The sequence below is a fragment of the Rhinoderma darwinii genome, unplaced genomic scaffold (genome assembly GCF_050947455.1).
Source record: "Rhinoderma darwinii isolate aRhiDar2 unplaced genomic scaffold, aRhiDar2.hap1 Scaffold_92, whole genome shotgun sequence".
Classification (NCBI taxonomy): Eukaryota; Metazoa; Chordata; class Amphibia; order Anura; family Rhinodermatidae; genus Rhinoderma; species Rhinoderma darwinii.
In genome coordinates, this window is record NW_027464492.1 from 190,251 (window position 1) to 262,339 (window position 72,089).

Below are 72,089 nucleotides of genomic sequence, written 5' to 3' on the forward strand. Positions count from 1 at the left end.
ACCAGTAAAACTCCAAACAAAACTACTACCAAGCAAAATCCACAGTCCAAAAGCCGAATGTTGCTCCCTACAGCGTGCCCAAACAGCAGTTTACTTCCACATATATGGCATCGCCAAACCAGGTAGAACCCTTTTAACAATTTTTGGGGTGTGTGTCTCCAGTGGCACAGGTTGGGCACAACATATTTGCCACTGAAATGTCATATCTGGGGAAAAACTGAAATTTTTACATTGCACCATCCGCAGCACAATCATTTATGGAAAAGACCTGTCTAAATAAAAAATGCCTTGAGGGGTGTAGTTTCCAAAATGACATCACTTCTCAGGAGTTTATTTTATTATTTTACATCAGAGCCTCTGCAATTGTGAACCAATACTTTGTAAGTCGCAAAATTAGGCCTCAATTTCGTATGGTACTCTTTTACTCCTGTCGATCTTCCAGGCAAAAGATTAGGGCCACATGTAGGGTGTTTCTAAAACCGGGAAACACAGCATAATAATTAGAGAGCTATCTTTTCATGGTGGCACAAGCTGGGCGCCACATATTGGCATATCTATGGAAAAATTGCCATTTTGACTCACTCACTACACCCCTAGGTGAATACCTTGAGGGGTGTCGTTTCCAAAATGGGGTCACTTCTGGGGGGGTTTCTACTGTTTTGGTCCCACAGGGGCTTTTCAAAGGTGACATAGCGCCCAGAAACCAAACCAGCAAAATATGCACTACAATAGCCAAACGGCGCTCCTTCCCTTCTGAACCCTACTTTGTGCCCAAACAGAAGTTTATGATCACATATAGGGTATTGCCGTACCATAGAAATTGCTTCACAAATGTTTGCGTGCTTTTCTCCTTTTATTTGTTGAGAAAGTGAAACATTTTGAGCTAAAGCCATGTCATATTGGAAAAAATATATATTTTTATTTTCACTGCCGAATTTTAATAAAATCTATGAAACACCTGTGTGGTCAAAATGATCACTACACCCCTAGATAAATTCGTTGTGGGGTGGAGTTTCCAAAATAGGGTCTTTTTTGGGGTGTTTCCTTTGTTTAGGTATCACAATACCTCTTCAAAGGTCCTCCTAGGCTTCCTGTCAGTGTGACTGTCACGTGACAATGACAGTTAGAATACATTACACTACATAGGTAGTGTAATTTACTCTAGCAGCTGTCAAAGCTGCAAGTCTAAATGTCCCCTAGTGGAACAAAAAGGGGGCGTGGCTTTGACATGGCGGTGTGAGGACGCATTTTCTTGAAGCTCCGGACTTGACACACAGAAAATCGCCCAAAAGGGCTCATTTACCCGGTGCTTGTGAACGATGATGAAGGGGAGGCATCGCAAGAGCCTCTCGGTCACTCCTGGCACCTCGTCCATCTGCAGGTTCCTTCACTCCAGGCAGGACGGATCATCTCCGCGGTTCTCCTCCATTCCACCCTCAGACTGCAGTCGGACCCTGCCAGCACGTGGGCACTCGCCGACTTCCTGCTCCTCCGGGCCGGCGAGTGTCGACTGCCGTTTCCAGGTCCACACCCCCATCATGGCGACTCCGGAGGTAGGTCAGGGCTCAGATGCCATGCCTGGGTCGGCTCCTCCAGCTCTGGTTGATTACTTTCCCCCCCTCCAGCCCCAGTCAGTGCCAAGACAGGACGCTGACCGCATGGCCTTCCAAGGCAGGGCGGTTCCGGCGCTATTTTCTTTTGCCACCCCGTGGCAATCTCCCTCAGTGGACTGGATGCTGCTCAGTCAGGGGACGCCAGCCATTTTCAGGGGGCCGCTCACTCCATCAGCGGTTTCTTCTCCGGGTCCTTCCCCCACTATGGAATGGACCCCGGCGGAATTGTGTGAAATGGTGCGGGTGTTGCCCACCAAATCTTATCTGGATTTACACCTTTCTCCCGGCTGGAAGGGAAGCATGATAAGGCCATTGGTGCTGTCTCACAGGAGGTACGTTCATTGGCCGCACGCGTGGAGACATTGGAGCGCCATAACTCTGTTTACTCCATGCACATCTCGGTACTTTCTCAGACCTTGGACACTCAATCTACCCAAATGCGAGACTTTTCCTTACACTTGGATGGTGTAGAAAACAGGGGGAGACAGAACAATTTGAAACTGAGAGGCATATCGGAATCATTGCCTCTGGAAGGCCTATATGATGCGGTGACACATATCTTTAACAAGCTCCTGGATAGACCACGTGATATGGCCATTGAGATGGACAGGGTGCATAGACTGGCGGGCCCCCGGGCCAGAGATGTTGCACGGAGAGCCTGGGAGAAGGGGGCCAATCTAATAATAGTCTAATAATACCGGCCCGCGGCCGCCCTGTACCCGACCATCACTTCAGATGGTCAGGTACTGAATCGTACTCATCATTTCCCGATACACCTGGTGGCGGTGGGTACAGGGACGCTGTCAATCATAGTCAACTACCCTATTGATTTTCCGATCCAAAAAAGCAACAGGAATCTGCATAACCAGAATATAGAGCAGATCACACATGAAGTATATGTGTAGCTCTATAGGTTGATTCCAGGGTGTTAGACCCAAACAGCATCATAATTCAATATGAGACCAAAAGAGAAAATAGATGCTGAGAGACAAGGAAGTAATGAAAATACAAAAATACTTTATTGACATATAATAACACATATAAAAAGAATCCATAAACCCACAGTAAAAACACGGATCCTTGACTGAAGCATTAACCAAACCATATATCTGTATATGAACGGTGAATGAGATACATGTACGTCCCTTGATAAATATGACAAATGTGTGTGAACATCTATGAAAGTAAAGTCTATTTAAGTAAATAGATCAACTATATGCATATGTGAATGCAAAGTACTGCAGACTAGATAGAATCACATCCAATAGTCAACAAGATAATTTTAACAATGCTAAAGTTTGTAGTCATGATACAATGATCGTAACAACACACAAGGCGTTATGAATACAATGGGATCAAACATGCAAGAAAATCCAGTAATAAGGTAAGTGAAATTGCACAAAATAGATAAAGTCTCACATACCCATGGTAAATAAGCAGAGTGAATGCAGCCAAGGTCCACCCCAACGCGCGTTTCGGCGCTAATGCCTTCGTCTGGGGGTGGTGACCACTTTACTTTACTTTACTTTAGTGAATTGCTATTTGTAAACTTGACTATAACGGATTCACATGCGGTAGGTTTTGTTGCAGAAGTTTAGTGTGAATCCACGGTAAAGATTGGCTTCACGATCAAGGTTTGCAAGGTGAAATGTTAATTTAAGTAAATTCCATAGCAAATTGTGTACAGCCAAATCTGGGCATTGAAGTGAAAGTGCTACTGTCTTTTTTTGAGCCAGCAGCATTCAGATTTGAGAAGTGTAGATTTTTTTTTTTTATTTGATAAATATTCAGTTTAAATAGTTTCGAATTTTTTCATATATTTGAGATTACATCAACTGTATAAGGTGCTTCAAGTACCTTTTTGCTGTTGCGTATAAGAAAGCCCTTCTCTCATTGTATAGATCCATCAGGTGAATGTAACCCTGATCTCCGGCTTCGTGGTCACCAAAAGGAAGGATATGGATTGTCCTGGAATCCTAATCTTAGTGGAAACCTACTTAGTGCATCTGATGACCATGTAAGTCATTTTCGTTTGTTTTGTTTTCCTTGTTTTAAAATCGTAATGCTTTATACTGAGCCCCCACTAAAATATTGTAAGGTGTTCACAAGCAGGGCAGTCTAGCTTTACTTTATTATAGCAGATTTTTTTTCTAGAATTGCTTTTAGATTCTTTTGTTTTATAGGTACATTTATGTCACTGCAGAATTAATTGACCTGATTAATACATGTTTTTTTTAACCTTGCAGACAATTTGCTTGTGGGATATCAGTGCAGTGCCCAAAGAGGGCAAGGTGGTTGATGCCAAGACCATTTTTACAGGACATACTGCCGTGGTGGAAGATGTTTCCTGGCACTTACTACATGAATCCCTATTTGGATCTGTAGCCGATGACCAGAAACTCATGATGTACGTGTTGTACTCGTCTGGTAAAATGTGTGACTTGAATGAGTGTATAAATGTCATTAAGAAAAAAAATCCATATTCTCTCCATCTTGCTCCTTCCTGTGTTCTGTATTTTATTTGGATATTTATTTTTTTGGAGACGGTGTGCAGAGGAGATTTAAACCTTTAAAAAGTCTACATTGTGCTGTTCAGTGGGGAATTTGCTATTTTTCCCTAACATGTTACAAAGTTTTCTATACACTCCTCAACGTTGAAATTGCAACACCAAGAAGGGCAAGCTATAAGGTTGTGCAAATCAAGGAAGCAGCAGGTGTCGCTAAGATCTGCAAGTGATCACATTTTCAAGCACCGAGCTCCAATCTGTGGCATGTGGGATGAGCATAAAAGCCAGACTGAAAGCAAAGTTTTTTTTAACCACATGATACCTCAAAAATCAGATCAAGTGGTGTGGGATGATTGTGCGATGCCTCCTCTTCGTCGTTGTAAGAGTTATCGTCACTTGTCGCAAACTGACAGGGACAGAATCTTTGAACTGAGAGGCCTTGGTTTATTACTATCGCTACGAGCCTAGGCAGAGATGTCAGCACTGCTCAACATTGTGTGTCCCGTAGGCTGGGGGAACAACGAACTGGAATGACAGCAAGACTTGCGTGGAGACAAACCCCTGCACGGATGGATAGTCCGATTGGAAGAATGGCGCGTAGTGATCCATTCTGTACTGCAAGTGTTATTGAACGTCACATCCGAAGCCTAGGGCGGCAACCAGTGTCGACACAAATATCAGAAGGCGTTTGCATGACATTGGGCTACGAGCCAGACGTCCAGCTACAGGTGTTCCATTGACCACACGCAAACACTCTCAAAGGCTATCAAGACCAGTTAATGTACCCAAAAATTATGTAATTAAAAACTATTTTGTCATGCAAACAAGCCCTCACACAGTTATGTTGACTGTAAAACACAAGCAGCTTTTTGCCATCCAAGTGCATGGGACTGAGCTGCAGTACCAGCCACAGCCACTATCTGTGCCTGGTGAGCAATGAAGAGGACGAAGCACCACGGCCACTTCAGTCAGCTGATCGTGGGGGATTTTAATCCGCCCCTTACCGATCTGATTACCTATCCTAAGGATAAGTCATCAAAATCCTAGGAAAACCCCCTTTTAAGCAAATTTCTGCCCCGTTTTACATGTGAGTCTAGCCACTGATGTGGATTTCAGGCTAATGCATTTGCTTTTAGTCACAAGATCAGTAGCGATCACTGGTTTATGAGGCTTTGTTTATAATGAGTCAGGAATGAAGTGGCGGTAATTGTCAAACAGTGGAGAATGGTTTGGTGAACAAGGTAAGGTAAAATGTGGCCGCAGGGCTGCCCCGACCGATGTTCTAATGACCCAAAGTAACTGCGTCATAGGGATCTAAGGCTGGTTTCAGACTACTATAATGTAGTTGTATGTTAACATTTGTATTCCGACCTAGAGATGGAGAAGCTAGATATCTGTTTTATGGTTACCGACCAGGTCCCAAGGTTTATGGAATTTGAAATCTTCATTGTGTTTATCCTTTTGCCTCACTGTTCCTGTTCTCTCTGTTGTAGATGGGACACTCGATCAAACAACACATCAAAACCAAGTCATTCTGTGGACGCTCACACAGCTGAGGTCAACTGCTTGTCATTTAACCCCTATAGTGAGTTCATCTTAGCTACTGGGTCTGCAGACAAGGTAATACAATCATTCTCTTAGGCCTTTCTCAAACATTTACATTTTGGTGCAGTTTTTGCTGGAGTGGATGCTAAACAGAAGAAACGTATAAAGGAAAAACTTTCCATTTTTTTTTAGTCAAGTTTTGTTTTTAGCTGAATATAAAGCCCATAAAGACTACAATGTGAGCACCACTTTAGGGCTTGTCCACACGTAACGGAATTGCTACGTATTTTCCATCTGGAAATGCGGGTGGAAAATACGCAGCAAAGTGGTTGTGAATGCTCAAATGTCATCCACACGCTGCATAAAATTTCAGTCTTGAAATTCACCTGCGCTGCATATTCTTCTTTCCGCAGCATGTCCATTGCTGCTGTGGAAAGTGGACTGAATTGCTGCGTTTTTCAGAGGAGATATCAACATTACACAGGCTTGAAAAAAAAAACGTAGCAATATAAATGCATGAAAGGGTGTGGTTTTTCCGCAGCAGGTTGTCTGCTGGTTTTCACGGAGATGCTTCAGAACTTTTCTGAAGCAATTTCGTTACGTGTACAAGCCCTTAGGCTCCATTCACACAAGCATATCCGATTGGCATGCATTATTCACGCACTCGCAAATTGAATTGATGTGCAAATCACGCATTGCACACGGATGTGCATGCGTAACGCACCAATATAGGACATGCAGTGAGTTTCACTCAACGGACTCTCGCTGCATGAAAACCCCTGCATGTGTGAACGGCCCCATTGAAACCAATGGATCCGTGTGCTGCACGTGATTTCCATGCGCAGCACACGGACGTTATTCACGTTCGTCTGAATGAGCCCTTAGGCTTTATTCAGACGAATTGGAAATACGTGCGTGCAACGCGCATGATTTGCACGCGCGTTGCACGGACCTATATGTGTCTATGGGGCCGTGCAGACATGTCCGTGATTTTTGCTCAGCGTGAGTCCGCTGAAAAAAAGTCACGACATGTCCGTTCTTTGGGCGTTTTGCACGCATCACGCACCCATTGAAGTCAACGGGTGCGTGAAAACCACGCATGCCGCACGGAAGCACTTCCGTGCGAACTGCGTGATTCGCGCAAGAGCTGTCAAAAGGATGAATGTAAACAGAAAAGCACGTGGTGCTTTTCTGTTTACAAACATCCAAACGGAGTGTCTTTTAGATGAGCGAACCCGGACAACCGAACCAAACTTCACCGGGTTCGGCCGAACTCGTTTTGGCCGAACCCGGCAAAAAAATTTCCGGTACGCGACGTCAGGAGATAGTCACTGTTCAGGGTGCTGAAAGAGTTCAACTGTTTCAGCACCCTGGACAGTGACTTCCGATCCCAATATACATGAACGTGTAAAAAAAAAAGAAGTTCCTACTTACCGAGAACTCCCGGCTTCTTCCTCCAGTCTGACCTCCCGGGATGACAATTCAGTCCAAGTGACAGCTGCAGCCAATGACAGGCCAAGCACAGGCTGCAGCGGTCACATGGACTGCGGCGTCATCCAGGGAGGTGGGGCCAGATGTCAAGAGAGGCGCGTCACCAAGGACGCGTCACCAAGGCAACGGCCGGGAAGTTCTCAGTAAGTACGAACCTCTTTTTTTTTTTAACAGGTTTCTCGATATTGTGATCGGAATTCACTGTCGAGGGTGCTGAAAGAGTTACTGCCGATCAGTTAACTCTTTCAGCACCCTGGACAGTGACTGACGTCGCCTAGAATCATCTCTATGATGGCGGCTGCGCGAAAATCACGCAGCCGCGCATCATACACGGATGATACACGGAGCTGGCAAGTGATTTTTGCGCGTGCAAAAACGCCACGTTCGTGTGAATCCAGCCTTAGAGGGAGTTTTAATCACTGAATTTGCAGTGCTCCATAGATTATGCTTTTCTAGAACAGAGTTAACAGAAAACAATGTATTTGAACAATGTTTCTGGTTAAGCATGTATAGATATTTACATACAAATGGCGCAGGAAATTGCACACCGCATAGTTTTTGTCAATCTAAAATGTATGTAATGCGTTAATCTGCAATATTTCAGTTGACTAATTTTTATAGTTTTGGTATTGCTTAGTGTGTTTTTTTGTAACAACTTTTGGAGTGAATTGATTTGCTACCTATTAACACATTTTTTCTCTATCAATAGACTGTTGCATTGTGGGATTTGCGTAATCTGAAACTGAAGTTACATTCTTTTGAGTCCCATAAAGATTAAATTTTCCAGGTATAGATCAGTAATTCTTAGTGAATTCTGTTTAAACTGGCATCAGCAAGATGTGATGGATGCCAAATTCTAGTATATACGGGATAACTTTATTGCATCGTCTTAATTTACCTGCAGGTACAGTGGTCCCCACACAATGAAACTATATTGGCATCTAGTGGTACTGATCGGAGGTTGAATGTCTGGGATTTAAGGTACGACGCAGTGCTTCAACACCTGTTTACTGACCGTCATTAGTTTAGAATGTTTTCATGCGACTTGTATACAGGGAATATTGAATTGTAGGTTTTGTAATGAATTTAAACTAATAGATTAGGGATTTGCACAATTGATGTCTATTTTACATGCTGATGCGTTTCGATAGGAGTGTGGATGTGTGGAATTAAAATTTTGCATTGTTGCCCTGCATGTGTCAAGACTTTCTAGATATCTGTAGCCTGTGACTAGGTCGACAACATACACACTGTTGTACTGATATGGAAGGGGATTTTAATTCTTCATGCTTCACTATAGGCGGTATTGCCAACCTTTTCTTTAAAGGGATCAATTTGATTGATAGGTCTCTTTCAAGGTTACTGTATACTGCCAAAGAAGAGTTCTATGTACATATAATAGTGTAGGGTTTTGTTTTTTTGTGTAGTGCCAGAATTTGATCAGTGACATTTGCAGACTGATTTTTGCTCAGAACACCGTTCTCTTAAATGACCGCCGGTTCAAGGTTAAATAGCTCTGAAAACTTTGGTGCCGCAGCCAATTTTATTATTTTCTTGCCTTCTCCAAGCCCCCCCGCCTCGCTTTCCAAAGTCCATACGTTTTTCTATAGATGTCGCTATGAGGACTTTTTATTTATTTTTTTTCTCTTCTGTTTGCATGAGTAGTTGTCGTTTTTGATGTCACTATTTAATGTACTACGGGGGAAAAAAAGTACTTTGGGTTGAAATGGGGGGAAAAAAACCTCCCACCAGTTTTCTGGGTTTAGTTTTTACAACATTCAATGTGCTGTAAAAAATACATTTCTATTTTTTTGTATATTAAAAACCACTTGAATTTTGTGTCACTAGGGGATTTGAACAAACGATTCTTTGGTCGCTGGTATATTACACTCCAGTACTTGTATATTGCAGTGTATTTTACGGTTACCCGGCCCTCCTTTTAAGCTCCGGCAGGGCTTAATAGGAACAGACAGCACATCTGGGGGCCTTTATTAGGCCCCCAGGCTGCCATGACAACCATCGGAACCCCACATCACAGCCAATAGGCTATCAGAGGGGTCTGTTCCACTCTTTCTAACGGCACAGACGCTGCGATCACTTGACTGTTGCGGTTGGGTGTTGGCTGCTACATACAGTTCACACAGAGTATGGAGTGGGCTTTGCCATTGAGCCTCCTCAATACTACCCCAAACACACCCCCTATCACATGTCGTCAAGGGGTTAATATTTTTTTTTATTTTCTAGTAAAATTGGAGAAGAACAGTCTCCAGAGGATGCTGAAGACGGCCCCCCTGAGTTGCTGGTAAGTAGCTATGTCGATATTTGATATCCGTAAGCCTGATATGTGTTAAAGGGGTTTTCCCACGAGAGGCATATCCTGTGGATGTGTCATAAATGTCAGATGCGGGTCCCACCTATCTCCAGAACGGGGCCTCCTAAACCCCGTTCAGCCGCTGTGTTTTGCGGCTGGATGATGTGTTTTCCGACCATGAAAAAGTTATATGGTCGTGAGTTACGCCGTTTACGTAACTCGCTGAGCTACGCTGTTTCCGTAACTCCAATAGTAGTGAATGGCAGTTACAGAAGTAGCATGCAAGCTACGTTGTTTCCGTAACTACCATTAAGCTCTATGAGGCTTGCGTAAACAGCGTAGCTCCGAGTTATGCTGTTTACGTAACTCATGACCATATAACTTTTTTTCATGGTCGGAAAGCACCTCAATCAGCCGCAACACACAGCGGCTGAATGGGGTTTAGGGGGCCCTGTTCTGGAAATAGGTGCGGGTCCCAAAGCTGGGGACCTGCATCTATCTGACATTTATGACATCCTGCGGATGTGTCATAAATGTCTCTCGTGGGAAATCTCCTTTTAAGTCTTTTTTTTATTTTATTTTTTCCATTCATTCATTTTCTTTGTTTTCCTCAGTTTATTCATGGAGGTCACACTGCAAAGATTTCAGACTTTTCATGGAATCCTAATGAGCCTTGGGTTATATGTTCAGTATCTGAAGACAATATTATGCAAGTTTGGCAAATGGTGAGTTTTGATAAAGTAGCAAATTGTTTTTAATATTATACACCACTAAATTTGCATGTAGTAAAGTAGTTTTTCTGTTTGTTCTTTTTAATTTTTATACTTTAGATATTTGCATGTGTTTAGCTTCCGTAAGCCTCAGCATTTAGCTAGGGTCCTTGGGGATGTCACAGCAGGCCATACACTTCCCCCTGCAGCAGGCTCTGCAGTTTAAACGTATCATTTAGATGCTGGTCATACGCTCTGGCTCATAGAGGGTGGCAAGCGGGGGACATGCTGGCGTCATATGCCCTAATAAGGCATGTTAAGAGGGGTTCCCCTTGAGGGAATAAAATAATGGTATTGAGGCATTCTCCTAATCCTTAGATTATATTGTAAAATTGTCGGATGATAGTGGTCACTCCTAATTCCTCTATTACCCTGAAAATTTAGCTTGGTCAAATGTGAATGTTTATGAAATTGGGAAAGGCATACGTTTCTAGCAGACTGCTGGATCTGATCGTGTTTTAACCTGCCCAAATCTTTTGTTAACCGTGACTGCAGATTTTTTGACAGACATTAGATTGTTGGCGGATCAACTCAAAATTGGTGCCATCCACTGGCAAAAATCAAATGTCTTTGACATCTGACATTCGCTTTAGAACCAAAGATTGAGTTGGAAACCCATCTAGCTACGGAGAACAAAAACTTGAAATTGTTGTATTATTCCTCTGTTATTCCTCGTACAAATGTATGAAAAAAAATTGACAACTGGGTGTAAACTATGTAGGGACACCCCTTTGACAAGGGGACTGATAATCCCAGTTGTCAATTTATTCATACATTTCTAGGAGGAATAACAGAAGAAAGGTACAACCCAGAGTTTTAAGAAAAAGATGCTCCAGAATTATAGGGAATACAAGTGATTATGGATGTCACGATACCAGAATTTGGACTTCGATACCGATACTTTGTGTAGTATTGCGATTTCTATAGCAAAACGATACTTTGCCACCAGTAATAAAAAAAATTAAAAAAAAGTTCTTTCATTTTCTGATGTGAGGCACGAGGTGTGATGATGAATTTAACCTCCATGTGCCTTACGTTAATAGTAATTAACCCCATCATGTTTCTCCGTCATAATGGGTTAATGTGTAAGTTACATGATGGGGTTAATTACTATTAATGTGAGGCACATGGAGGTTAAATTCATTATCCCACCACGCGCCTCACAATAAGTAAAAAAAAAAGTTTTTATTTTATTTACGGCTTACACATCCTAAAAGACGCAAAAAAATAGTTGTGCAGGTTATTACGGCCGCGCCAATTCCGAATGTATATTTTATGTATTGGGACTTATTTTAATGTTTATTTAAAAAAAAAAAAAGTGTATTTTTATTTTATTTAATATTACTTAGTTTTTACTTTAATTTTTAAACTAATGTACTGGCATATATCTATATTACAGTACATTAGCCTGTGTACGGATAGTACACAGGCAGTTGTTAGGATATACCTAAGTATGCCCTAACAGGAAATATGGTAACACAGCCCTGGGGTTCTTTATTGGACCCTTGGCTGTCTGCCCATATATGGTATGTCCCTCGATCGCGTCACAGGAATTACCTGTGATGCGATCCAAAGGGGCATCCCCCTTTCTCATTTACCTCTCAATGCTGCAGTCAGCTATGATCGCAGCATTCAGGAGAATAGCGGCAGAGATGAGGTTTCCCTGATCTCCGCCGTTATAGAGCAGGGCTGCGGTTGTGTGATACAGTCATTGCCCCGCTCCTGACTGTGCGCGGTCTGTCAGCATGAGGTGATGCGGCCGGCGCTGCACCAATGAGCGGCGACGCAGGCATTGAGGACAGAACATGGGGGTGTTTTGCAGCGCGCCTGCCATGTTCTGTCGTCGTCCGTGCCGCCGCTCATTAGTGCATCGCATGATCTTGACTGTGCGCACTTGTCATTACTCGGGAGCGGGGCAATGGCTGTATTACACAGCCGCAGCCCCGCTCTCATACATTCATGTATTACTATACTAAGCTGTGCGCCCGCACAGCTAAGTATCGACATACATGAAATAATGGTATCGGACCGTTTGGGGATGCACCGTATCGAAACCGTACCGAAGTTTCGATGCATCGTGCATCCCTACAAGTGATTACTAAAACAGACATGTCAGGAGAGGTAACGTGCGTGCGTGCGTGTGTGTATGTGTAAAATATCTGCAATAAAACGGAATTACCTTAAACAGTTGGTAAGCGCTTTGGTTTGTTTCCACAGGCAGAGAATATCTACAATGATGAAGACACAGAGGGTGGTGTAGATCCAGAGGGACAGGGCTCCTAGTTGTAATTCTAATATATATATACTTTGGTTTTTTTATTTCCCTGCTGCGATCTAGTGGCATCTCACTCCCAGATGTCTCTTTATCCAGCACTTGGATATTGACCTTCCTGTTCTGCAAGCAATCGCTCCTCTCATTCATTCCAACTTGCTTTTATTCATCTTAGTCAGAAAAATCCTTTCAGTTTTATATATAAATATTTTATACAAAAATGCCATATTTAACTGGTCAGTGCAAAGACGGTTTTGTTTATTTTTGTTTTTAACATAGCAAGGAGAGGAGTAAGACTTGTCAGATACTGTGCCTTCAGGTGCCTCTCCTATGACTGGACAGACAAGACAGGCAAACATTGCTCATATTTTTCCACTGGAAAAGTGAACTTCTCTCCTGTTACTATCTAGGACCAGCTCCTTAAGTCATCCCCCTGTATATGAATTTTTTGATTGAAGTATATATTGTACTTTAGACTTGTCATCCACTATTTAGTTGTGTTTAATTTTATGGGGGCACAATAATATCCTTTATATTTGTGTGGATTTTCCTGTCTGTACCGTATGTCTCCTTTGTACAAGCAGCTCATGTGAAATAGATTTAAATTGTTTTTCTACACGATTTTCTTTTGTGTAGGTGTGTGAATGGGTGTCACGGACACTGGGTTTGTGGACCCACTAGGCCGCTCCGCCGTAGCGGGGAGGCAGCTGACCAGGCCACAGTCTATGTGAAAGTAAGATGGCAGACAGTAATGCTTAGGTGAAAAGTGAAAAAATGTTTTACCAAAAGTTTTGCTCACCTCATAACCAACATGCTTGATTGCGTTTTTCCAATGCGTTTTTATGAAGCTTGATTGATACCAATGTATGAATGAAAAATCCAAAAGCTGTAGGTGCTCGTAGATCCTCCTGAGCTTGATCCTGTGTCGACTGCAGGCTAATTAAACAAAAATGGTGTGTAGAAAAGGGAGATCCAGCACTCCAATGTATAAAATTTCCAATTTATTTTTTCTTTTTTTTTTAGGTCATTTTAAAAACAAGGATAAAACAAAAATCCCGGGACCACGCTTACGCGTTTCAGACCACTGGGGTCCTTAATCATAGCTTAAGCTATGTTTTTAAAATGACCTAATAAAAATTGGAAATTTTATACATTGGAGTGCTGGATCTGCCTTTTCTACACACCATTTTTGTTTCATTAGCCAGTAATGCTTAGGTACCTGAAATAGTCCGGGCGGTGGCTGTGGCTTCAGCACGGATGGAGGCAGGTACGGAAAGTGGCGCCAGACGTGGCGGGCAGTATCCGATGAGCAGATGGCACTTGACGTGGCAGAAGACACTTGACGTGGCAGTTGGCACTTGACGTGGCAGATAGCACTTTGCGTGGCAGATGGCACTTGGCGTGGCAGATAACACTTGACGTGGCAGATGGCACTTGACGTGGCAGATGGCACTTGGCGTGGCAGATGACACTTGACGTGGCAGACGACACTTGAACACGGGTAGGCACGGAAACAATGCAGAATACAGGAAGGGTAACAGGGCACGGGTAACAGCTGGAACGGGAGACACTAAGGGACCATTTGCGAGACAGACTGGGAAAGACTAACAACGCTCAGGCAAGGATCAGAAGGGCTGGGGCATTCTTATAGGGCAGGAAATCATCTGGGTTAATGAACATTGTTTTCATGTGCGCGCGCTGGCCCTTTAAGAGCGGGCGCGAGCGTGCGCGCGCACCCTACGGGACCCGGCCGGACGGAGCGGAAGTGAGCGCTGGCATCTCCTAGGAGGGAGACGGAGGCCAGCGCTCACAGATCCATGGCTGCGGGCGTCAGGAGGTGAGTGAACCCGACGGCCCGCGGCCATGGGCGCTACAATGGGTAATGAGTGTCATTTCACCCAAATGTTCACTTGAAGCCATTACAATAAATAGCATTTGTTTTGTAAAAATCACTATTTCACTCAAAAAGAACTGTGATATTGAATTTTTCTTGCCTTCATTTCTTGTCTGAAATTGCAGCTGCAAAGTCAATTTACTAAAACTCTTGAGCGAGACCACACTCTACAAGCGCTGTATAGAAGTGGAAATCTTGGACTTCTGGCACAGCTGCTGCTTCACTCCACATCAAGTTCCATTATATTACAGATTTGGACTGGTCATAGTCTTCAAGTGGTCATTTTTTTGTAACAGGCTTGAAAAGCTTTCCATATAGTTCAAGGCATCCTCTGTAAAAGAAACATTGATTACTAAATCAATTCCAAATGTATACATGAAGCTATATAGTAATCAAAATGCAGTGTAATTTGTTAGGCTGTTGTCCATTGGCCACTAGATGTCACTGCAACGCACCTTCACATTAACAAGAGCATATATTTCTATAGCTATATACACACTATATGGGCAAAAGCATGTGGACATTTGCCCGTCACATCTATGAGCTTTTTGGTCATCCCAATGGAAAACCACACTCTTCTGGGAAGGCTTTCCTCAAGTTTTTGGAGAGTTTGGGAATAGATGCACAATTAGCCAAAAGAGCATTTGTGAGGTCAGACACTAATGTTGGGTGAGGTCTGACTCGCAATCTGCATTCTAGTTTATCCCTGTGTTGTTGGATGGGGCTGACTTCAGGGCTCTGCAGGCCAGTCAACTTCTTCCACACCAAATTTGTCATCCCAATGTCTTTTATGGACCTTGCTTTGTGCACGGGCACAGCCATGCTGGAACAGGAACTGGCCTTCCACAAACTGTTGCCTCAAAGTTAGACGCATAAATGTCCTTGTGTGCTTTAGCATCAATGTTTCCCTTTACTGGTGCCCAGCTCTAGCCCTAAAAAAAAACATGGCACTTTGCGTTCTGGTAGGTAGCAATATGGCACCCGCCAAACAGAATTGGCCATTTAGACTGCTGGATGTTGAATCATAGTTAATCACTCCACAAAACACCATCACTTCAGATTCCAGTGGCGACATGCTTTACGCCACTCCAGCCAACACTTGGCACTGCGCATGGTGAGGTTGAGACTTGTGTGCAGCTGCTGTGACTACTAGTGAAGGTGGGTGTTTTAATATTTCTGTGACTGCTATAGCAAGAGTTGCTGCTGTGACTACAGTCCTGGCCAAAACTTTTGAGACTGACACAATAATTTTGGTTTTCACAAAGTTTGCTGCTTCAACTTTTATAGTGGCAATTTGCATAAAATCTAGATTTAGTTTTTTTTTCCTTTCATTTTCACATCATATACAAAATGATGTCACTACTTTTCATCTACAAAGTTACTTCACATTAAATACATAAAAAAATGCAAGTAATAAATCACCTTTCCCTCCCTGCCCACCCCAACCCCCAAGGGATAAAAAAAAACACAAATTGTAATTTTTTTCAACCAGCGTTCTTCAATATCTGCGGTTACCTCATTATACCAGTTTCCCCATTGCTGAGAATTTTTTAGCGGTCTTCATATTTTTACATTGAATACCCTCCAGATGGATATACCTCAGAACCGCTGCTTTCCATCCCGGGGGCTTATTTGAGATCCATTTTTTTTTTTTCTTTTTTCAATATCCTTTTCCTATCGATATATAAACTGCACCCTAATGATCTTTTTTTGAGCGTTATTTAGATTTATCCCAAGGCTAAATCCAAGTATATCCATAATTGGGCTGCGGTCTATCTAAACATTATAAATTCTATTCTATAACCGTATTCCTGTATCTTCTTGGCTTTGGGCAATTCCATATTAAGTGGATCAGATCTCCCTGCAGGCCCATACATCTTGGACAACTATCAGTTTCCCTATATCCCATCTCTTAATCTGGTCGGTGTATAATGAGCACTATGAATTATGAAGAGTTGAGAGGTCCTTTGGGAGAGGAATACAGATAAAGAAATACGTTTAACCACTGCTTCCTCTCTTTTCCCTACGTCCTCCCATTTATCCACTAGGGTTTCCCAATTCACTGCTTTTTCATTAATCGACTCCCCATAGATTTTTTTTTTTTATCCCTTTTTTTTTTTTTCAAAATCTATTCTTTAACCCCTTAGTGACCAGCCTATTTTAGGCCCTAATGACCAAGCTAATTTTTCCGTTTTTCTATAGTCTCGTTCAAAGAGCTATAACTTTTTTTTTATTTTTCCTTCGACATAGCTGTATGAGGACTTTGTTTTTTGTGGGATTAGTTGTACTTTTTTTATGGCACCGTTTTGGGGTACATGTTTTTTGAACAACATCTGGCGGGGGGGGGATAGAGAAAAAACCCTGAAATTCCGCCATTGTTGTATGCGTTTTAAATTGATGCCGATTACTGCGGCGTAAATAACACTACTTTTATTCTATGGGTCGGTACGATTACAATGATACCACTTATGTATAGGTTTTTTATGTTTTACAACTTCTGCACAATAAAAACAATTTTGAACTAAAATTATTTGTTTTTGCATCGTCTCTTTCTAAGAGCTGTAATTTTTTTTTATTTGTCTCTCAATGTAGTGATTTTTGGGGCTTGTTTTTCGTAGCACGCGACGTAGTTTTGATTGGTACTGTTTTGGGGTACATGGGATTTATTTAACTGGTTCCCGACCGCTGGCTGTGTTTTTACGGCCGGCGGTCAGGGTCCTTAAAACCCGAGCCATAGACTTTTTACAGCTCTGGTTTTAACTTCCTGCCCGAGCGATCGGGCAGCTGAATGTCTGGTCTCCGGCTGTCAGTGACTGCCGGGGAACCTAAGGAGAGGATAGATTCTGCCTTCTCTGATCACTTGTACACAGTGCTCAATGAACGCTGTGTATAGGAATAGAGGCAGCGGCGCTGTCTCTATTCCTCCCGGTGATCATGTGACTGATCACGTGATCGCCGGGTGCTGTTACTGACAGACTGCTGCCAGGTCTTACTAGACCCAGCACAGTCCTATTAGTGACAATCGTCACTATGAGAGGTCTGATTTCACCTGTAACTGGGGCTGCTGTGCAACATCACCCCAGTGGGGCATTTAGTGCAAAATATTTTGGAGTTAGCCTCTAGTATAACTTTCCGAATTTCCTACTCCATAATAACTTAGCAATTTCCCAGGGATATTCTCAGTTATTTAAACGCCAGCCTCTCCACTGAGACATTTGGCCTGCCAGGAAATACATTTGAGTTTTTGGAACAGCTAAACCCCTCCCCTCTCTATTTCTCTGCAGGATGTTTGAACCTATTCTTTCATTGCGGCCTTTCCATATTATATCCCTATAATTTGCATCTATTGTCTTAAATATTTTAGGATTCCGCCATACTGGGCTATTTACCAGGATATACAATACCTGGCGGTGCAGCACAGATTTAACCAATGCAGACCGTCCATGTAAAGAGTGGGAGTTTTGACCAGATTTTGACCTCCATCTAAATAGGGGTTTTGTATTCAATTCAAGATAATCATCAATATTTTTAGAGATATTTATCCCCAAATATCTGAACGAGGTGTTACAAAGCGGAAGAGAAATGTCCACACATGAGTTATCCAGAGGCATAATTAAACTTTTCTGCGTTAATCTGAATATTCATGTATTTTTTTTCCATATCTCTGGATAGCGATCTCCCCCTATCCTCCAAGAATAACATTACATCATCTGCATATAACATACATTTTTTTCTCTAACCTGCCATATCTAAAGCCACGTATACCCAAGTCTCCTCTTATTGCTACAGGAAGAGGTTCAATTACGAGGGCAAACAAGAGTGGGGACAGAGGGCACCCCTGACGGATACCTCTACCAAGCAGGAAGTTAGATGTTTTTCCCCCCATTAATTAGAACATGTGCCCATGGTCTAAGATATGTTATTTTTATCCATTGTCTGACTATTGTACCAAAACCCATCCTCCCCAGTACGTCTTGCAAGAGCCCCCACTTAACCGGGTCAAAGGCCCTGGAGGCGTCTAGTAATACCAGCAGATGTTTAGGATCAGGTGGGGTGCCCTGCGTATTCAAACATAAACTACTAATATTTTACGTTGTGCGTCTATTGGGCATAAACCCTGCCTGATCTCTAGTCACCACTTCTATAACTTTTGAAACTGTTATCAAAACCCTTGCCAATATTTTGCCATCCACATTAAGTAGAGAGATTGCTCTATATGAGGTGATTTCCTCTATATGATTTCCTGGTTTTGGGAATATCAGCACTGCTGCTTCATGCATTGAATCAGGGAGGTCCCCAAAAAAAAATTACGGCTTTTGGAATGCGGCGATGCAAAAATAAGTAATTTTCTTCTAAAAGGGTTTTTATTGTGCAAACGTAGGAAAACATATAAAACCTTTACATATTTGATATCCCCGTAATCGTGCCAACCCATAGAATAAAGTTAACATGTTATTTACGCTGCATAGTAAACGGCGTAAATTTTTAACTTGAAAATCAATGCTGGAATAGCTGCTTATTTTCAATTATCTCCTAAAATAAAGTTAATAAAAGTTAATCGATATATTATAAGCATCTAAAAATTGCACAATTACAAAGTACAACTCGTCCCGCAAAACACAAGCCCTTATACGGCTATATCGACGGAATAAAAAAAAAGTTACGACTCTTGGAATCCGACCGTGAAAAAACAAAAAATAATCCTTGGTCATTAACGTGCAAAATGGCCTGGCCTTAAGGGGTTAAATAAATAAGTAAACCACAAAAAATGGCACGTTTACTGTGGTAGTTTTCTAAAGATGGGCTCATTTTCAAGGGTATGTTCCAAATTCACATCAACAATTGACATACTGCAGAATGAAACTCCGTTCAGAATGTGAATTTCTGACCACACTTTCTGTGGGTTTAACCCCTCCCGACATTTGTCGTATGGATACGTCATGGAAACTGGTGCTTCCCGCATTTTGCCATATCCATACGACAAATTGTGGAAAGCGGTGCCACCATCTTCTAGCCGACACCCTGGGGTAATGGCGAGGACCGATGTTTAAATGCAGCTGTCAAAAGCGATCGCTGCATTTAAGTTGTTTGCAGCTCATCGGAACCCCTGCAATAACATTGCAGGGGTTCCGGTGGCTTCAATGGCAACAGGAGGCCTAATACTGGCCTCCCGGTATGCCTAACACGGGAGCCTTACAGGACCCGCCCGTCGGCGAAGCCTGAAAAGCTCCCGTAGCCGACTGCAAGATGTCGCTGGCTCAGGAGCTGAACCGGCGTAATCAGCGGTGGATGTCAGCTCTATGTTACAGCTGACATCCACCTGTGAGCTAGCTCCGATCCCTGCCATTAGCCCCTTAGATACAGCGATCGGAAACGATGGCTGCATCTTAGAGGTTGCTTGCAGATCGCCAGCTATGAAATCAGGGCTGGCGACTGCTGCTATGGCAACAGGAGACCTAACAATGTCCTCCTGCTCTGCCATTACGGAAGCCGAATAGGCCCCGCCGGGAGGTGAAGCCTAATCGGCTTGCTGTTAGTGAATGACTAACAGATCTAATACATTGCACTAAATAGGTAGCGCAATGTATATATATAAAAAAAAAACAATCTGAGAGTTGGACCTTCAAGTCTCCTAGTGGGACTTGAAAGAAAGTGTAAAAATGTTTTAAAACATATAAGAAAAGTTTCAAGTAATAAAATAAAACACAATCGCCCTTTTCACTTATCAAGTCCTTTATTATTGAAAAAAAGAAACAAACCAAACATGTTTGGTATCGCCGTGTCCGTAATGGCCTGAACTATAAAAATATTGTGTTATTTATTCCACACGGTGAACGGCGTAAAAAACTATACCAGAATTTCTGGTTTTTGGTCACTTCGCCCTACAAATATCGGAATAAAAAGTGATCAAAAGTCGCATGTATCCGAAAATGGTACCTATATAAACTATAGCTCGGCTCTCAAAAACAAGCCCTCATACAACTCAGTCAGCAAAAAAATTTAAACGTTATGGTTCTCAAAACTTGGTGACAGGAAAAACAAATTTTTGCAAAAAGTTGTAAAACATAAAAAAGTGCTATAAATTAGGTATCGCCGGAATCGTACTGACCCGCAGAATGAAGTTAAAATGTAGTTTATAACGCATGGTGGACGCTGTATAAAAAACCCCTAAAAAAAACAATGCTGGAATTGCAGTTTTTTGGTCACCTTGCCTCCCACAAAATAGGATAAAAAGTGATCAAAAAGTCGCATGTACCCCAAAATGGTACCAATAATAACTACAGCTCGTCACGCAAAAAAACATCCCTCATACCACTACGTCTATGAAAAAATAAAATTAGTTAAGACTTCCATAAATCAGGAAGTAAAAAATACGCAGTTGTGCAGGCCCGAGGGGAACATTTCTTCTGTTTCAAGAGGTGAATTATCAAGGCCCTAAAATTAGGGAACCAGGAAGGGGAGGGCCTAAACATATCTTCTGGACAACACTTTCCCAGAAAAATTCCTCAAACTGCAAAGGTGCGAAGTGTGGACCAGAAGTGGGGGATAAGGAAGGACATTTATCAGTGCGACACTGGCCTGTGCAGAAGGGATTGTGTCACAGTGTAACACACATCTATGGATTATTTTACTGTTTTTTTTTAACCCAATTATTATACCACATGACTATGCCCCTGATGTACTCTGCCAAGCTTACATATGCCCCCACATTATAAATGGAAACACCAGCAATACTCAAACAAAATTACTACCAAGCATATCCACACTCCAAAAGCCAAATGGTGTTCCCTTCCCTCTGAGCCCTACAGTGTGCCCAAACAGCTGTTTACTTCCATATATATGTCATCGCCATACCCGGGAGAACCCTTTTAACAATTTTTGGGATGTGTGTCTCCAGTGGCATAAGCTGGGCACAACCTATTTGCCACTGAAATTGCATATCTAGGGAAAACTTGACAATTTTACTTTGCACCATCTGCAGCGCAATCATTTATGGAAAAGTCCTGTAGGGTGAAAATGCTCACTACACCCCTTAATAAATGCCTTGAGGGTGTAGCTTCCAACATGGGGTCACTTCTGAGGGCTTTCTTGTATTATTTCACATCAGAGGCTCTGCAATTGTGAACCAATACTTTGTAAATCGCCAAATTAGGCCTCAATTTTACATGGCACTCTTTCACTCCTGAGCCCTATCAAATGTCCAGGCAAAAGATTAGGGCCACATGTAGGGTGTTTCTAAAATCAGGAAACACAGCATAATAATTCGAGAGCTGTCTTGTTATGGCGGCACAAGCTGGGCACCACGTATTGGCATATCTATGGAGAAAATCCCATTTTCACTCTGCAACATCGAGTGCACACTAATTTCTGCAAAACACCTGCGGGGTTAACATGCCCACTACACCCCTAGGTGAATACCTTGAGGGGTGTAGTTTCCAAAATGCTGTCACTTCTGGGGGGTTTCCACTGTTTTGGTCCCACATGGGCTTTGCAAATGTGACATAGCGACCAGAAACCAATCCAGCGAAATCTGCATTCCAAAAGCCAAATGGCGCTCCTTCTCTTCTGAGCCCTACTCTGTGCCCAAAGCAGTTTATGACCACATATGGGGTATTGCCGTACTCGGGAGAAATTGCTTTACAAATGCTGGGGTGCATTTTCTTCCTTATTCCTTGTAAGTATTACAAATTTCTATGTTTTTTCAGAAAATAATTATTTTTCCTTTATTTGTTGAGAAAATGAAAATCGTTGAGCTAAATCTATGTCTTATTGAAGAAAAGGATTGTTTTTATTTTCACTGCCCAATTCTTATAAATTCTATGAAACACCTGTGGGGTCAAAATGCTCACTACACCACTAGATCATTTCCTCAAGGGATGTAGTTTCCTAAATGGAGTCACTTTTTGGACGTTTTCACTGTTTTGTCCCCTCAGGTGATTTGTAAATGTGACATGGCCTCCGCAAACCATTCCTGCTAAATGTGATCTCCAAAAGCCAAGTAGTGCTCTTTCCTTTCTGAGCCCTGCCGTGTGTTTTACTCGGGAGAAATTGCTTTACAAATGTTGCTTTTCCCCCTTTAGTCCTTCTGGAAATTAAAAAAAAATTAGCTAAACCTACATTTTCTTTGAAAAAAATGTAGATTTTCATTTTTATGGCCTACTTCCTATAATTTCTGCAATAAACTTTTGGGGTCAAAATGCTCACTATACCCCTAGATAATTTCCTTGAGATGTGTAGTTTCCCAAATGGGGTCACTTTTGGGGGATTTCCACATTTTTGGAACCTCAAGAGCCCTTCAAACCTGACATGGTACCTAAAATATATTCTAATAAAAAGAAGGCCCCAAAATCCTCCAGGTGCTCCTTTGCTTCTGAGGCCGGTGCTTCAGTACATTACCACACTAGAGCCACATGTGGGATATCCGCAGAACCTGGGCAATAAATATTGAGTTGCATTTCTCTGGTAAAACTTTCTGTGTTACAAAAAAAATGGATTAAAAATGAATTTCTGCAAAAAAAAATGACATTTGGAAATTTCACCTCTACTTGCTTTAATTCATGTAAAACGTCTAAAAGGATAAAAAAAAAGCTTTCTAAATGCTGTCTTGAATACTTTGAGGGGTGAAGTTTTTAAATTGAGACTTATTGGGGGTTTCTAATATATAAGACCCTCAAAGCCACTTCACAACTGAACTAGTCCGTGAAAAAATAGCCTTTTGAAATTTTCTTGAGAAATTGCTGCTAAAGTTCTACGTTTTGTAACGTCCTAGAAAAATAAAAGTATGTTCAAAAAACGATGTCAATCTAAAGTAGACATATGGTGATGTTAATTAGAAAACATTTTGTGTGGTATAACTGCCTGTCTTACAAGCAGATACATTTAAATTTATAAAAATGCTAATTTTCTTAATTTTTCGCAAAATGTTTGTGTTTTTCCACAATTAAATACTCAATGTATCGAGCAAATTTTGCCAGTAACATAAAGTCCAATGTGTCACGAGAAAACAATCTCAGAATCGCTTGGATAGGTAAAAAGCATTCCGAAGTTATTACCATATAAAGTGAAACATGTCAGATTTGAAAAATGTGGCTCTGTCAGGAAGGTCAAAAGCGGCCAAAGAGGGAAAGGGTTAAAACTCTTTGTGTGGATTAGATTTGTTTAATCTCATGTACCTTGCTGCTACTGTAAACACTGCAGAATTTCTGGACGGAAAATCTGGTCAAATTCTGCTGTGTTTACGTTACTTGGGAACAGCCTTAGATGGATAGTGTTGGGCTGATTGTAGAATTAATTTGCTATAGACTTTTATACGACTATTTTTTTTCAGTAGTTCACAGCTCTGTACATTATGTCTGTTTAGGGATGCTTTGTTACCTCTGAGAATATCGTGCATGTTAGAACGTTTTTAACATTTCACCAAATGTAGATTTGTTTGTTGTATTTTTAAAATAAGGTGTAATAATTACTGCTGGATTTCCATTGTTAAGTATTTTATAGTCCAGGCTAGATTTTATTAACTTAAAGGGTAACTAAATGTTTGACAAACTTCTGACATGTCATAGTGACATGTCAGAAGTTTTGATTGGTGGGGGTCCGAGCCCTGAGACCCCCACCAATCGCTAAAACGAAGCAGCGGAACCGCTCGTGTGAGTGCTCAGCCACTTCGTGTCTGTTCGGCTTTTTCCGGAAAGCCGATGTATCGGAGGACGGGCTCATAGACTTTCTATTGAGTCCGTACTCTGATACACTGATTTCAGGAAAAAACCGAACAGACACGAAGTGGCTGAGCACTCACACGAGCGCTTCCGCCGCTTCGTTTTAGCGATTGGTGGGGGTCTCAGTGCTCGGACCCCCACCAATCAAAACTTCTGACATGTCATTATGACATGTCAGAAGTTTGTCAAATGTTTAGTTACCCTTTAATGGTAATGATTTTAAAAGCTGATGGAATGGAATTGTAAAGTGTATGTTCAGCTTAGAACATCCCTTTTTTACAGTTTATATAATATAAAACGTTCATTACTTTTTAGATCCAAAGTAACAGCCTGTGTTAAATTCTAGAGCCGCATTCATTGCAGACACTGAAGCGCCTAGGGAGAGTGTCAGGGACTGCAAGGGGTTAAGAAAGGATGGAACGGTTTAAATAATGCCCAGGACCAGGATTGGTTAACAAGGGGTAAGAGGGGCGTGGTTAAGAAGATATAAGGCAGGGGTTTGGAGCAGAAAGCCCTCTTACCTTCAAGCTGCAGTGGAAGAAACACCTTTGCTGCTGCTGTGGAGATTCAGAGCGGGTTCCTTTCAAGAAGATGGCAGAAGAACTGTTGCGGAAGGTGGCACAGCGGGTAGCATCGGAGGAACCTGCCTGGCTGGAATCCCTGCTGGAGGAAGGAGAAAAGCGAGGATCAGAGCGCGGCACGGAACAGTCGGGAGCGGCTACCCGAGGTAGGCCGCAGCGCGTTACACGCCCTCCGGTTCGACTGAGCCCTAGCCCCGTTGCTATGGGGGGTGCTGTGACTGCTGCACAGTCATGCGGTGGTCCCAGCAGGTCCCCTAGGCCTATGTCGACGGGCGCTTCGTCGGTCGACAAAGTGCCCCCCTCCCCCCGCCCACTCGTCGCGCTGGCGTCCTTCCCCATGGCGGTAAGAGGGCGGCTGTTAAACCGGCACGGGCATGGTACAACCCGCCTCGAGCTGCTGATGCGGGCGCGGAGGCAGCGGTCGACTTTCGGGACAGTGGGGTGAATATGGCGGGCACAGGTGATTGGTCCGACATGGTCGCTTACCATGCGGCATGTTCACGGGAGCTGGGACTTGCTTCCGGTGCCTGTGTGCAGCCGGGGTCGGCGCCATCTTTCCCCGTGCTGTTCTCTGCGCAGCCAGAATTGGCGGCGGGGAGAACAGAGGCGGGACGTCCTGGCAGGCGCAGTGCGGCCAGGAAACAAGATGGCGGCTCACATAAAAAGAAGATGGCGGCGGGTTCGGGGAAGCGGGCGGTGAGCAAGCAGCCCAGCCAGGGAGCGGGGGCTTCTGCGGTGCCTGTCGCTTCTCCACCCCGGTCCCCCCCGGGCCCCTGTCAGCATGGGTCAAGGCCAGGGGGGGAGTGTGCTAGGAGGGATAGGGTCGAGGGTGTTTTGGACTCGATTTGCCCTTCTCCTGCCTTGTCATCTTTTTCTCCTGCAGGTCCAAGGAGGGAGCGTTCCAGGCGAGGGAGGAAACGCCGGGCTGGAGGACATCGCCGGCACGGCCATCAGAGACGTCGCAGATCAGGTGACGTGAAGAGGCGTGGTCGGCGGTATTCCTCGTCTTCCAGCGATGGATTCTCCTCCTCGTCGGCGACGACGTCTGCATCATCAGGATCGTGGAGGAGGTCGTCGCGGAGATCATCACGGCCGCAGAGACGCAGTCGACGCCGGGAGGTGCAGCGCTTGTCGGTGGATCGGGAGCAGCTGTCCCAGGTTGTCCCTCTCGCCGGGCCGGTGGAGGAGGTGCAGGCCGTGGTTCCAGTGCCGCGGCAAGTGGCTGAAGGACCCTCTGGAGTCGGTGGGACCTCTGGGAGCGGTGAGTCGGCCTGCGGTGACGCATGGCTTAATAAATCTAATGCATCGGTTGCGGATTTGATTTCTGTTTTAAAAGCCGTGGTGGCTGGGTTAAAAGTGAATGAGGGAACGTCGTGTCCCTCGGTGCCACCAGAGGGAGCTATGCCCCTGTCTGAGAAAGAGAATGCTTTAGCTAGTTTGACGTTTAGAGATTCATTGTTTTGTGGAGTCGCTCCTCTCGGGACTCATTTGTCAGCTGAGATCAAGGACAAGATTTGGAGGAATGAATTTGTGGATATTTGGTCCTTGGTCTCGGTGGAGCAGGTGACTGTCGACAAGGAGCGGGGTTTTGAGAGAGGTTCAGATAGGAAAGCAAAAGTCGCGAAAACGTTTGGCAACTGGGTACAGTGTTATGCTACACTGGCTCATGTTATTTGCCAACGCTATCCTGGGAAAGGGGCCGAGTTGTTTGTCTATTTTGACACAATTTTCAGCGCCCACAGGCTGCACGGTGGTGCGGCCTGGTGGCGATATGATGAAGAATTTCGGCGTCGTTTGGCTTTGTCGCCTGATATTAGTTGGGCGACGAAGGCAACGGACGTGTGGTTGCAGCTTATCTTAGCGCAAGGGAGCAGGCAACAACGCCCCTTTCCCAGTGCGGCCGCAGCGCCGGGCCCCGCCCCTGGAGTTGCGGCCGCTAGGCCCTGGGTGCCTGTTGGCTCTACAACGAGGGCCACTGTCGTTTCTTTGCCGCGTGCAAATTCCGACATGAATGCTCCATCTGTGGGGGCGCTCATGCGGCGCTCCGGTGTTTCCGGAGAGGTAAGCAGCCGGTTAAGGCACCTCCTTCCGGCGCAGCGGAGAACGCCGGTGAACGTGCTCGAGATGGGCCCATGGTTAGAGCAGTACCACAGGAGACGGGAAGCAGAGGTGCTCACTAGCGGGTTTTCGTTTGGTTTTGAGATTCCTTTTGAATATTCTGCGACATTGTCATTGGCTGACAATTTGAAGTCGATCAATGAGAATGTGGGCATTGCGCGGCTAAAATTGGCGAAAGACGTGGAATTAGGGAGAATGGCAGGTCCATTCAGCGAGCCGCCGTATACGAATCTGCGAGTTTCCCCCCTTGGTTTAGTTCCAAAGAAGGAACGGGGAAAGTTTAGGCTGATTCATCACCTTTCCTCGCGGTGGTTCTGTTAACGACGGTATTTCTAGGGCGGAGGCGGCGGTTTCGTATACGTCTTTCGATGTTGCAGTAAGGCTGGTACAGGCGGCTGGACAGGGGGCGTTGTTAGCTAAATCTGATATTGAAGCGGCCTTTCGTTTGCTGCCGGTTCATCCAGAGTGTTTTCACCTGCTGGGTTGTTGTTTAGATAAAGGGTTTTACGTTGATATGTGCCTTCCCATGGGTTGTTCAATATCATGCAGTTACTTTGAGATGTTTGCGTCATTTCTAGAATGGGTAGTTCGTTTGGAGTCTGGTTGTGACTCGGTCATTCATTATCTGGATGATTTTCTTTTTGTAGCTCTGGGTTGTGCAGCACGTTGCTGAGAGTGTTTCGACAGGTGATGTCGCGTTTTGGTGTACCTATTTCCGAAGATAAGACGGAAGGTCCGTTAACTGTTTTGTCATTTTTGGGTATCGAAATAGATAGCGAGCGGATGATTTTTCGCTTGCCTGATGAAAAATTGGCAAGGCTAGTGACGCAAGTTGACCAGGTCATGGGGTCGAAAAAAGTGACGTTAAAACAGTTACAGTCGTTAATGGGACTGCTGGTGTTTGCTTGTCGGATAATTCCAATGGGTCGTGTTTTTTCTAGGCGTTTGTCTTTAGCCACTAGGGGTATCTCGAAGCCGAATCATTTTATCCGGGTAACCTCTTGGATGAAGAAGGATTTGTTTGTCTGGCATTCGTTTTTGAGTTCGTTTAATGGGAGGTCGGTATGTCAGGACGCGGAGTTGTCTAATGTAGACTTGGAATTGTTTACGGATGCAGCCGGAAGTGATGGTTTTGGAGCAATTTTGGGCCGAAGTTGGTGTAGGTCCCCTTGGCCCTCGCATTGGAGTGATTTGGGAGTTTTACGTAATTTGACACTATTGGAATTGTTTCCTATTATAGTTGCAATAGAGTTGTGGGGTAGCGTGATGGTGAATAAGAGGATTGTATTTTGGACAGACAACATGGCGGTGGTGCATGCGGTGAACGGGTTGTCGTCTAGTTCATTGCCGGTATTAGCTTTATTAAGACGGTTGGTTTTGAAGTGTTTGCGTTTGAATGTGTGGTTTCGTGCAAAACATGTTCCGGGAGTCCGTAATGTGATGGCTGATGCTTTGTCTCGTTCACAGGTGTCCCGGTTTCGGGAATTGCACCCGGCAGCTTTGGCAGAAGGGGAGTCCCCGCCCCTTCACTTATGGGCCCTGGTCGAGGACAACTTATGAGGCTGTTGAGGGGTTCGGTGGTACCGGCGACTTGGAAGAGTCATTGCAGAGCGTGGGATCGATGGTTGGAGATTGCGGGGAATAACTTCCCATCACAGGATGGGTGTCACCTGGACGTCACGTTAGCAAGTTTGGTACAATTACGTCAGGAAGGGGGTAGTGCGGCCACGGCGAGCAAGTTTTTAGCAGGGGTGGCCTTTATGTTAAAATTGTGGGGATGCAGAGATGTTACAAAAGAATTTGTAGTTCGGCAGTCTTTAAAAGGGTGGAAAAAAGAGGCGTGTTCCAGGGACACGAGGCGGCCAGTATCTTTTTCGTTTCTGGGTCGGCTTCTAGCCGTTTTATGTTTTGTGTGTCGGGATGAATATGAAGTGTCCTTGTTCGGCGCGGCGTTTTCTTTGGCTTTCTTTGCCGCATTACGGGTTAGTGAGCTGGTTCCGCACAGCGTGGGTGCAAGCGGTGGTCTTCTCGGATCTGATGTAGTGACGTTGGGAGATTCTCTCAGGGTCTGTGTGCGGAGGTCAAAGACTGACATGGTAGGGAGGGGTGCTTGGCTGTCGATTGGGAGGATTGGGGGGCAGGATTGCCCGGTAAAATGGGTCCAGGAATTCGTGTTGGTCCGATTGCTCGGGGCTCAATTCTTGATCCATCAGGATGGATCCGCAATGTCGCGTTTTCAATTTGAGGCGATTTTTAAGGCCGGTTTGAAGTACCTGGGTTTGCCACCGGGCGAGTTTGGTACACATTCGTTTAGGATAGGGGCGGCAACTGAGGCGGATGCATTGGGCTTGGATTCAGCGGCTATCATGCGTCTGGGTAGATGGCGTTCTAATAGCTATAAGTCATATGTGCGACCTGATTTGGTTTTAAGAGTGTGTAAGCTGGAAGGTTTTCATAGTAAAAATGCCCCCCCCTCCCCCCCCTACCCCCCCACCCCTGTTTTTCCTTCCTCGTTTTATATGGAGTGTTATGTTAATCCTGCCTGTATCTTCATTTGACCGGAATGTAGCTTGATTTTCTTTGTTAGGGTCGCGGCGCCCCCAAGTGTGGATCTTGGGGCATTCGTATGTGCATTGGGCAGCAGTTCGAGCGGGACGTAGGCCGTTGGGTCCGAATTTGGGCCTCTCACAGGCCGACGTCCATTGGAGAGGTGTCCGGGGATTACGGTGGGTGCAGTTACTGCCAGAAGTAGTGGCAGTTACAAGGCACACGTACGGACCTGTTGTCCTGTTCATACATGCTGGTGGAAATGATATCGGCCAAGTAAAAATGGCCGAGTTATTATCATTTATACGGACTGATTTGGCGCGTTTTCAGGACCTGTTCGCCCGTTGCGTGGTAGTTTGGTCCGAGATAGTGGCGCGCACGGTGTGGCGAGGAGCGAGGAACATGGCAGCATTGGAGAGAGTGCGCAGGCTAATTAATGTGCGGGTGTCGCGGTTCATTCGCTCTATAGGGGGGATAGGGTTTGCGACACCAATCCCTGGAGGGGGATAATGCAGATTTGCTGGCGCTGGATGGAGTGCATCTGAATGATATCGGGCTCGATATCTTTTTATTGGACCTCTTGGATGGTGCCGAGAGAGGGTTGGCGTTGCTTGGTGGGGGTGGTCGGGGGACTGAGTAGGTTTCTCAGTTCCCCCTTCTTGGCGGAAAGTACGGCAGATGAAGACGGAGGTAGCACCCTACATGCCTGATGGAGACAGGGAGCATCGGCATTTCAGGAGAAGGAGAGAAAAAGTTATATATATATATATATGTCTTCATGCCGATGTTTGTAAATAAGAATAAAGCTGTGGCCACTTCCACATTTCCATAAAGAAGGTGTTGGTGAGTTAATTCAAAGAAGGATGGTTAAGGTCCTGGGCAGGTAACGTGGATAATGGGTCCTTGCAGTCCCATTCTGCCTGTCATTGGAAACGATAAACAATCTTACTCAGACACACTTTAAAGGGGTTGTCCACTACCGGATAGCTGATGACCCATCCACCAGAGCACTTATTAGCAGACGTGCTGCAGGATAAGTGCATGTCTGCTAGAACACTCCTCTCTGACGCTGCACACGCAGCCAGAGAGGAGCAGGTCAGGAGGAGCAGAGCGGCCTGTGATTTAAAAGGTGAGGCTAACAGAGCGCCGCTTACATTACTCAGCCTCCTGCCCCCACTAATTTAAAAGTGATCGTCCGACAGCAAAGGGCTCTGTGGGGGAGAATAATCCCCCCCCCCCATACAGCCCTCAGTAGCTACTATACTGCAGGGGGGGTCTGAGCATCTGACTGCAGAGGGCTCTGTGGGGGGGGGATTAATTTCCCCATAGATCCCTCAGCAGTTAGACACTCAGACAGTAACTACTGAGTGCTCTATGGCGGGATTCTCCCCCACAGAGCCCTCTGCTGTCAGCAGCATGACGCTCATACACCCCCCCCCCTTTGCAGTATAATCCCACCCCCAGCATCAGCCGATCACTTTTAAATTAGTGGGGGCAGGAAGCTGAGCGTATGATAATCCTTCCACATAGAGCCCTTAGCAGTCAGAAGCTCAGACCCCTCCTTGTAGTATAATTTCCCCTATAGAGCCGTCAATATTATACTGCAAGGGGGAGGTTTGTCTAACTGCTTCAACTGTATCTAAACTTTTAAAAAATTCTGAGACACTTCAGTGACATGTCAAAAGTTTTGATCGATGGGGGTCTGAGCACTGAGACCCCATTGAGCACTAAAACGAAGCCGCAGAAGTGCTCGGGTGAGTTTTGCTTCGCTTCTGATCGGCTCTTCCCAGAAAGCCAACCAGTTGGTGTACGGACTCATAGACTTTCTATTGAGCTCATACACGGCTCCTAGAAAAGCCCATCAGAAACGAAACAGCTCAGCGCTCACCCAAGCAGCTCTGCCTCTTTGATTTATCGATCGGTGAGGGTCTCAGTGCTTGGACCCCCACTGACAATAACTTCTAACATGTCACTATGACATCTCAGAAGTTTTTAAAAGTTTAGTTCCCATTTAAAGGAAAGGTATTGTGTTATATTAGGAGTCCCTGTGTTAGCTTTTTCTGGCACACAGGACCTCCCATTATCTATTAATATTACTGGTGCATCTCTAGGTCCTGTGCGCCACAATAGAAATTAGAGTTTATTGATGTCTAGATTCTATTGCGGCACAGCAGAGAAGGAAGAAGACAGAAGACTGCTATGGGTGAGTATACGTTTTTTTTATTTTTCAAATTGCTTATTTTGCAGGTTCCACTGGACCGTTTGGACTACGTTGAAGATTCGTTGGACTACTTCGATGATTTACGCTTTATTTATTTTTTTCTTTATAAAATGGTCAAGGAGATTTGTGTGGGGGAGTTTTTATTTTAGTCCAAAAATGTTTTATGCCTGTATGTTTTTATTGCTTTACCACCATTTTTATGCCTGTATATTTTTTAACACTTTATTACCATCTTAGTAATGGCAGTTGTCTGTTTGACGACGTCGATTACTAAAGCAGGACTTAGCACTAGCCAGTAAAAAGGTTAACATAAGCCCCCCATTATTACTTCGGTACCCACTGCCTCCAGGGCACATGATTTACACATAGGTGCATGGCTCGTTACAGTATGTGTATCAGAGCTGTGTCTTCCAATGATTTCAGCAACTGTGTGTTCATCACGTGACTATGGACAGGATTTTATACCCTGAGAGTTAACAATGAATATTCCTACTCTATAACAAGAAGCAGAGATCTTGAAAACATTTATACAGAAAGTAGATTGGGAAATTTGCTAAAAAACTAAAGAACGCTTTAACGACATGTCACGTACTAGTACGTGACAGCCATTAAGGGGAAGTATGGAGTGGGCTCACAGGTTGAGCTCGCTCCATACTCAGCGGGTGACGGCTGTGTTATAAAAGCCGACACCTCACTGTAACAGGCGGAATCAAAGATCACTTTGATTCCACTTTTTTAACACCTTAAATGCCGCTGTCTATCGCGACCGCAGCATTTAAATTGTAAGAATCAGGGGGGTGCCCCCTCCGAACACGCCATCGCGCCCCCCAGGACGCAGTCGGCTGGTGACAATGGTTGTCATAGCAGCCTGGGCGACTAATAATGGCCCCCAGGTCTGCCATCTATGTACTATGAAGCCCTGCCTTTGAAGCCAAGGCTTCAAAAGAGACTTTCAGAATCACGATATACTGCAAAACATTAGTGTTGCAGTATATCATGCAAGCGATCCAACGAGTTTTTCCCATTTTTCCCCTAAAGAAATGTTAAAAATAAATAAAAGTTAACATAACTGGTATCGCCGCGTCCGTAAAAGTCTGAGCTATCACAATATAACATTGTTTAACCCGCTCGGTGAACGCCGTAAAAAGAAATAAATATCTAAAACATTCAAATTGCTGCTGTTTTTTGGTCACCTTAGCTCTCCAAAAAAATAGAATAAAAAGTGATCAGAAAGTCGCATGTACCCCAAAACAGTATCGGTGAAAACTACAGCTCATCCTCCAAAATTTAAGCCCACACACCACTAAATTGATGGAAAAATAAAAAAAGTTATGGCTCTCAGAATATGGAGATACAAAACTTTTTTTTTTTTTTTAGCAAATGCATTTATTTTTTCAGAAGTGGTAAAACATAAAACAAAACATATGAATTTGATATCGCCGTAATCGTATAAACCTGTAGAATAAGGTGAATATGTCGTTTTTACCGCCTGATGGACTAAAAAAAATGGCGTAATCTATGTTTTTTGCCCATTTCACCCCACAAATATTTTTTTTTTCAGCATCCCAGTAAATTCGGCGGTACAAGAAATGGTGCCATGAAAAACTACAACTTGTCCTGCAAAAAACAAGCCCTCATATGGCTATGTCGACAAAGAAATAAAAAAAATTATGGCTTTTGGAATGCGGGGAGGAAAAATCGAAAATGAAAGAACTCAAATCGAGCGTGTCCTTAAGGGGGTTAATTACACTTTCCTGCAGTTAAAAGCGGACTTCACCTCAGCATGAGCAACTATAAAACGGATTAAGGGTAAAGCGACAGGCTGCGCTCACGGTGCGTTTATGTTGCGTTTTTAAACTGCAGCAAGTCATTTTTCAATAGAAGTCAATGGTGAAGTTTGTGTTATGGACAGACGGCTGCTATTATATTGCAATGTGTTTTTTGTGCAGTAACTGCATCTTCATAATGTCTGACCGCATGCAGTTAATGACCGCGCTGCCAATGTTGTTGCTGAACTGCTTGCGTTTTTGCTAGCAGTTCTGCAATGCATTGTAATGAACTATATACAGGAAGCACCTAATAAACTTCAACACGGGTGAAAACTATGTCCATCAATTATTTCCTTTAAAAACGCAACAGAACTGCAGCATTACAGAGGCAAAAACGCATGCAGTTGACTGCATGCGGTTTTCAATCGCAGCAAAACCGCAGCAAAACCATGTCAACGACGCACCGTGTGGCCTTACCCTAAATGTTCAGTATGTAAATACACAAATCATTTAATTTAGCATAGTATAACAACTCATATTTAGCTACAGGTAATAAAAACGAATAATACAGGTAATAAAAAAGTCGACTACGCTATTGCTTCCGGCAAAACGACGGATCCGGTGCACAAAGGAGACAAACGGAAACCAGGGGCACCGGCTCCGTCCCCATTGAAATCAAAGGTGATGGAGACTGAAACCTCTGGTTTGTTTCTGCTCAGGGTCCCGCTTTGATGGAAACCTCCGACGGAAAGTCAGAATTGGACCCCAACGCAGATGTGAACAGAGCCTTAAAAATACACCCTGATGAGCAGGTCAATTAGATCTGTCTTATGGCTATTTGTGTGAGGACATGCATGCTCATGGGCTTCGCCTAGGCACTTTCGTAGCTGGGAGATTATTATAAATGAATTCTGAATCTAAGGGTATGTGCACACGTAGTGTTTTCAGGCATATTTCGGGGCATTTACGCCTCAAAATATGTTTGAAAAAACGGAAGCAGCACACCTACAAACATCTCAATGGGAAATACGGCGTTCTGTTCCGACGGGGCATTTTTTTACGTCTCATTTTTAAAAAACGGCACCCGTGAAAAAGAAGTGCATGTCACTTGTTGAGCTGTTATTGGAGCCGTTTTTCATTGACTCTATAGAAAATCAGCTCCAAAAACGGCCATAAAAAATACAGCGAAAAACGTGAGTTGCTAAAAAAAACGGCTGAAAATCTGTATTTTCAGATGTTTTTTTAGTAAGCGTGTGAACATACCCTAAAGTGTGAGAGACTACAGACATAGGTGGAGTTTTATAAGGCTGGGTTCACACGACCCTGCCTCTGCGTGGAACTTCTGTCCCGTACTGTAATCATGATTACAGTACGGGACAGTTGTCCTGCAGCGAGGCAGGGACTCCTAGCATCGTACATCACTATGATGCTAGGAGCCCGGCTCCCTGCACTGTGTTCGGTCCGGGTCTTCCGGCCGAAATACGTTCCGTACATTACGGACGTAACATGGTCGTGTGAACCCAGCCTAAGAACTGATCCAATGAATAAGTGGAGTAGTAGCCCATTGTAACCAATCGGATTTAACCCCTTAGTGACCAGCCCATTTTAGGCCTTAATGACCAAGCTATTTTATTCGTTTTTCTATAGTCGCATTCAAAGAGCTATAACGTTTTTATTTTTTCATCTACATAGCTGTATGAGGACTTGTTTTTTGCGGGATTAGTTGTGCTTTTTAATGGCACCATTTTTGGGTACATATAATTTTTATATTAACTTTTATTAACCTTTTTGGGGGGGATTATAAAAAAAACCTGAAATTCCGCCATTGTTCTATGCGTTTTTAAATTGACGCCGTTCACTGTGCGACGTAATTAACATGTGACCTTTATTCTATGGGTCGGTACGATTACGCCGATACCACATATGTAGAGGTTTTTTTATGTTTTACGACTTTTGCACAATAAAAACACTTTTGAACTAAAATTATTTGCTTTTGCATCGTCGCTTTCCAAGAGCCGTAACTTTTTTATTTTTCCATCAATGTAGTGATTTTTTGGGTTTGTTTTCTGCGGGACAAGACGTAGTTTTGAATGGTACTGTTTTGGGGTACATGGGACTTATTGATTCATTTTTATTATGACTTTTTTGGGGGGCAATGGAAAAAAATTGCAATTTCGCCATCGTTTTTGGCGTTTTTTTTTACGGTGTTCACTTTGCGGTTTAAATTACATATTAACTTTATTAATGGAGTCATTACGGTCGCGGCGATACCATATATGTGTACTTTTATTTATTTTTTACACTTTTACTAAATAAAACCACTTTTTATGGAAAAAAATGGTTTTATTTATTTTTTTACTGTACTTTTTATTACTAATCTTTATTTCACTTTGATGACTTATTTTATTAGTCCCACTAGGGGACTTTACTGTGCGATATTCCGATCGCTGCTATAATGCTCTGGTATACTTCGTATACCAGAGCATTATTGCCTGTCAGTGTAAATCTGACAGGCAATCTGTTAGGACGTGCCTCCGGCGCGTCCTAACAGGCATATGTCCAGGGCAGACCTGGGGGCTTTTATCAGTCCCCCGGCTGCCATGACACCCCATCGGAGACCCGCGATTTCATTCGCGGGCCGCCGATGGGTGACAGAGGGAGCGCACTCCCTCTGTAAACAAAGTTAAATGCCGCGGTCGCTATTGACGGCGGCATTTAACGGGTTAAACGGCCGCGATCGAAGTAAACTTCGATCGCGGGCGTTGGAGCAGGAGCTCAGCTGTCATCAGACAGCAGAGCCCCGGCTCCTGCCTGCACGGGAGACCCGTGCAGGACTTAGACTAGGCTGACGTGAAAAGGCGTCAGCCTAGCCTAAAGCCCAGTAGTGAATCACGTTAAAACACGTATTAGTGGTCACTAAGGGGTTAAGCTTTCATTTTTCAGATGCTATTTTGAAAATGAAAGAAGCCGGTTGATTTGTTGCTATGGGCAACTGCTCCACTTTTTCTTTGCACCAGTTTTGATTAATCGCCACAGATTCTAAGTATTATAAAGCATGAAATAATAGGCCTTGTATGCTAACAAGTACACAGTTTAAAACTTTATTTTTTTCCAAACCAAGACTGCATTGGAGTTTTTGCAGGCAGAAAATTCTGCCCCAAAATTCCGTTTGGAATTTTGAAGCAGATTTTGATGTCAATGGCAGGTCAGAGACGTAAACGCCCGAAGATAGGGCATGTCGCTTCTTTTTCCCGCGAGACGGTTCTTCCGCTCGTGGGGGAAAAACGCCTCCGCCTCCCATTGAAATCAATGGGAGGCATTTTCGGACGCGGTTTCCGATGCGGTTTCCTTGTCAAAAAATTTGTCAAAAAACTCACTGTGAACTGAAAGGGTGACCAAAATAGATATTTGCAACCAGTACTTATCTGGTCTTCTGGTGAACATTTAAATGAATTTTGGTGCAACCATGTTGATCTATAGGTTGGGCTATTTGAAGTTGTACTATTAGTCTGGTATAGAACGTATCACAGCTAGGGTATGTTCACACGGCTTAGCAAAATACGTCTGAAAATATGGAGCTGTTTTCAGCCGAAAACAGCTCCTTTGTAGCAAGTCGCGTTTTTTTTACGGATGTTATTGGAGCTGTTTTTCGAGTCAATGAAAAACGGCTCCAAAAACGTCCCAAGAAGTGACATGCACTTCTGTTTCACGGGCGTCTTTTTACGCACCGTATTTTGACAGCAACACGTAAAAAAACACCTTGTGGGAACAGAACATCGTAAATGCCATTGCAATCAATGGGCAGATGTTTGTAGGCATAATGGAGCCATTTTTTCAGGCGTCATTCGAGGCGTAAAATGCCCGAATTACGTCTGAAAACAGTGCGTGTAAACATACCCCTAGAAGAACTGAGATTCATCCATTCGCTGTAAACCTAGTCTGTTAGATCATGAGCTTGCAGCCAAACTATAGTCTAACTAGTGGTCTTCAACCTGTATCTTTCCAGCTGTTGCAAAACTGCAAATCCCAGCATGCCCTGAGTGCCTGTTGGAGTTGCTGGGAGTGCATAGGTAGGTTGGGTGTTGTTAGCAACTACTGGAAAGTCATAGGTTAAAGAGGCTTTATCACCACATTATAAGTGCCCTATCTTCTACATAATGTGATCAGCGCTGTAATGTAGATTACAGCAGTGTTTTTTATTATGACCTATTTTAGATTTATGCTAATGATTTTCTTAATGCCCAACTGGGCGTGTTTTTACTTTTTGACCAAGTGGATGTTGTGGAGAGAAGTGTATGATGCTGACCAATCCGCGTCATACACTTCTCTCCATTCATTTATCAGCACATAGTGATCTTGCTAGATCATGATGTGCAGTCACATACATCACATCAGCTGATGCTCTGCTTGGGGACTCCAGTACTGCTGCCAACGTCACTGCCCATATATGGACAGTGACAGTGAAGTTGGGTCTATACCTGGCCCTGCAAATCCCTGACTAAATCTGGAGACATGATATGGAAGGAGACCTCATGTGAATTGTAATTCAACTTACGGCCGGCATATGCTCTTGCCCTCCCGGACCTTGTGCCTCCTTATTCACGGTGTGGAATAAGCGGATATTCAGAAGAAAATCGAAAGCCATCCGACCTTGCGGTGGAGCTCCAAAGTGGGCTGAGAAACAGATGAATATATAGCCTGGAATTTGCCTTTGGAAGGCTTTTTCGCCCCACCTGTTAACAAGATTGCTCCCGCACATGGATTACAGAGGCTCACCGGAAAATTAGAGGTAAAAATACAAGTTACCATACGAAATCTTGGAAAATTGATTGCCTTTTGAACAAAGAGGATCGAGGGGGATATATTTAGACCTTGCGTCTATCAAATAGACTGCCTATTATTATTTATCATCCCCAAAATCCAAGGCTGTATGCAATAGGAGGGAAGAGCTAAACAATATATAAATCTGCCGTCCAAACAGCTTGTGTACCATGGGATGGTTATTCTCCCAGGATTGGAATTTCACTACATAGGAGATTATATCTTTAAAAATATTTCTACTTGTCATAAATAGGTATGGTGGCCACCTTGAGGATACAAAATTTATTTTGTCAAAAAACGCAAGTGTGAACACAACCTAGCGATTGTTCCAAACTTATTATCTGTCCCTATGCTTAGGGAGAACAAACGTATTATATGAGGGAATTAATTAATATGTAAAGGTGTATCAGATTATTTGTCATCCTTCCTCTCTTAGCCAGGAGATTTTTTTTTAAAACTTTTTGTATGTATATATTAATGTATCTGAAAATATTCGGAGGTTTAAATAAAATTGACTTTATATAAATTATGTTTACCTAAGAGTGCCTTGATATATTTCTGGATCTTTTTTCTTTTCTTTTTTGGTATATATCTTCTTCAGAAATGGCACCGTGCTATATGTATATTGCACTTTTGGGTATGATTTTTGGGTATGGTTTAGCCATAACCTGTTTCTTTTTTGTGTCAACTATTAAACATTTTTGGTCCCCAGATAATCCCTTTAATTGACCACTACAAAACTGCATTTACTGTACTGTGGATATTGACGTTAAATGAGCACTGGTGGTATACAGCATTAATTGGACACTGAATGGCAGCATTAATTGCTAAATAATATTATGGGGGTATTAATAGAGTACTATATTGGAGTTTTATCTGGGCCCTTGGGCGACACAGACTTAGTGGGTAAATTACAGAGGCAGTAAAATGGCAGAAAACATCACTTTGTTCCCCCATATAGAAGTTAGACCCTGTTTATGCCCCCATAAAGAAAGTTAGGTGCCCAGATTGTACCCCCATAAATTTAGTGCCCACTGTAGATAGTGTCACACAGCCCCCTCCCTGGAAGTGGCACACAGCCCCTCCTCCCTGGGAGTGCCACACATCCCCTCCTTCCTGGGAGTGCCACACAGCCCCCCTCCCTGGTAGTGCACACAGCCCCCCCCTCCCAGGTAATGCCACACAGCCCCCCTCCCTGTAGGTAGCGACTTTGGGGCTCACTCTAGGAGTGGAATCCCCAACCAGAGTATTGCCGACTCTCTGGCTGGGGATTCCGCTTCAGGAGGAGCCCCTAACGTCACTATCCATATATGGACAGTGATGTCGGGGGCTTCCCCAAATATGGAGTCCCGGGCAGAGCTGCTTCTAGCGCTCTGCCTGGGACCCCTTCTCTCCTCCTGGTGTCACTGTCCATATATGGACAGTAATGTCAGGGGCAATCCCAGAGCCAAAGTCCCGGGCAGAGAGCTAATAGCACTCTGCCTGGGAAACTGCACTGCTCTGCTTCATATGACAGTAATGTTAAGGGCTTCCCCAGAGACAGAGTCCCGGAGCAGAGCCGCTTCTAGTGCTCCGCATGGGCCTCCTTCTCCCCTCCTGGCATCCAAATATACACAGTGATGTCAGGGGCAACCCCTGAGTTGGAGTCCCGGGCAGAGCGCTAGTAAAGTCTCTGCTCCAGTACTCCGGCTCTGGGGAAGCCCCTGACATCACTGTCCATATACGCATAGTGACGTCAGGGGCAATCCCAGAGCCAAAGTCCCATGCAGAGCGCTACAAGCACTCTGCCTGGGACAATGCTCTGCTCCTGACATCACTGTCCATATATGGACTGTGATGTCAGGGGAAACCCCAGAGCTGGAGTCCCGGAGCAGAGCGCTAGTATAGGCTCTGAAGCAGAGAACAAAGATTGGATCTAGCGCTGATATGGATAAAAAGGAGACTTCTTCCAAGTTTTATTTGAGTGTTTAAAAACAAAATCGGCAGGATAATTTCCTGGTACAGAGGGAGGGTCAATGGAATGAATAGCCTACACGTTTCAGACGCTTGCTGCGTCCTTACTCATGGCTTATGCTCTTAAGCCATGAGTAAGGACGCAGCAAACGTCTGAAACGCTTATTTGTATGAAACGCTTAATGATGTATTTGTATATGCAGCTGCTTGTTTAGTAGTTCTTTTTTATACAATGGCAGAGATTGCAGATATACATTGCCATCAGTATGCATTTATTTACTGCTGTATAGTTGAATACAATCTGTTGTGTGTCAATTGCTAGTTCGGGATGGGTAGAGGCTGTAGTGTTTTTTACTGAGTTTGCAGCACTTCAGAAAAATGTCCACCCCAATGATCACTACTTTATCTCACATATCTGCAGTTCTCAGAACCCACAAAAACATTTACACTATGTTCACACTTGCATTTTGGCTTTTGTACATAATGAAAATCAAGCCGCTGTGCCGGATCCGTCGTATGATGATCCCAATTGACTTACAATTAGTTTGGTCAGGATGTCCATCGTTTTGACGGGAAGAATAGTGCTGCATGGCAGCGCAATTTTTCCTGTTAAATCTGATGGACATTTGGATGGAGGTTCAGAGCCTACAAAGCAAATGTGAACAGAGGCTTACATATATGAATTATATTAGTAGCTCTTTTACAAGATGGACATTTATGAGATCTGTCCTTGACTCCATCCATACCCTGTATAGCAGCACTTCTTCTTCCCTCTTCTTCTTCATGAGATTAATTTGCTCTTGTAGACTGCATTTCTGAGCCTGCAGTTGGCAGGCTTCTCCTTGGAGTGGCCTTATTTCCCCTCTTAGTTTTCGCAACTCTTCCTGCGCCTTTCTTAGGGCTTGTGTCCCTCTTTCAGCACACTCCAAGCGTTGAAGAAGTTTGGGCTCATAATGGTCTTGGAGGGTACCGTGTTGTTCCTCAGTCAGGCTTTGCAGGTCTGCAGAGAGCCGTCTTCTTTCCTGCAGTTCACGTGAGATTCGCCTGCGTTGTGGAGCTCTAACTCGCTGCTCTTCCCCCTGTCTCTGTTGAGTAAAGGTATTCCGCAGTTGGGAAATCTCCTCTGTCAACCGAGCTGCAACAGTCTCTAGTTCCTTGTGTTCTGCTGTTTTCTGAGCTAATTCCTGACGCCGATTTTCAAGCTGGTATTGGCAAGCTACACATTCTTTAGTCACTCGGAACAATCTGCGACGTATTCCTCGTATCTCTTCCTGCAAAGTGTCCCTCTCCAGTTCTGTCTGAGCCTTCTGTCCATATGCCTGCACTAGTTCCTCATGTGCCTGTTGTACAGCTTCCAATGAGGGCTCCTGAAGTATGGCCAGCTCTCGTATGAGCTCATTTCGTTCCCTTTCCAAGTCTTCCACAGCTGCGATACAATACTGGAACCTTAGCCCAATGTCCTCCAGGGACAAAAGTTCCGGAGTGACTGGTGAAGGGGGACTAGGCACAGCAAGTACCCTAAAGAGACAGGAACCACCTTATGTAAATAAAACTGACAAATTTGTGTTTTTAGGAATGGATATATATACACATATATAATATATTACGCTCATAAAATCCCCCTATCCCAAGTAGGAATCTCAACCAAAATGATCATAAGAAATAAAAGCTAATGCACCCCCGCCAAATTGGTAGATATGGCATATATAAAAACAACTCCACCAAATACATGCCCCTTATATACCACAAACAAATGTATATGGTGTATAGTAGTATCTATAGCAGGCACTTGGGAGCACCGGATACATGCTTGTTTGTTTAATTTTTCCTTTTTTTTTTTTTAAACTGAGGAAACATAAATTAAGTGGTAGAAGCCGTATCTTTGCCTCTTAAAGAAATACATATAGAAAAACCCAAAGAGGTTGTGTGAATTATACATAGGTACTGGTAGTGGAGGCGGGGGGAAATCTGAAGTGGAATCTCAAAAAGACACAGCTAAATCAGTCACATGAATCATCAGCAAATAGAGCATATTTCTGCAGTAATGCAGTGTCGTTTTCAACTTTCGTTTTTTTCTGCGGATGTAGTGTAAAACATTGATTGTAACAAACTTTATGTGCGCCAGCGGATTTGCATCAATTTTTACGACGTTTCTGCTGTGCAAACGCTGTACAAAATGCAACAAAACTCAACTTGTGGAATTTAGGCTTCCCATTCTATGGCCCAAACACGCAGCATCTTCGCTTGTAATACACGGCATCGACATGCTACGGATTAGAACGCCGCGCCGCAGAACACTTTCCACGCGACTTTTCTGTATTTTCTTTCTGCAGCATGTGGCTGACATTTGCTGCTACTGTAAATGCTATGACATTTTCACACAGAATTCGGTTGCGCAAATTCTGCAGCGTATCCTGCCTGTGGGAACATAGCCTAAGTTTCCAAATATTGTGGGTATATAAACGCCACAATTGCAGTTATGCAGTGATGTTAAAATTGTTCAACTAGACTCAAAAATCAGCTTGGCCAGTACTGTTTTAGAGAGATTCCCATTGAATCCAAAAATAATTATTTTTTTCTTGGTCTAAATTCCCTCAAAAACTGAACTTATTCAGGTGTGACGTCCGCTAACCCCACTTGTGTCCCATGAATCCGTTTAGGACTCCTTAACCCTACAAAGTCAATATTTTGTAAGGAGAAGAACTTTACCAATGACCAGTGTAAAGACCCTTCCAAGCAACTCTTTTTCCTAGACCCCTTTGAGAGGGACATGCAGGTTGATGAGGAGGGAAGGGTATATGGGTTATCTGGTCTAATCCTCAGGTTTTGAGTCCTGCTAAGCTTTAATCATTTTTATTATTCATTTTTCTTACAGTTCAATTTCTGTATGGATACTCAGTTTGCTATATATTCATGTTATACAGAGGAGCCCATAATACTATACATAAGAAGTTATACAGAAAGATGTTGTCACATTTCTTCCCATTCCCATTATTAGAATTTCCTTCTGTGCTTCTTCTTTATGTAGAATCTCATCTTTGTCTGGGCCATTACGTGAACTGTTAGTGCAGCTGTTTATTGAAGACTGTCACACTCCCCAACCCCAGTGGTGCCATTTTATGCGCATCTTTCCATTCTGAGTGTGCATTTGTACAATCCCACCTTACATTGCTCCCCTATGTGGCACTTTTAATAACTTCCGTCTATCCTGCTTCATTATCATATGTAATTCTACTTTCCTTGCACCTGAACTTCTGAAAAAAAAAAAAATCCATTGTTTTCTACTCCTTAACCTGAGGCTGATACTACATCTAGGTGCTATTATATATAAAATCTTACCTCCCTTCTTGTGAGTTTTCTCCTTCCTCCTCCGGACTGGACATTTCATCTGCACAAACGGACTCCTCTGTTATAAATAAATGGTGCACAAGAGCCTGTGTGTAACGCCCCCCCCCCCCTTCAGAGGCAGGGCGAGACTTGTAAGCTGTCACTTTATCTTCCACATGCTTCACACAAAACTTGGGCCCTTAAGTCTAGCTGGGCACGCCTGAGATGACACTGCAGCTCTTTTCCTGGCAGAGCTATAGTTTACCAGGGGTTAATTTGTACTGTGCCAAAAATTTGAGGATTGGCTAATCCAATAGAAATCTGTCAGCGGCACCCAGTGTGCTTGGTCAGGCCCAGTGAGATGCCTGTTCTAGATGCAAGCACCAGCTGCAGCACCATTTCACATGAGCAGATTTTTTGGTGTAACAGGAAGAAAAATCCAAGCTATTTTAAGGATAAATGATATATGTGCAATGTCAGATGGGGCTTAACATAGAATCATTTATTCTAATCCTTGGTATTAGTAGTAATAATGGTAGGAATAACTGCTATATCACCCAAACACTGTAAAAATCTTTAATCTGCCATCTGATAATACAGAAAGTCTGATAGACTGGTACAACCTGATCTGTAATATCACAAAACCAATACATTTAGAGACACCCCTGTGATTAAACAAATGTCATGGTAGAACATTGTGGTTTAAAGATTTATAATCTTAGAGGTAAATTTTATATACTATGTTATGACAGTCCAATAATCCAGAATATTCGATAATCTGACAGTTCCCAAGGGGAAAAATATTTAAGGCTTCAACAAAAATGAAGTATAAATAATAAATATATTAACAATCTAAGGCTATGTTCACACAGGGTCTTTTGCCGAGTTTTTTGACGCGGAAACCGCGTCGCAAAACTCGGCAGAAACGGCCCGAGAACGCCTCCCATTGATTTCAATGGGAGGCGTCGGCGTCTTTTTCCCGCGAGCAGTAAAACTGCCTCGCGGGAAAAAGAAGCGACATGCCCGATCTTCGGGCGCTTCCGCCTCCGACCTCCCATTGACTTCAATGGGAGGCAGGAGAAAGCGTGTTTTCTGCCCGCGGCGCTCAATGGCCGCGGGCGAAAAACGGCGCGATCATTGCTATTCACACGGAGTATTTTGGGGGAGGAATATCTGCCTCAAAATTCCGTTTGGAGCTTTGAGGCAGATATTCCTCCCCCAAAATACTCCGTGTGAACATAGCCTAAGGTAGGGATGTACAACCTTTTCTGGCCCCCACATTGTACGATTATAACACTCCCAAGAATCACAATAAAATGTAACCCCTTCCCGCTCCTTGACGTACTATTACGTCATGGCAGCTGTATCGTTCGCGCTCCATGCCGTAATAGTACGTCTCGGGAGTAACGGCCGTTTCGGCTGTCCTCCCGACACATACAGGAGCTGTGACGCTGCTGTCTTGTTCAGCAGCTGTCACAGCTCCTGCAGCGGGGACCGATCGCTGTGTCCCCGCTGATTAACCCCTTAAAAGCCGCGTTCTATAGAGATCGCGGCTTTTTAGGGGTTAAGCTGCCATCGCCGGCCTGCTACGCGATAGCGGCCGGCGATGGTGACTATGGCAACCGGACACCAAACAATGGCGTCCGGCTATGCCATAGACGGAAGCCTAGTGGGTCCTGACATCGTCAGGACCCACTATGCTTGCTGTCAGTGAGTAGCTGACAGTTCTAATACACTGCACTACGCATGTAGTGCAGTGTATTAGAATAGGGATCAGGGCCTCCTGCCCTCATGTCCCCTAGTGGGACAAAGTAATACAGTAAAAAAAAAGTTAAAAAAAGATGTGTAAAAATAAGAAAATAAAAGATTTAAAAGTAATAAAAGTAAAAATCCCCTTGTTTCCCTTATCAGTCCTTTATTATTAATAAAAATATATAAACAAACAAATAAACTATACGTAATTGGTATCGCCGCGTCCGTAACGGCCTGAACTACAAAATTATTTCGTTATTTATCCCGCGCGGTGAACGCCGTAAAATAAAATAATAATAAACCGAACCACAATCACAATTCTTTGGTCACTTCACCTCCCAAAAAATGGAATAAAAAGAGATCAAAAAGTCGCATGTACCTAAAAATGGTATTGATGGAAACTACAGTTCGTTACGCAAAAAAAAAGTCCTTGCACGGCTTTATTGATTGAAAAATAAAAACGTTCTGGCTCTTAGAATAAGGTAACACAAAAAGTGAATGATTGTTTACAAAACGTATTTTATTGTGCAAACGCCATAAGACATAAAAAAAAACTATAAACATCTGGTATCGCCGTAATCGTATCGCCCCGCAGAATAAAGAGAATGTGTCATTTATAGCGCACGGTGAACGCTGTAAAAAAAATAGAATAAAAAAACAATAGTAGAATTGCTGTTTTTTAGTCACCACGCCACCTAAAAATAGAATAAAAACTGATCAAAAAGCCACATGCACCCCAAGAAAACTACAATGGATTCCTCAAGGGGTCTAGTTTCCAAATTGGGGTCACTTTTGGGGGGTTCCCAATGTTTTGGCACCACAAGACCTCTTCAAACCGGACATGGTGCCTAATAAAAAAGAGGCCTCAAAATCCACTAGGTGCTCCTTTGCTTCGGAGGCCGGCGCTTCCGTCCATTACCGCCCGAGGGCCACACGTGGGATATTTCTCTAAACTGCAGAATCTGGGCAATAAATATTGAGTTGCGTTTCTCTGATAAATCCTTTTGTGTTATAAAAAAAATGGTATAAAAAGGATTTTCTGACAAAAAAAAATATGTAAACTTCACCTCTACTTTGCTCTAAATTTTTGTGAAACACCTAAAGGGTTCATAAAATTTCTAAATGCTGTTGTGAATACTTTGAGGGGTCTAGTTTCTAAAATGGGGTATTTCATAGGGGTTTCTAATATATGGGCCCCTCAAAGCAACTTCAGAACTGAACTGGAACCTAAAACAATAAATAAATGAGGCAACACTTCGCTTCTTACATTATACTGATAATGAGCCGTGCCCACCATGAGATGACCCCAGTTTTGACCGTTTGTATAAACGGAGACCCCTATTAGACCGTTCCAGTGCCCGGTTTTCCCAAGCATACACCCCCGAGAAGTGTATTTCTATTGATGAGTCCCTGGTACATTTTAAAGGGAGGGTTCAATTCCGCGAGTACCTGCCGGGTAAGAGGGCAAGGTATGGCGTGAAGATGTATAAGCTGCGAGAGTGCATCAGGGTATACCTACAGTTTTAGGATATATGAAGGAAAGGCCACCCCCAAACCAGACTGCATCCTGGGCTACAATAGGTACATGGGAGGGATGGACTTGTAAGATAAAGCCCTGTAGCCCTACAGCGCCATGCGGTGTGGTATAAGAAGCTGGCCGTGCACATCATACAGATGGCTTTGTACAATGCGTACGCGCTACGTCGATGTGCAGGCCAGACGGGAACTTTCCTGGAATTTCAAGAGGTGATTATCAAGAACCTAATCTTTAGGGACCAAGAAGGGGGGGCACCCAGTACTTCTGGAAGCGAGGCCACACGCATCGTACCAGGGCAACACTTTCCAGAAGTTCCCCAAACTGGCAAGAAGGGAAAAAGTCAAAAGAGGTGCAAAGTCTGCTATAAGAGGGCGATAACGGATGACACAATATATCAATATGACGCATGTCCCGAATAACCAGAGCTCTGTATGAAAGAGTGTTTTAAAATTTATCATCCATCCCTTGGTTTATAATTTACCCCAATTTTACTTACCCTGATGCACTCCGCACATCTTATCCCCCCTCGTCTTTCCCCTCTGAGCCCTGCTGTGTGTCCAGGCAGCTGATAACAGCCACATGTAGGGTATTGCCGTACCCGGGAGAACCCACATTACAGTTTATGGGGTGTAGGTCAACGGTCAAAATGCTCACTACACCTCTAGATGAATGCCTTAAGGGTGTAGTTTTTAAAACGGGGTCACTTCTTGCGGGTTTCAACTGTACTGGTACCTCAGGGGCTTCTGCATACATGACTTCGCACTAGAAAATCCCCAGTAGGCCAAATGGTGGTCCTTTCCTTCTGAGCCCTCCCATGGGCCCAAACGGCAGTTTATCACAACAAATGGGGTATTGCGGCAGTCAGAACAAATTGCGCAACAGAATGGGGTATTTTGTTTCTTGTGAAAATAAGAAATTTTCAGCCAAAACTACATATTATTTGAAAAAAATAATTTTGTTTTCATTCCCAGCCCAATTCAAATAAGTTCTGTGAAAAAACTATGGGGTCAAAATCGTCACAACACCCATAAATGAATTACTTGAGGGGTGTAGTTTCCAAAATGGGGTCATTTGTGGTTGGTTTCTATTGCTTTGATACCTCTGGGGCTCTGCAAATGCGACATGGCACCCGAAAACCAATCCAGCAAAATCTGTACTCCAACAAACACACAGCGCTCCTTTCCTTCTGAGCCCTCCCATGGGCCCAAACGGCAGTTTATCACCACAAATGGGGTATTGCCGCACTCAGGACAAATTGGGCAACAAAATGGAGTATTTTATTTCTTGTGAAAATAAGAATTTTTGAGCTAAAATGACATATTATTGGAAAAAATATATATTTTTTTAATTCCCAGCCCAATTCAAATAAGTTCTGTGAAGAAACTATGGAGTCTAAATGGTCACATTACCCATAAATGAATTCCTTGAGGGGTGTAGTTTCCAAAATGGGGTCACTTCTGGTGGGTTTCCATTGCTTTGATACCTCTGGGGCTCTGCAAATTCGACATGGCACCCGAAAACCAAAGCAGCAAAATCTGTACTCCAAAGAACACACAGTGCTCCTTCCCTTCTGAGGCCTCCCATGGGCCCAAACGGCAGTTTATTGCCACAAATGGGGTATTTATGCACTCAGGAGAAATTGGGCAACAAAATTGAGTATTTTGTTCCCTGTGAAAATAAGAAATTTTGGTAAAAAATTACATCTTATTGGAAAAAATGTCATTTTTTTAATGTCACAGCCCAATTGAAATAGGTGCTGTGAAAAAACTGTGTGGTCAAAATGCTAACAACAACCATAAATGAATTCCTTGAGGGGTGTAGTTTCCAAAATGGGGTCACTTTTGGTGGGTTTCCATTGCTTTGATACCTCTGAGGCTCTGCAAATGCGACATGGCACCCGAAAACCAATCCAACAAAATCTGGACTCCAACAAACATATAGCGCTCCTTTCCTTCTGAGCCCTCCCATGGGCCCAAACGGCAGTTTATCACCACAAATGGGGTATTGCCACACTAAGGACAAATTGGGCAACAAAATGGGGTATTTTGTTCCCTGTGAAAATAAGAAATTTTGATCACAAATGACATTTTATTGGAGAAAATGAAATTTTTTTCATTTCAGTGCCCAATTCAAATACGTGCTGTGAAAAAACTGTGCGGTCAAAATGGTAACAACAACCCTAAATGAATTCCTTGAGGGGTGTAGTTTCCAAAATGGGGTCACGATTGGGGGATTCCTACTGTTTTGACACCTCAACACCTCTTCAAACCTGGCATGCTGCCTAAAATATATTCTAATAAAAAAGAGAACTCAAAATGCACTAGGTGCTTCTTTGCTTCTAGGGCTTGTGTTTTAGTCCACGAGCGCAGTAGGGCCACATGTGGGACATTTATAAAAACTGCAGAATCTGGACAATACATATTTAGTAGTGTTTCTCTGGTAAAACCTTCTGTGTTACAGGAAAAAAAATGAATAAAATTGAAATTCAGCAAGAAAAATGAAATTTGCTAATTTCACCTCCACTTTGCTTTAATTCCTGTGAAATGCCTGAAGGGTTAAAAAACTTTCTAACTGCTGTTTTGAATACTTTGAGGGGTCTAGTTTTTAAAATGGGGTGTTTTATCAGGGTTTCTAATACATAGGCCCATCAAAGCCACTTCAGAACTGAACAGGTACCTTAAAAAAAAGGCTTTTGAAATTTTCTTAAAAATATGAGAAATTGCTGTTTATGTTCTAAGCCTTGTAACGTCCAAGAAAAATAAAAGAATGTTCAAAAAACGATGCCAATCTAAAGTAGACATATGGGAAATGTGAACTAGTAACTATTTTGGGTGGTATAACCGTCTGTTTTACAAGCAGATGCATTTAAATTCTGAAAAATGCAATTTTTTCAAAATTTTCTCTAAATTTTTCACCAATAAACACTGAATATATCGACCAAATTTTACCACGAACATGAAGCCTCGGAATCGCTTGGGCAGGTTTAAGCATTCCGACGTTATTACCACATAAAGTGAAATATGTCAGATTTGAAAAATGGGCTCTGAGCCTTAAGGCCAAAACAAGGCTGCGTCCTTAAGGGGTTAAAGGGGTATTTCCATATGAGGCATTTATGGCATGTGTGGGGGTTCCACATCTGGGATACCCACATATATAGTGAGAATGGGAATTCTTCTTTACTCCAGGAAGGACAGGGTGGCCGCACATGTAAGCAGTTATCTCCTTTGCAATTTATGAGAGTTATGGAAATACCTGAGCATGTCATAATGCCCATAAACTACAAAGGAGAGAGCCGCACACATGCACACCCACCTCTCCACCTTGCCTTCTCTCTGGAGTGCCGGACGTGTCCGACATTACTGGCATATCTTGTGGATATGCCATAAATGTCTCTGGTGGAAATACCCCTTTAAGGAAGCAATATTGGTAAAGTCGATGTAATGGTTTGCACAAGTCATAACACAGTAAGGCCCCGTTCACACAGAGTTTTTTTGCAGGCAGAAGAAGTCTGCCTCAGAATTCCATCAGGAAATTTGAGGCAGATTTTGAACTGCCTGCACATATTTTTCTGCGTTTTTTCAGTGAGTTTTGCGCCTGCGGCCATTAAAGCTAATGCAAGGACTGTGGGGAAAAAACTGTGAAAAACACTCAGAAACTAGCGCTGTAGGCTTTTTCTGGTCAGAGGCAAGAAAGGAAATTTTGCTTTTTTTTCCACGAGTGGCCAAAAGCCGCCCGGGAAAAAAACCACCTCTGTTGCCCATTGAAATCAATGGAGGGTGATTTTAACCGTTTTTTTGGTGCTGATTCCTACGCAATTTCTGTGTGTGAACTGACCCTGGCAGTTTTATCTGCTTAAAATAGAACTTATGCAGCCTCTGTTCCTACCATAACAGTGCCAGACACATAGTGGGAAATTTATGAAGCCCACTACACCACCATAGCAAAGTCGCAGAAAACTAGCGTAAATTACTGTGCAAATCTGCACCACTTCGTCGCTGGCGTAGATGTGATTTTACGGCACGTGGACTCCAGAGATGCGACTAATTTATTAAGACGCATGAGTGCTTTTCTTGTGATGAAGGTGGTGTACCTGCATTGTTCTGCTGGAGCAGGCCTAGTCAGAAGAGACCTGGTCTGCATCGCTGGAGGAGAGAACGGGGCGGAACAGGGACAGGTGAGTGCTTGTTAGAGCGGGTGGTATGTATAGGGGACATTGTGTGGCACTATGTACAGTGGGCATTGTGTGGCACTATGTAAAGGGGGCATTGTGTGGCACTATGTAAAGGGGGCATTGTGTGGCAATATGTACAGGGGGTATTGTGTGGCACAATGTATTTGGGCCAGTGTGTGGCACTCTGTACTTGGGCCAGTGTGTGGCACTCTATTTACAGGTGGGCAGTGTTTGACACTATCTACCTTGGTTTTTACACGACGAGTAGTTGTCAGCACAGATCCACTAGCCTAGCCGTTTTTATATTAGACTTTCTAATATAAAGGACTAGGCTGGTGGATAGATGCAGAACAGTACTCCTATTGTAAAAACCATAGGATAGCAGGAGCGTCGCAAAAATAACGGTTTAAAAAGTATGCATTTGGAAACCCCATTTAAAAATCCTGTGTTTTCCCATGGATGCGGTTGTCAAAAGACATCGGTGTCTAATGTCTTGATAGGTGGGGGCTGCACAGAATGGCATTGCGGGCCTATTGTGTCCCCTGGGCTGCAGGTTGTGCACCCCTGAGCTAAGATATGTCAAGCAATATGTCACGCTGAATTTGAATTTTTGTTGTTGTTGTTGTAGAACTGGAAATAATTGTTAGCCCCACATTTTGTGATATAACTCTTACCCATTGGTTGCCACCAATTTTATACATGTAGCCACTAGTAGGTCCATAATTAGGAGGTTCTACAGTGTATTCTAATACAGGATTCGCCAACCTGCGGCTCTACAGCTGTTGCAAAACTACATTTCCTAGCTGGAGCCTAGCTATAGGGGATGCAGAGGTAGCAGTAGCACCCAGGCATTGGTGCCTGAGTGGTCCCAAGGGCCCCTTTGCCACATAGGTAGACACCACCATTATAAATGGCACATGGTAGGTGGGGGACACTGTTACAGATTTACTATTGGGGCCCAGGTATGCCTCTGACTCCCAGCATGGCTTAAGGGGACTTTATTGACCTTTCTATGGCATTGAGAGAACATATCTGTGATGTGAGAGCAAAACTATAAAATTAACTTTTATCGGGGACAAACTACTGTATAAAAAACTGCATGTACAATCACTTTTTATTTATTGTTTACAGTTATACAATTTTTAAAAGTAGTTCTTCTAGGAATGTGTCCTTGAACTTCTTTAAAAAAAAAAAAAGCAAGCATCGCAATATCAAATTTTTTGCCTTACTTTGTTTGAAAGTGATCCATGCAAAATGTAAAACTAGCTTCTCCCTCAAGAATTTGGTGTTGCCAAAAATCACAAATTAAGGCCTCATGCACACGACCGTAAAAACTCCCGTTATTACGGGTCGTAATCACGACCCGTAATAACGGGCTCATAGACTTCTATTGGCGACGGGTGCCTTCCCGTTTTCTCACGGGAAGGTGCCCGTTCCGTTAAAAAAGATAGAACATGTCCTATTTCTGGCCGTAATAACGGCACGGACAGTCCATAGAAGTCTATGGAGCTCTCGTAATAACGGGTGGCTACATGTGTGCACCCGTCATTACGGCAGCGTTGCTAAGCGACGTCAGTAAATAGTCACTGTCCAGGGAGCTGAAAGAGTTAACTGATCGGCAGTAACTCTTTCAGCACCCTGGACAGTGACTACCGATCAGTATAAACCTGTAAAAAATAAAAATAAAAGACGTTCATACTTACCGGCAACTTCCTGCTTCCTCCAGTCCGGTCTCCCGCCCGTTGCCTTGGTGACGCGTCCCTCTCGACATCCGGCCCGACGTCCTGGATGACGTTTCAGGCCATGTGATCGCTGCAGCCAATCACAGGTCAATCACAGGCTGCAGCGGTCACATGGACTGCCGCGTCATCCAGGGATGTCGGGCTGGATGTGAAGAGAGGGACGCGTCACCAAGACAACGGCCGGGTAAGTATGAATTTCTTTAACTTTTATTACAGAAACGGCTGTCCCTTCTCTCTATCCTGCACTGATAGAGAGAAGGGGCTGCCGATTAGTGCAGTGCTATTTTGCCGCCAAAAACGTGCTCGTAAATACGGGTGGAATACGTGTGACACCGGACCCATATTTACGAGCACGGGTTCGTAAATACTGGTGCAAAACGGGTGGAATACGTGTGACACCGGACCCGTATTTACGCCAGTATTTACGGGTGGGAAAAAATACGGTCGTGTGCATGAGGCCTAAGAAAATGTTTCTTTGTAAGCACATTTAACAGGGTTAATAAAACAAAATAAAATATTGATCTGTTAGTAGAGACTCATGAAAGAATTGTATCTTCTTAGTCTAACAACTATACGTATGTATGTGCTCACTATAATTATTGTGTGCTATCCTTTCTCTGCGGTTTTGGAGTGCATGCTAATGTCAGCTGTTTCTTTATCCTTCTCCAAAGGTCATATTCCATAATCCTCATTTATTTGAGTGCATGCCAGATTCTGGTGTAATCTGACCCTAAACAAAAACCCAAAAGCAACGGCTCCCATATTTTTAGCCTAAGACAGAACTTGTCTTATATTATACATATTTTGATTTTATTTGGTGGTATCTAAAAGAGTTATGTTTTAGTTTTGTTTGAGCATGTTGGCTGTATGTTACAGTCGAAACTTCACTGCAAAGAGCGTGATTCCGCTTGTTTAACCCCTTTAGATGCTGTGGTTAATAGTGACCTCAGCATCTAAGCCACCAGATAGAGGGGGCAGCCTTCTCTGATGTCCCATTGGCTCCCCGCGACACGATAGCTGGATGCTGAAAGTTGTCATAGTAGCCTGGGGGTCTAATGTGGGCCCTCAGTTCTGCCATATTCATTAAGCTTAATAAGAGCCTGTAAAAATCACGATATTCTGCAATACATGAAATCAATACCCTACAAATAAATTATTTTCAGTCTCCCAGTACATTATATGGTACAATAAATTGTGCCCTGAAAAACCACAACTCGTCCCACAAAAAACAAGTCCTCATACGGCTATATTGACGGAAAGATAAAAAAGTTGGCTGCGAAGGGAAGGGATTAAATGCAATACTAAACTCCCCCTAGTAGTAGCTGAGGGCAACCATAATTATATCCTTTAACTGTATCTGTATGTCTCTACATCAGTGATCCCCAACCACCGGGCCGCAGACCAATACCGGGCCGCGGATCATTTGGTACCGGGCCGCGGTATCTGGTATCCGCCCCGTTGGCCTGTGACTGGCTGCAGCGGCGGTCACATGGGATGAAACATCATCCCAGGAGGCCGGCCCTCTAACGTCATCCAGGCCAGCCTCCTGGGATGATGTTCCATCCCATGTAACCGCCACTGGTCCCAGTTCCAATTTGCATCCTTACTATGCAGGTACAGTTTAATTGCATGCTGGAGCAAGAGTGACGGCTCCTTGCCCCAGCATTCACTCTGCCGTGAGCGGGTCGGCGCAGGCAGGCGCGATGTTGTGACGTCATTGCGCCTGTCTGCGCCGAGTCACTCATAGCACAGAACAAAGAAGGATCCTCCACCCGTCGTGGGAACGGGGATAGGTAAGTAATTACGTTTTTATTTCTTATTAGGCACATATGGGGGATTATACTGGGTATGGGAAGGGGGGCTGATATTGTGGCAGCATGGTGGCAGCATTTTACTGTATGGGGCAGCTAAGGGGGGCCTTATACTGTATAGGGTGCCTTATACTGTATAGGGGGCCTTATACTGTATGGGGGGCCTTATACTGTATGGGGGGCCTTATACTGTATGGGGGGCATTATAGTGTGGGGGCAGCTATGGGGAGCATTATACTATGGGGGCAGCTATGGGGGGCATTATAATGTGAGGGGGCAGCTATGGGGAGCATTGTACTCTGTGGGGGAAGCTATGGGGAGCATAATACTGTGTTGGGGCAGCAATGGGATGCATTATACCATGGGGCATTATACTGTGAGGGGGGCAGCTATGGGGAGCATTATACTATGGGGGCATTATACTGTGTGGGGGGAAGCTATGGGGGGCATTATACCGTAGAGTCAGCTATGGGGGCATTATACTGTGGGGCAGGGCCGCCATCATGGCAGTACTAGTGGTAAGTAGCTACATCGACTTACCTGCAAACGCCGATGCTGCTGCAGAATCAACTGTAGCCTCTGGTACCGACACGATGCAGGACCTGTGAGTGACGCAGGACCTGTGAGTGACGTCACAGATCTGCACTGCCAGAAGCTGGGCGTTCTGAAGAGAAGTGGATGATACTTCTCTTCAGAAAGCCCAGCTAGTAAAAGTAGTAAACATGCCCCGATGTACGCACATAATACACGCCCAGTTGTACTTTTACTTTTCAACACGCCCACTTGTACTTTTGCAAGCCTCATTTGCATAAATACGAAAATGGTCATAACTTGGCCAAAAATGCTCGTTTTTTAAAAATAAAAACGTTACTGTAATCTACATTGCAGCGCCGATCTGCTGCAATAGCAGATAGGGGTTGCACAATCTGGTGACAGAGCCTCTTTAAGGTACTTCTTCAGTTCTGAAGTGGCTTTGAGGGGCCTATGTATTAGAAACCCTGATAAAACACCCCATTTTAAAAACTAGACCCCTCAAAGTATTCAAAACAGCATTTAGAAAGTTTTTTAACCCTTCAGGCATTTCACAAGAATTAAAGCAAAGTGGAGGTGAAATGTGCAAATTTCATTTTTCTTGCTGAATTTAATTTTTTTATTCAATTTTTTTTCTGTAACACAGAAGGTTTTACCAGAGAAACACTACTAAATATGTATTGTCCAGATTCTGCAGTTTTTAGAAATGTCCCACATGTGGCTCTAGTGCGCTCATGGACTAAAACACAAGCCCTAGAAGCAAAGAAGCACCTAGTGCATTTTGAGGCCTCTTTTTTTATTAGAATATATTTTAGGCAGCATGCCAGGTTTGAAGAGGTGTTGAGGTGCCAAAACAGTAGGAATCCCCTAATAGTGACCCCATTTCGGAAACTACACCCCTCAAGGAATTTATTTATGGTTGTTGTTACCATTTTGACCGCACAGTTTTTTCACAGCACCTATTTGAATTGGGCTGTGAAATTAAAAAAATGTCATGTTTTTCCAATAAGATGTCATTTGTGATCAAAATTTCTTATTTTCACAGGGAACAAAATACCCCATTTTGTTGCCCAATTTCTCCTGAGTGCGGCAATACCACATTTGTGGCGATAAACTGCAGTTTGGGCCCATGGGAGGCCTCAGAAGTGAAGTAGCGCTGTGTGTTCTTTGGAGTGCAGATTTTGCTGGTTTGGTTTTCGGGTGCCATGTCGCATTTGCAGAGCCCCAGAGGTATCAAAGCAATGGAAACCCACCAGAAGTGACCCCATTTTGGAAACTACACCCCTCAAGGAATTCATTTATGGGTAATGTGACCATTTACACACCATAGTTTCTTCACAGAACTTGTTTGAATTGGGCTGGGAATTAAAACAAAATTAATTTTTTCCAATAATTTGTAGTTTTGGCTGAAAATTTCTTATTTTCACAAGAAATAAAATACCCCATTCTGTTGCGCAATTTGTCCTGAGTGCCGCAATACCCCATTTGTGGTGATAAACTGCCGTTTGGGCCCATGGGAGGGCTCAGAAGGAAAGGACCACCATTTGGCCTACTGGTGATTTTCTGGTGCGAAGTCATGTTTGCAGAAGCCCCTGAGGTACCAGTACAGTTGAAACCCCCAAGAAGTGACCCCGTTTTAAAAACTACACCCTTAAGGCATTCATCTAGAGGTGTAGTGAGCATTTTTACCGGAGACATACACCCCATAAACTGTAATATGGGTTCTCCCGGGTATGGCAATACCCTCAATGTGGCTGTTATCAGCTGCCTGGGCACACAGCAGGGCTCAGAAGGGAAAGATAATGGGGGATAAGCTGTGCGGAGTACATCAGGGTAAGTAGAATTGGGGTAAATTATAAATCAAGGGATGTATGATAAATTTTAAAACACTCTTTCATACAGAGCTCTGGTTTTTCGGGACACGCGTTACATTGATATATTGTGTCCTCCCTTATACCCCTCTTATAGCAGACTTTGCACCTCTTTTGACTTTTTCCCTTCTTGCCAGTTTGGGGAACTTCTCCTGGAAAGTGCTGCCCTGGTGCGATGCGTGTGGCCTCGCTTCCAGAAGTACTGGGTGCCCCCCCCCTTCCTGGTCCCTAAAGATTAGGTTCTTGATAACCACCTCTTGAAATTCCAGGAAAGTTCCCCTCTGGCCTGTACATCGACGTAGCACATACACATTGTACAATGCCATCTGTATGATGTGCACGGCCAGCTTCTTATACCACACCGCATGGCGCTATAGGGCTTCAGGACTTGATCCGAGAAGTCCACCCCTCCCATGTACCTATTGTAGTCCAGGATGCAGTCTGGTTTAGGGGTCTCTGGTACATGGGTACTGGTGTGACATCTCTCTTGTCCTTGTACTTGACACACAATATGTTGCTGCTAGAATGTGCCCTGCGCTCACCCCTTCTTGTTTGGCCTGAAGAGTCTTAGGGAGGCCTCTCAGATTTCTTCTAGCAGTGCCACATGCCGCAGGACTGGAAGCGAGGCAGTTGAAGAGTGGGACGCCGGTATAAAAATTATCCAGGTAGAGGTGGTAACCCTGGTCCAGCAGTGGGTGCACCAAATCCCACACAATTTTTGCATTAACTCCCAGTAAGGGGGGGCATTCTGGGGGCTGAATACTGGTGTCCTTCCCTTTATATATCCTAAATTTGTAGGTATACCCTGATGCACTCTCACACAGCTTATACATCTTCACACCATACCTTGCCATCTTACTCGGCAGGTACTGGCGGAATTGAACCCTCCCTTTAAAATCCACCAAGGACTCATCAATAGAAATACACTTCTTGGGGGTGTATGCTTGGGAAAACCGGGCACTGAAACGGTCTAATAGGGGTCTCCGTTTATACAAACGGTCAAAACTGGGGTCATCTCGGTGTGGGCACGGCTCATTATCAGTATAATGTAATATAATGCAAAGTATTGCCTAATTTTTTTTTTTTTTTAGGTTCCAGTTCAGTTCTGAAGTTGCTTTGAGGGGCCCATATATTAGAAACCCCTATCAAACACCCCATTTTAGAAACTAGACCCCTCAAAGTATTCACAACAGCATTTAGAAAGTTTATGAACCCTTTAGGTGTTTCACGGGAATTTAGAGCAAAGTAGAGGTGAAATTGACATTTTTTTTTTGTCAGAAAATCCACTTTATACCATTTTTTTTATAACACAAAAGGTTTTATCAGAGAAACGCAACTCAATATTTATTGCCCAGATTCTGCAGTTTTGAGAAATATCCCACATGTGGCCCTAGTACGGTAATGGACTGAAGGAGCGGCCTCAGAAGCAAAGGAGCACCTAGAGGATTATGAGACCTCCTTTTTATTAGGCACCATGTCCGGTTTGAAGAGGTCTTGTGGTGCCAAAACAGTGGAAAACCCCCAAAAGTGACCCCAATTTGGACTTTTTGATCAGTTTTTATTCTATTTTTAGGTGGCGTGACTAAAAAACAGCAATTCTACTATTGTTTTTTTAATCTATTTTTTTGACAGTGTTCACCGTGCGCTATAAATGACACATTCACTTTATTCTGCGGGGCGATACGATTACGGCGATACCAGATGTTTATAGGTTTTTTTATGTCTTATGGTGTTTGCACAATAAAATACGTTTTGTAAACAACCATTCACTTTTTGTGTTACCTTATTCTAAGAGACAGAACGTTTTTATTTTTCCATCAAGAAAGCCGTGCGAGGACTTATTTTTTGCGTAACGAACTGTAGTTTCCATCAGTACCATTTTTAGGTACATGCGACTTTTTGATCTCTTTTTATTCCATTTTTTGGGAGGTGAAGTGACCAAACAATTGTTATTGTGGTACGGTTTATTATTATTTTCTTTTACGGCGTTCACTGCGCGGAATAAATAACGAAATAATTTTGTAGTTCAGGCCGTTACGGACGCGGCGATACCAATTATGTATAGTTTATTTGTTTGTTTATATATTTTTATTAATAATAAAGGACTGATAAGGGAAAAAGGGGGATTTTTACTTTTATTACTTTTAAAACTTTTATTTTCTTATTTTTACACATCTTTTTTTAACTTTTTTTTTACTTTATTACTTTGTCCCACTAGGGGACTTGAGGGCAGGAGGCCCTGATCACTATTCTAATACACTGCACTACATGCGTAGTGCAGTGTATTAGAATTGTCAGCTACTCACTGACAGCAAGCATAGTGGGTCCTGACTTCATCAGGAGCCACTAGGCTTCCGTCGATGGCAGAGCCGGACGCCATGTTTTGGTGTCCGGTTGCCATAGCCACCATCGCCAGCCGCTATCGCGTAGCAGGCTGGCGATTGTAGCTTAACCCCTAAAAAGCCGTGATCACTATTGAACACGGCTTTTAAGGGGTTAATCAGCGGGGACACCGCGATCGGTCCCCGCTGTAGGAGCTGCGGCAGCTGCTGTACGAGACAGCAGCTGTCACAGCTGCTGTATGTGTCGGGAGGACGGCCGAAATGGCCGTTACTCCCACGACGTAATAATCCGTCGCTGAGCGCTAACGATACAGTTAGCGCGACGGATTATTACGTCGCTGAGCGCGAAGGGGTTAATAATTGTAGGCTGTGTTCACACAGAGTTTTTTGCAGGAGGAAGATTCCTCCTGCAAAAACTGCTCTAGTAGGTTTTTGCACAGTGGTTTGACAAAAACTCGTCAAAACACTCGTCGAGGTTTTTTTTTCCTCTTTCTGACTGATTGAAATGGGGTTTTGGAGGCGGAGACCGCCTCAAGATGGGTCATGACGCTTCTTTTTACCGCGACGCGTTTTTTTTACTCGCGGTAAAAAAAACTCGTCCAACTCCCATTGATTTCATTTTCGGACGGTTTTTGAGGAGTTTTTTGGCGCGGTTTCCGTGTCAAAAAACTCGTCAAAAAACTCTTTGTGAACAGGGCCTATTAATCTGGTGTGTCAGACTGAATTTTTGGGTTGTTGCTTTCAATAGTTACTGTAAAGGGAAGTGTCCCTATTTATGTATATATGTGAGTGTATATATAATACATATAATGTCTCATGAGCCAGGGCTGTAGAAACACAGCCCTGGTCATGAATACGGTTGTAAACAAAGCAGGACAATTAGCATGGCCCTGCTTTGTTTGGAAACCATGGAGACAGGAGATAGTTTGGTCTCCATTTCAAATCTCCCGCGCGCACGGACGGTCTCGCTGTATTACCCGCACGCGCGAGATTACGTGCTGGCGCTCCTGAGTCGGCTGGTGATACATTATCACCATGCCGACCCATGCTAGCCAGGGGCGAGCGCCACTCATCCCCCGCTGCGAGCGTAGCGGCAGGGTTAAATAGCCCTGCGTTGGTACGCTCAGCAGCTAAAGACTACCTCACCACTCCATCAACGAGGAGCAGGTGGGACCTGCCTGCCTCACCTGTCCTGCAGTCTCCTGACCTGCTCTGGCTCCTGCTTCTGCTCCCCTGCTCCACTAACGACACGCTAAGTATCAAGTGTAGCAACAGCTACACTAAACCTTCTCTCTCCTTGTCTCCTCCTGCTGTCCCTAAGTTAACCCTTGCTTCCCTGAGTAACCATTGGTGTCCCTGAGTCCCTAAGTTAACCCTTGCTTCCCTGAGTGACCCTTGGTGCCCCTGTGTGCCTGTGTTAACCCTTACTGTCCCTGAAGTTGACCCGTGCTGCCCTGTTCACCCGTGCTGCCCTGTTGACCCGTGCTGCCCTGTTGACCCGTGCTGCCCTGTGTAACCCTTGCTGTCCCTGAAGTTAACCCATTGCTGCTGTCCCTGAGTTAACCCTTTCTACCCCTTGCAGTCCCTGAGTTAACCCCTTGCTGACAACCCTCCCACTGTTAACCCTTTACCTGATTTAACCCTTAGCGTACAGGGACCATTATATTTGGAGGAAGTGGGACAGAGATAGTAAGCATGTGAGAATTACAAGTAACTTATGTGTATTGTGTTGTAACGTAACTTCTATGTATGTTTAGGTAAGTGGGTAGCGGTATAATTAGGATTGTGATACCGTGTTCATACTGTACTGTGATTAGTTACTGTATTTTATATATGAGAGTTCTTACTGTATGTTAATAAATATCTTTACTATACGGTCTCATTCCCTTGAGTAGCAGCAAAAGCAAGCAGAGCGACGCTAGTATAAAGGAAAGGTAGGGGAACTAGGCATAACCCTAGTGACCCTGATATAAAGGAAGTAGTAATAGTGGGTGACACTAGCCGGTGGACCCCGCTATTGCCCCACAGCCTTTAACATTATGGGCCTTTTTGCCCTCCCCCCAACATGTTATATACTGTTTATATGGGTTTATTTTCATCATATGCATAAGGGGATTTTGGTTGTTCTCCATATTGGTATAGAATTTTGTATCAAGAGTGTCAATCCTCAAGCTCATGGTCTTATGGCTCCATTTTGTACACAGCTGTAATGGGGCTCTAGTGCATGGTGTCTTTACTATACCTCCTTATGCCTCCCATTTCATAATTTTTCTATTTAATTCCACATGAAAGAAATTGTGGCATGCTCCATCAGGTGCCTTATGTACAGAGGTATTCTCATGAGAAGCATTCTTTCTAGAGCAGAATATCTCCATACATATCGCACCTGACATAGCCTGTATTATGGTCGGGCAATTGATCATACCTGGCTCCCCTGGTGACGGTGGGTATCGGGGTAATAAGGGGTGTTAGTGTTAGCATCTACACTGGCTAACACTAAGCCCCGCCTTAGTAATGGACGCTGTCTATCAGACAGCCACCATTGCTAAGGCAGTAGTAATAAAGTTACAAATAAACACCAACACAAAAATTATTTATTGGAAAAAAAAACCCACAAAATCCTCGTTAACCAATTGGTTAATTATTAATAATTATTATTATTATTATTATTGAAAATAAAAACACCGTCATCGAAGTAGTCCTCGAATCCGAAGTAGTCCAATGACCAAACCTGTAAAACAACACAAAAAAAAACCCATTAGTAACACTAATAAATAGAAAAGCAAAACCATTATCATACTTACCTTCCTGGGTCTGTGACAATAAACTAAGCAGTGACAGCTCTAAGCTGTCATTTGGTTAGTTTACATCACATCGTCCCAGGTTACCTCAGGTCATTGGCCTACTTTTAAAAGTAGGCCAATGAACTTAGGTAAATTACCACTACTTGATGTAAACTAACCAATGACAGCTTAGAGCGGTTACTGCATAGTTTACTGAGCCTTGTAAGTGGCGGAGGATCACCCGAGATGCGCCAGAATTTTGGCGCATCTCGGGTGCGTGCGCCATTATAAACCTTGTGTGGGGACTATGCGTTGCTAGCGTCCGTGGCAGGGCCGATTCTAGGTTTTTTGCTGCCTGAGGCGAAAATTTAAATGGAGCCCCCCAGATTTTAATTGACATCGTCCTGGCAGTTCATCATCACTACCAGCCTCCTCCAAGTCTTGCGGATGCATCATTGCCTTGTACTGTAATGGCAGGAAGGAGGTGAAGGGAAAGTGAGCCCTAATCTACCCACCGCCCTGTCCCTGCCTACTTGCAACGACCCGCCCTAGGCGACGGGGTACAACTCGGCGGCGGTCCCTACGCTGTCTAAGTGCACGGGAGAACAAACAGGGAACACGCAAGGGAAGGGGCAGTAGCCCACGGAACGCCGCGAGGAAACGGAGCGGTGAATGAGTAGTCAGGACCAGGATGAGGAGTATACCAACGTGAGCACGGAGAAGGAAGCAAGCCAGGGGCAAAGCGAAGCAGGTTAAGCGGAACTGCAGCAAGGCAGAAGCACGGCAGAGGCAGGCTGGAGCAAGCTGCAGTGGGGCCAGGAATCCAGAAGAATTACAAGCACTGAGGAAGAGAACACGACAGGTAATAATGGACAGGGGGCGGAGCTAACTCCGACTGACCAGGCCGCGATAGGCTCTCCCACTCCTGAGCCTGCCACCCTGGTTGGTGGGAGCCGGTGTCAGTCTAAGAGGTCTGGCCTCAGGTGTGGATTGATTAATCCCAGGAGTATACCTAGACGTAGTACCTGGCAGATCCCTAACAGTACTCCCCCTTTTATGAGGGGCCACCGGACCCTTACTAAGAGGACCCGGTTTAGTAGGGAAGAGAAGGTAGAACCTCCTGATCAATACCCCAGCGTGAACATCACGAGCAGGTACCCAAGTCCTCTCCTCCGGCCCGTATCCTCTCCAATGGACCAGGTACTGGAGGGAGCCCTGGACCATCCTACTGTCCATAATCTTGGCCACCTCTAATTCCACCCCCTCAGGGGTGAGAACGGGAACAGGAGGTTTCCTCGAGGGGGACCAGGACAGGGAGCAGCATTTAAGGAGGGAGGCATGGAAGACGTCATGTATGCGAAAGGATGGGTGCAGCTCCAGACGGAAGGATACAGGGTTGAGGACTTCAATGATCTTATAAGGTCCAATAAATCGGGGAGCAAACTTCCTGGACGGGACCTTAAAGGCATGGTGTTGCCCTAAAAACATGTTTTTTTTAAAAAAATTAAACATTTAGTGTGTGGGTGATTAAACATTGTTCAAATTTTTTTTTTTTTTTTGGCACGAGCCATGTAATATTATAAATTATTTCTAATTTATAATACTACCCATTTTTGGCCACTAGATGGGGCTGTTCCCAAAATTGCAGCATTGCAACGTTGGGTTAAAAGCCCTCGCTCTAGTGAGCTCTCAGCATCCCCCCCTCCTTTATCCTGGCTAGTGCCGGGATAAACGAGGGGTTTGAAAGGTTTAACCTGCTACACTGCGTGTCGCCATTTTTTAGGTAACCCACAGTGTAGTAGGTTTACATACAGTAGTAAACACACACAAACACTAACATACATTGAAATCTCTTACCTGCTCCTGCCGCCGCGGCTCCCTCTGGCCCGTCCGCTCCGTTTGCTGCCGCTGTTCCATGTGCACAAGTCCGGAAGCCGCGACCGGAAGTAGTAATATTACTGTCCGGCCGCGACTTCCGGTCCACAGGAAAATGGCGCCGGACGGCGCCAATTTCGAATAGGACTGTGTGGGAGCGGCGCATGCGCAGTTCCCACACAGACGCCGTACACGGCAGTCAATGGGACGGGAGCCGTTCGCAGTCCCTATGGGACTGTGGCTGCCGTGTTCCATGTCTGTGTGTGTCGTTAATCGGCACACACAGAAATGGAACAAAAAATGGCAGCCCCCATAGGGAAGAAAAAGTGTAAAAATAAGAAACAGTAAAACACAAACACACAAATGAATATAAACGTTTTTATTACAGCACTAACATCTTTAACATATAAAAAAATTATTTGCGATGACACTGTTCCTTTAAGGCGCAAGTTCCTGGACGACAACCAGACCAAATCCCCTACGACAAACCGGGGGTTAGCAGAACGTCTACTATCAGCCTGAATCTTTTGTGCGCTCTGGGATGCCTCTAGGTTCTTCTGAACCTGGGCCCAGACTGTGCACAGTTCCCGATGAACATCCTCTACCTCAGGATTATTGGAACAACCAGGGGAAACGGAGGAGAACCTTGGGTTAAACCCGAAATTACAGAAAAACGGGGAGACCCCTGACGAGTTACTGACCCGGTTATTCAGGGAAAATTCAGCAAGGGGAAGGAATGAGACCCAATCGAATTGACAGTCAGAGATGAAACACCTTAAATATTGTTCCAGGGATTGGTTAGTCCTTTCCGTTTGGCCATTAGTTTCGGGATGGAAGGCGGAGGAGAAAGACAGATCAATCTCCAACTTTTTACAAAAAGCTCTCCAAAATAAGGAAACAAATTGTACCCCTCTGTCAGAAACGATATTGACTGGGGCCCCATGGAGACGCAGAATGTGTTAACAAACAAAGAAGCTAACGTCTTGGCGTTAGGTAGCTTCTTAAGGGGCACAAAGTGGCACATCTTGCTGAAGCGGTCTACTACCACCCACACCACCGACTTGCCCTGAGATGGGGGCAAATCGGTGATAAAATCCATGGAGATATGGGTCCAAGGTCTCTGGGGAATGGGCAAGGAACGTAGTAGGCCCGCAGGTCGGGACCTAGGGGTTTTGGACCTAGCGCAAACCTCACAAGCGGCGACGTAAGCCCTAACGTCTTTAGGCAACCCAGGCCACCAATAGTTTCTGGTAATGAGGTGTTTGGTGCCCAAGATGCCAGGATGACCAGATAGAGCGGAATCATGGTTTTCCCTGAGTACCCTTAGCCGGTATTGCAGGGGAACAAATAGTTTGTCCCCAGGGACATTCCTGGGAGCTGAACCCTGATCAGCCGCGATATCAGAAGCTAAATCAGAATCCGTGGCAGAAACTATTATACCAGGGGGTAAAATACAAGCAGGATCCTTCTCGGAAGGAGGATTGGCCATGAAACTACGTGACAGAGCATCAGCCTTAATATTCTTGGACCCAGCCCTATAGGTAACCAAGAAATTAAATCTGGTAAAGAATAGTGCCCACCGAGCTTGTCTAGGATTAAGCCTCCGGGCCGATTCTAGGAAAACCAGATTCTTGTGATCCGTAAGGACCGTTACCTGGTGTCTGGCCCCCTCCAGGAAGTGCCGCCACTCTTCAAAAGCCCATTTAATGGCTAGAAGTTCGCGGTTGCCAATATCATAGGTACCTCCGAGTCCTCTGTGGAGGGGCGAGGAGACGGGACCTCGGGGGGGATCGCAGAAAAGTCAGAGGGGAGCACATTGAAACGTTCAAGCTGACGTTCCCTGAGACTTCGGTCAAGTCATACTGCTAGGGCCATAACCTGGTCAAGGGAGTCAGAAGAGGGGTAGCTAACCAGCAGATCCTTCAAGGCGTCAGATAATCCTAACCTAAACTGGCACCTTAGGGCCGGGTCGTTCCACCGAGAAGCTACGCACCACTTTCTAAAATCAGAACAGTATTCCTCAACCGGTCTCCTACCCTGACGTAAGGTCACCAGCTGACTCTCGGCTAAAGCAGTCCTGTCAGTCTCGTCGTAAATGAGTCAGAGGGCAGAGAAAAAACGATCAACAGAGGAAAGTTCAGGGGCGTCAGGAGCCAAGGAGAAGGCCCACTCTTGGGGCCATTCCTGGAGTCGGGATATGATGATACCCACCCGCTGGTTCTCGGAACCTGAGGAGTGGGGTTTTAGGCGGAAATACAGTGTGCAACTCTCCCGGAAGGAGAGAAACGTCTTACTGTCCCCTGAGAACCGGTCAGGTAACTTGAGGTCGGGTTCTAGAGGTGAGGTGAGGGGTACTACTAAGGCAGCATCACCCTGGTTAACCCTCTGGGCCAGGGCCTGGACCTGTAGGGAGAGGCCCTGCATCTGCTGGGTCAGGGTCTCAAGGGGGTCCATGATAGCGTCAGCGTAGGAGAAATGGTAGACTAGGTATGGGCTTGTAATTATGTAATGGCTGGAAGGAGGTGAAGGGAAAGTGAGCCCTAATCTACCCACCGCCCTGTCCCTGCCTACTTGCAACGACCCGCCCTAGGCAACGGGGTACAACTGGGCGGCGGTCCCTACGCTGTCTAAATGCACGGGAGAACAAACAGGGAACACGCAAGGGAAGGGGCAGTAGCCCACGGAACGCCGCGAGGAAACGGAGCGGTGAATGAGTAGTCAGGACCAGGATGAGGAGTATACCAACGTGAGCACGGAGAAGGAAGCAAGCCAGGGGCAAAGCGAAGCAGGTTAAGCGGAACTGCAGCAAGGCAGAAGCACGGCAGAGGCAGGCTCGAGCAAGCTGCAGTGGGGCCAGGAATCCAGAAGAATTACAAGCACTGAGGAAGAGAACACGACAGGTAATAATGGACAGGGGGCGGAGCTAACTCCGACTGACCAGGCCGCGATAGGCTCTCCCACTCCTGAGCCTGCCACCCTGGTTGGTGGTAGCCGGTGTCAGTCTAAGAGGTCTGGCCTCAGGTGTGGATTGATTAATCCCAGGAGTATACCTAGACGTAGTACCTGGCAGATCCCTAACATGTACTCCGTTGGCATGCGCGGTGCAGCGATAAAGCCGGGCAGCGTACACCTTGCTGCACGGTGCGTGCCTAAGTAGTACAAGGCAATGTCGCGCCCAAGAAAGTTGGAGGAGGCTGCTTGTAATGTATAACAGTCAGGGGGATGTCAATCAAGCATGGAAAGGTGGTTTTGGATGCAGGACTATGTGACTCTTCAGGATAGAGGCACCGCCCCATGACCCTCTTAATGCGTAATTAGCATATAGTGTGTGCCATTTTAAAATTAGATTTGATAGATTTAGCTTTGTCTGAAAAAAGTCTACAAGGGAGCGTTTGCAAATATTGTCAGGTCATGTATTACAGCATGGTGGGGGTTCAAGGACTTAAAACTACCTGACAGGTTCCCTTTAAATATACAATGAATTAAAAACAAATTCATCTGCCCGGCAATTTTGTTGTTGTTATAAATATATCCTATATAATTACAGCTCCAGAACCAAGCTCATACATATATACAGCACCAGACCCAAGCTCAGTACATAAATACAGCACCAGAACAAAGCTCTGCACATAAATACAGCACCAGAACCCAGCTCAGTACATAAATACAGCAACAGAACCAAGCTCAGTACATAATTACAGCACCAGAACAAAGCTCAGTACATAAATACAGCAACAGAACCAAGCTCAGTACATAATTACAGCACCAGAACCATGTTCAGCACATAAATACAGCACCAGAACAAAGTTCAGCACATAAATACAGCACCAGAACAAAGCACAGTACATAAATACAGCACCAGAGCAAAGCTCAGTACATAAATACAGCACCAGAGCAAAGCTCAGTACATAAATACAATACCAGTACCTAGATCAGTACATAAATACAGCCCAAGAACAAAGCTCAGTACATATATACAGCAACAGAACAAAACTCTGTGCATAAATACAGCGCCAGAACCAAGCTGGGTACATAAATACAACACCAGAACAAAACTTAGCACATAAATACAGTACCAGAACAAAGCTCAGTACATAAATATAGAACCAGCACAAATACAGCTCAATTTAGTGCAACCCCTACCATATAAGTTTGTACAGCATAAAACTACAGCTCCTGGCATGGCCCAAACAATGGTAAGTATATGCTGAGAGTTGCTGTTAAACAAAAAAAAAATCATACCACCCAGTATCTCGCTGCAGATCATACAGCGAGTACAGTACTGATTAGCGGCAGAATAAACATTTACATAAAGGGACACATAGGCGACGTCTTCTCAGATTCTAGTTGTTCATTTTTCTCTTTCCTTCTCCATCCAGTCCAGACCTCTATCTCACTTTTCAACATTTATGCACCTATAAATGAAGAAAAAATTCACTATCCCCCTTAATAGCACCATACTCTGCACCTCTTATTCTAATAGCGCCATACACTCTGTCCCTGATTTTAATAGCACAATACACTGTGTCCCCCACACACAGTGCTACCTTTAGATAGTGCCCCCCATAGAGTCCCCTATAAATAGTGCCCCACATTGGGCCCCCTGTAGACAGTACCCCCATAGAGCCCCTGTAGATAGTGCCCTACATAGATCCCCCTGTAGATAGTAGCCCCCATAGATCCACCTGTAGAAAGTAGGCCCTGTAGATAGTGCCCCACATATAGCCCCCGTTACATAGTGCCCTACATATAGCCCCCTGAAGTTCGTGCCCACATATAGCCCCCCTTGTACATTGTCTCTTACATATAGCCCCCCTGTAGATAGTGCCCCTCCTGTAGATAATGCCACTAACACTAATTACAAAAAAAAGAAAAACTTTGCATACTCACCTAATCCCATTACTACGCTGTTCTCTTGCAATGCAGGCCTGCTCTCTTCTGAGCACGTCTGCTGGGGCTGAGCAATGCTAGCGGCACGATGACGTCATCACGCTGCTTGCGTCATTCTGCCCTGCCAATCAGTGCCTTTCAGCAATGCAAGTGCTGAAAGGCGCCAAAAGTGCCTAGGCCTGTGCTATTTAACTACGCAAGTGGCACGATGACATCATCGTGCCGCTTGCGTTATTGAAGGGCACTGAATAGCAATACAACAAACGTGCTCTGCTGCTCAGTGCTTATGCTGCACTTATGCACATAATTGTATCTTCGTCCTATAGACGCAAATACAATTATAGTGCAAGAGGGGGTGGCAGCAGGTTTCAGTGGCGCCCGCAACCCCTCAGCAGACGTAGCAGGCTGCCGCCTAAGGCAAGAAAATCTTCTCGCCTCATGGATGGTGCCGCCCTGGTCTCACCAATAACGTTTCCATTGATACAGGCCAGGTCTTTTCTGATCAGGCCTGCTCCAGCGGAATGACGGCAGGTGGAGCCATGATGTAATCGCGCCACCTGCGCCACAAGAAAATTAAAAATAGATATAAATACAGATATAAATCTAACAAAACAATTTTAAAAAATGATGCCCCAAAAGAAGCTGATACCGCGAAACCCTGGGTCGGGCTGACTTGTCATTCCACGTTTTTATATACTCATTTTAAAAGTTTGTTTGTAAGTACAATAAACCTTGTGTTTTTTGCATATTACTGGCTGTGTTACTCTTTGTTGTCTCCTTCATAGTAGGTATACGGTTACATCCAGTAGCATAGCTAGCAGGGGGTGGGGGTGCGGCCAAGCCCACTGAGATGGTGGGGCCCAATGCGACCACCCCTTCCGTGACCACACAGGGTGGCCTGTTTTTTGTCTAAGGGGGTGGGGGCGCAACTGAAACCTGCCGCCCCCACCCCCTCCTGCAGTAATTCTACCTGCGGCGGAAGTCATTGGCAGGTCAGAATGACTCTTGCCCCACTAATCAGAGCCTTTCAACCACGCTAGCGGTTTCGTTGTTGAAAGGCGCTGATTGGCCGGGCAAGCCATTCTGCCCTGCCAATCAGCGCCTTTCAACAACACTAGCGGCGCGATGACGTCAGTGCGCCACTTCCATTGTTGAAAGGTGCTGATTGGTGGGGCAAGTCAATCTGTCCTGCCAATCAGCGCCCTTAAACGACGCAAGCGTCATCTAGTCCCAGCAGGCCTGCATTGACACAGGATTGCTTGGGGATGGGATCAAGGTATGTAAAGTTTTCACAGGAATTAAAGCAAAGTGGAGGTGAAATTTGCAAATGTAATTTTTCTTGCTGAATTTCAATTTTATTCAATTTTTTTTTCTGTAACACAGAAGGTTTTACCAGAGAAACACTACTAAATATGTATTGTCCAGATTCTGCAGTTTTTAGAAATGTCCCTAAGGACGCGAATACAATTGTGTGCAGGGGACCTGTTCCGGCTTCCCGCTTCACCCGGTTCTGGGAACCGGCTGTAATTTTAACAACTGGTTCGGGGCGAACCGGCCGGATCCCACCCCTGGTTGTAACTACATCTGTCATGTACGATTTTGATATATGAGTGTTGAACATACTTTCTTTGGCTCTTTCTGGCCTCTTATATGTACATGCAGCTTGTATGCTGTGACCTACTCCACATTCACTTGCTCTCTCCAGTCAATAGTCCCATCTTGTGTGTCACTGTTTGGTGTCCATCTATACTGTGGTAATCATCTCTATATTTTAACTTGTTTGTTGTCTCATTGCCACATACATTTATACCTATTTAATAATCTGGTGTGTCAGACTCTGAATTTTTGGGTTGTTACTCTTGATACAAAAGTCCAGAGGCTTAATGCTTTACTTTCTACTTACCACTATGTTATATGGAATTTGACTAGAAATAAATGAGAATTCGAAACTGTTCAACTAGATATGACTGGTCCTCTATACAAGAGGCCTATGGTCCCATTAGTCCGCAGTACAAAATATTGGGTAATTCCTGAAGATGAACTGTATGGTTATGTCACTGTACATATATACTCTCTAATCTGTAAGATAGAAGCTCATATATAACATGTTAATTGAAATGTTCCATTACAATGTCTGTGGATAAGCGAGTCTACATCTATGTATACAGTCATTGAATCTGGTTTACTGATAATGGATGATTCAGTGGTACAATAAATACCCTTGTTCCTGTCACCCCCTTTTCATGTAGACTGTACGCTTGTGAGCAGGGCCCTCCCTCCTTATATTTACATTGTAACTTATTGGATTTGAAGGTCACTGTAGCCTGTAACTTATTGTACAGCGCTGTGGAAAATGTTGGTGCTTTTTAAATGAAATTATTATAATTTATAATGTGTAGTTACAATGTTATTATAAAGAAAGCGCCGTTACATAAATCAGCGCAGTGACGATATATATTATACAATCAATGCCACCCCCTCACTTTACTATAGGATGCTGCCTGAGTTCAGGGGGCTCTAGACTTCATACAGGTTGTGTCCATGGGGCTTCCTATAGGGCTGGGATATTGGCAGTGGCGGATCCACATATGGGCGTGAAAAAAAACTCTCCAGGGCTGCTGCCGGCCGCATTCTAGCGGTCATCGGTCCCACGTGCTGATGAAGAGGAGGGGGGGATGTGCAGGGGGAGACAATTGCGGCCAGGGAACAGGGCCACAGAACATCAGCTGTAGAGAGCAGATTGTCAGAGATTGTGATTGGCAGGTGCAGGAGTCTCCCTGACATTCAGCTCCTCTGTGCTGCTGTACACTGTCCCTCCTGTTTAAACCTCCAGCAGCTGCCTGATAACGGCAAAACTGAAACTAGAGGGTGAAGGACCTGTGGTGACGTCACAGTCACATGATTAAGGTCCTGAAGGCTGCCAGAGACAAGCACCGCAGAGGAAGAGACTGGTAAGTGTGTGTGTGTGTCATAATGTAAGTCTATATAGTGTGTGCTGTGTATATAGTGTGTGCTGTGTATATAGTCTATATAGTGTGTGCTGTGTATATAGTGTGTGCTGTGTTTATAGTGTGTACTGTGTATATAGTGTGTGCTGTGTATATAGTGTGTGCTGTGTATATAGTGTGTGCTGTGTATATAGTCTATATAGTGTGTGCTGTGTATATAGTGTGTACTGTGTATATAGTGTGTGCTGTGTATATAGTGTGTGCTGTGTATATAGTGTGTGCTGTGTATATAGTCTATATAGTGTGTGCTGTGTATATAGTGTGTGCTGTGTTTATAGTGTGTGCTGTGTATATAGTGTGTGCTGTGTATATAGTGTGTG

The 72,089-nt window shown here is 44.3% G+C and overlaps 1 long non-coding RNA gene and 2 pseudogenes across 1 annotated transcript in view; 2 read left to right on the forward strand and 1 right to left on the reverse strand.

The window, feature by feature from the left end:
- Positions 1–1,538: 1,538 nt before the first annotated feature.
- LOC142732860 (histone-binding protein RBBP4-A-like) lies at positions 1,539–12,738 on the forward strand (annotated as a pseudogene).
- Positions 12,739–40,727: 27,989 nt separating this feature from the next.
- Positions 40,728–43,512, reverse strand: LOC142732861 (syncoilin pseudogene; annotated as a pseudogene).
- Positions 43,513–71,629: 28,117 nt separating this feature from the next.
- LOC142732858 (uncharacterized) overlaps positions 71,630–72,089 on the forward strand; it is an 18,164-nt gene continuing 17,704 nt past the window's right edge. Inside the window, exon 1 of the long non-coding RNA XR_012879703.1 lies at positions 71,630–71,712. This is a non-coding gene — a long non-coding RNA (uncharacterized LOC142732858). The remainder of the gene's footprint in view (positions 71,713–72,089) is intronic.